The following is a 72,089-nucleotide window of genomic DNA, read 5'->3' on the forward strand; positions in this document are numbered from 1 at the left end:
GCAACAGATGCAAAAGGCAGATGGGTCTCAGCGAGACTACTCAAGGATGACACTGAATTCTTTATCACGACTATCTATGCCCCAAATACACATGATCCGTCCTTCTGGGTAGGCCTAACGAAGCAGATAAACTCCATCCCCGACACGGCAGTCCATATTCTGGCGGGCGACTTCAATCTCCCATACGACCCAATACTAGATAGAGACTCTAAATGCGTCTTTCGCCCGGGAAAGGCCCATAAGGCATTCATGAAACTATGCAATAGATTTCATTTGGTGGACACGTGGCGTTTGATGCATCCTGATGGCAGAGACTACTCATTCTACTCCCCACCGCATGACTCGTTCTCAAGAATCGACTACATACTCATATCTAATAACGCGGTGGCAAGAGTTGAGGACGCGGACATTGCTCCCAGATTAGTCTCTGATCATTCCTGCGTTTCCCTTACATTATCTAATATTAAACCGACCACCCGTCAATCTATGTGGCGATTCAATGACACGATTATCGATGACACAAAACACAAAGAAACCCTTGACACTGCCATTAAAGACTTCTTATTGTTAAACAAGAGGGGGGACACTTCAGACACCACCCGATGGGATGCACTGAAATCCACCATAAGGGGAGTTATTATAAAAATATCGTCTGCAATTAATAAGAACCGCACTGCAGCCTTGTTGAAATTAGAGGAGGACATTTCAAAACTCCAGCACACATACTTGAGGAGTAGAAACCCTGAGGTCCTAACTGAACTGTCCAATCAGAAATACACCTATAACAAACTTATTAGTGAAAAGGCGGGAATTTGGCTAGACAGGAGGAAGCGTTTCAAAATTTGTGACTCGAACAAAGCCGGGAAGGGGCTAGCGGCTTATCTTAAATTTAAAATTCAAAAGAATACCATTGCATCCTTACTCGATGAAAGTGGGACTCCTAACTCTGATCCCACTAAGATTGCGAATCTCTTCAAGGACTTTTACGAGAAACTTTATGCTAGGAACATGCACGTAGACAGCGAGAAAATGAAGAAATACCTCTCCAATTGCACGCTCCCAACACCTACGGCCGCAGAAAGAGACTCCTTGAATGAGCCAATCTCTGAGTCGGAGGTTATTAGCGCGATCAAATCCCTCAAACAGGGGAAAGCCCCTGGGCCTGACGGCTATACAGCACAATTTTATAAGACCTTTGCCCATATTCTTTCAACTACTCTCCTAGAGGTCTTTCACGAAATTACCAATACAGGTAAAGTTAAGGGGACTATGGCAGAGGCTGTAATTGCGGTAATACCCAAGGAAGGCAAAGACCACAAACTCCCCAAAAACTACAGGCCTATCTCACTGATAAATTTAGATTGTAAGCTCCTAGCATCAATTTTAGCGAATCGCATTCAAAAAGTCCTGCCGTCTCTAATACATCCCTCGCAAGCCGGTTTTCTGAAGAACAGGCTCTCGAGCGATAACACAAGAATCCTGGCTCATGTCATTGAAAAAGCGAAACTCTTATCTACACCTACCATCGCCATTACACTAGACGCTGAAAAAGCGTTCGACAAAGTAGACTGGGCTTACTTAAATGCTGTACTACATAAATTCGACCTGGGTCCCATATTCACTAAATTAGTCATGTCCCTCTATGCCTGTCCCTCTGCTAGAGTACGAGCTGGCGGCGCTTTTTCCTCCCCCTTTGGTCTAGAACAGGGCACTAGACAGGGCTGTCCACTATCCCCGTCCTTATTCCTCCTGGCTATTGAGCCTTTTCTGTACTACATGAGGGAAAACCCTGACATCGCTGGAATCCGGTTCACTGACTGTACAATTAAACTCACGGCTTATGCAGATGACGTGTTGGTCATGAGTGAACAAGCTGATAAGGCTATCCCGGCGCTAATGTCCACAATAGAAGAATTCTCAGCTGTTTCTGGATATTCCTTGAACAAGGATAAAACTGAGGTGAAGTCATTGAATAACCTATGTGATAAAACCATCCTGGGCGACTCCGGGCTTACCTGGCAGTCGAAGAGTTTTAAATATTTAGGACTGGAATTCGAAAATGACTTGATATCCACCTTAAAAATTAATGAGGAGATACTCTACAAAAAAACACAAAAGCTGTTGGACGGGTGGTCTCCTAAATTCCTCTCGTGGTGGGGTAGGGCTGAAACACTAAAAATGATGATCAGTCCCTTGGTAAATTACATGGCATGTATGCTCCCCATGACCTTCACGGAGGACTTTTTACACAGAGTTGAGAAATTGATCTCGGATTTCCTGTGGAAAGGGAAGAAACCGAGAATTGCCATGAAAAAATTGCAACTTCCAAAGCTTAAAGGGGGATTAGGATTACCAAATTTCAGAAACTACCAGACCGCCTTTCTCTGTAAGCAGGGAGCCTCCTGGTTTATCGAAGACCCTGTTTATACGCCCTTATGGGTCAATATTGAGAAATCCATTATAGGCAAAGCCCCGCTCTCCGCTGTCCTAACAATGGACCTCTCACACCTCACGAACTCTAAATACATCATGCTCAATACCAAGAGAGCACTTCTGCGGTTAGATCGCGTTCACGCCACTGGTCAACAAATCCACAATTCCTCCTCTGCGTCCTTATGGCGTAACCCGTCCATTAAAATTAGCGGATCACCCATCATATGGGACCACTGGTCTGATAAAGGTATTAATGTGGTCTCTGATCTATACGAAAATAATATGCCACTGCCATTCTCGACTCTACAGGCTAGACACTCCCTGCTACCGATCGACTTTTATGCCTTCTTAAAGCTAAAATCAGCCTTATCCACTAAAACATTCAAGCTAGTGAAGCCTTGGCTAAAAGCTATGCTACCCCACTTTCAATCCTCTGGACATTTTGTCTCTAAAATATATAAACTACTCGCGCCAACGTCCAACAAGTCGATGAGGCGCAATGAGATAAAATGGGAATCAGAAACAAACAACACTGGCATAAGTATAGACTGGGTCAGGATACATGCATCAGCACTCACACACAAGGTATCACCGATACTATCACAGACCAAATATATGATTATTAACAGGGCATTTTGGACCCCACAGAGGCTATTTAAGGTTGGCCTGCGGGATACACCGAATTGCTGGAACTGCTCCTCTGGTATTGGTGACCTTCCGCACATGCTGTTTGATTGCCCCATGCTTTACACCTTTTGGGCAAAAGTCTTTGACTACATTGGACACACGCTCCACATACATCCTACGAGGGAATTCATCTACATTCTCCTAGGAGCCTTAGATCCATCACTAAAGGGTGACCATGACCGCCAGCTCCTGGACCTTCTATTAACTCTAGCATGTAAGGTGATCCTATGCAATTGGAAATCAACGGGTGAGGTCTCCTTCAATGCATGGAGGGAATGGCTGTCCTGCATTAGGGGCACTGACAACCCCGCTTTACACTCATCACCATGGCAGGTCACCAACAAAAAATGATGGTCTTCATTGGACCGAGCCTCCTTCACCTTTGACCCACCCTGAAGTTCCAAAGGATGAGGTCTTTACTCAGTGAATTGTGGGTTGCATGCTGCATGAACTGTAATGGCTATATCTTGTGTTCACGGGCTTGACAATCTTAGAATCATAAAGCAGGAATGATGAACTATAAATGGTACTATATGACTTGATTTAGACGGAGGGCTCTACGGAACTATATACAAATGTGAGAATGCAAGGTTGGTACTTTATTTTCCTTTACTGTATACGTATTGTTTTATGTAATAATCCATGTCTGATTGCGGTATCTTTGTAACACGACTGTAATTCTTCTGATGCCTTCTTGCCGCTATCATTTCTGTTATCATTTCTGTTATTGTTTAACAAAATAAAAATATGATTTGAACATAAAAAAAGAGATGGTGAAAAAATTGGATGTAGATTGCTACTGATGGTGTGGATGACCTTGTCTTTATCCCCGGCGTGTGGGACATTGTCTACATCAGATCTTTTCCGAGGAGAATCCTTGAAGTTACATCTGGGTTTAATTTTGTCTACTGTTGGTTGTTTGGGTTTCGTTGGCCCATAAGGGGCTTTTGGTTCTAATTTTTGTGATTCTTCCATCTTTGCGGAGTTCTCAAAGGAAAAGCTTACCCTTTCCGGGTCTTGTTGGTCCTGAAAACTGGCCGAATTTTTGGGCCTGTCCCTTAGTTTGTCTGGGTCTTGGCTTTGTCTCTTTCTGAACATTGGAAAGATATGGTCCGGAACGCCGATGAGTTTTTTCTTTTGTTTGGGCCGGGCCTTCCTTGCTCTTTTTCGTTGACGTTTTGTTAGTTTGTCCTGTTGTTTGGTCAAATGGGTTGGCGAACCTTCGTTAGTTTGCTCTTCTTGGCTTTCCAACGACCCTTTGTCTTGACCTTTAACTGTTTTCTTCTCTCCCCTGTTGGGGGATTGGTCCTGAATGTGGCTTCCAGATTGCCCTATTAGAGTTCCATCCTTTTGTGTGGCAATCACGTGTTCCCAATTTCTGTTTTGTTCGCCGGTGGATTTGACTACTCCCAGTATGTCAGTTAGAATCTCTGGGAGGGTTGCCAGTTTTTCAATTATACTGCCGCACTTACACCGACTAAATTTTGTATTGTTTTTTATTTGTGATCCGTTTCCTATGTTTGTGTTATTTCTACTTTTGATCACACTATTGACCCCATTTTCCTTCTTGGGTAGTGCGGTTAATATTGTGTCAACTTTTGCGCTTATTTTAGAAATATGCTCAGCTATGATGTTTATCAGATCTATTTGTACTTCCATTTTGTCCGACTGGAAGTTTAATGCCTTTATTGCTTGGTCCAATGTACTAATTAGGGATTTCCCCCAATTTTGGTTATATTGAGGACCGGCTCTGTTTCCTAAATTCGCGCTTGACTGTTCGTTCCTACTTGTTGATGAGATTAGAATGGGGTCCGTCTGGGCTTGGATTATTGCTTCACTGCTGACAATAATGGTATCGTCAATCAAAATAATCCGGCCGTTGTCGTGGTCCTTTGTGTTCCGTGGTGTAGAAGCCTTTTGCTCATGTGTATGCCCCTTTGAGGACGGAGATACGGTTGTCGAATGTTCAAAGTCTAGTGCTCTTTTTGTTTTATTCTTAGTAGTACTGATCAGCTTTCTAGTATTATTACTTGAGACGGGCTTTTCGGGCTCTGTCTCCCGGTCGGGTTTCTGTCTTAATGTGACTCCCGTGTCCGCTTCTTCTGCTGATTTATTGTTATTGGTGAGTTCTTTGTAACTGATGTTTTGTAAACCTGATTGGGCAAAAAGATTTTCTAGTGATTCTAGGTCTTGTGTTGATGACAGGTAGTTTTTGGAGTTCTTTTGTTCCTTTGTTTCTTGAACGCGTGAACAAGCTGTGGGTGTGTTATCGCCTTCTTGATTAACGTCCATTTTCTCAGAGGGACTAAGTGCGTTGTGTACTTGGACCTGGACTGTTTCTGTCTGTTTATACGTGTTTTCGGGATTGCCTTGTACATTTTCCTGTGTGCTTCGATTTTTTTGCTTTCGATCCTTGTTAGAAACCTTTGATGCTTTGAGCGATTTTGATGTCTCTGGAAGTATTGGGCTTGGGAGATTTTGTGACTCTGCTGTGACGGAGAAGATCGCCGAAACCGGGTCTTTCAAGTAAAAAAAATTGTTAATTTTTTGCTGGCCGTAATTACGTGTCTCTGAACGAGAATTCTCCGGTACTGCCACCAACTTCCCCTGCTTTTCCCTTTCCGTTGTTCTATCATTCTCTCCGTCTGATGCCGAAGATAAAGACTCTTTGGGGGTTAGTTTCTGGTTGGATTATTTTTTTTGCTTTTTGCCGAGATTAGTTTGCCTTTTTGTACCAGATCTCATTTTGTCCTGCTTTGCTCCCTGGTGACGCCCTTTTTTTTTTTTTTTTTGACTGGGGCGCTGCTGGCTTTTAGCTTCTTCTTCGAATGTTGCTGTTCGAGCTAACAGGGATTTGAGGGTCGGTGGGTGGGTGGGTGCGATGGTGGGTGCGATGATAGGTACGCTGTTGTTGTCGTACTACACTCAGTGCACAGAGCTCACTCCCCCTCCCCCACTTCACCCCCTAACTCTCCTCCTTTCCACGCCTATGAGCTGCTCCCCTCTGACGTCGTTTGTTGACAGGGGTGGCTGGTCTTAAAGTTTTTGAGAGATTTCGGGATTTTAAAGTTTGTTCCCCTTTTTTTCAGGTTAGTTCACTCAGCCTACACGGGACTCCGTAGTAGGCTGCACCGTACCAGTGCCCCCCCCCCCCCGCCGTTGGAGAGACAAGCGTGGCAGTGTCAATGGCCGTGTCAGTAGCGGTGGCGGCAGGCGGCAGGACGGCGTTGTTGTCACTGCGCTTCCACTGCTTCCCCAGCGCTCACACCGCCCGCCTGCCTGCCCGCTCACCTTTTCTGCCTTTGCCGGCTGCCGGCTGCCAGCTGTCTAATGCTTCTGTTACAGCTGTGTCTGTGTCTATGACAGCTGCCTCCCCCGAGGCTCCTAACCGGCTTTGTTCACCGGACCGGTCTTGCCTCTGAGCTCGCGGGTTTGCGGCAGGATTTGCGGCTTTGTTCTCCGGACCGGTCTTGCCTCTGAGCTCGCGGGTTTGCGGCAGGATTTGCGGCTTTCTTCTCCGGGCCGGTCTTGCCTCTGAGCTCGCGGGTTCGCGGCAGGATTTGCGGCTGAACGGTTCTAGGACGGTTCTGGAGGTCCAAAAGCTGTGCTGCACCTCTCTCCTACCGCCGCAGGTGAAAAACGCCGACAGGAAGCGTGAACGATGGGTTTGCTCTCTGGCGCCCTCTCTCGACCAACTCGTGTTTATGCATTACTTTTTAAAGCTTCTATGTTGAAAACACTGTTTAGTACAGCCATGTTGCTCTCTGCAAAGTCTGGCCAGTGCTGCAGTCTTAGAGCTCCTTGGCTAATGTTTGCATCCCTTTCCATCTCAGTACATTCTTTGCTCGGTCACTCATTTGTGACTGCGGAGAAACTTGCTCGTCTGAGCAATTTAAATGTGAAAGGCCGTAAGTGTTACCAACTTCAGGAGTGAGAGGGGTTTGCATTGGTGCTACCCATGGCTGTACTTGTTCCATATGTATGAGGGAGGCTGGTACTGATGCTGCTTAGTTGTTATTTGTTGTAAGTGTGAGAATGAGAGTTGCACTGGTGCTGCCAAGTTTGACACTTTGTTCAGTGTGTGTGTGTGTGTTGGAGCTTGCACGAGGAAAAACAATGCTAAAACAAGGCCACAAGAGACGTTGATTCTCTCAACCTCCCTGCCTTTTCTAAAATTAATGGTTTTGACTTGCATGGCTGCAGGGCATGGAGACAGAATAAAATTAAGCAGTGCAGGTGGATGGTGCTAATTTTGTTTATTTTTGTTGTTGCAGTTTTATATAGAGCAAACTCGCGCCAAAGGTATTGGAGCACTTTACATGAACACCAGTTATGCTACACAAGGACACATTCATTTTAGGTAGACAGGGGTAGATTAAGTGTTTGCCCAGAATCACAGGATGGTGAGCCGATGGCGAGACTCATACCTGGTTCCCCAGCTCAAAAGTCGGCATGTTGAGAGATTTGGGTGTCAACCAAGGAGGGGAAGGGGATATATTCTCTTCTTTCATTGGGGTCCACGGAAACCTTGCTATGCCGCTGCTTCCTATCGCATGTTCGCTGTGTGCAAGACTGTGGGAGTAATCGAACCTGGGCGACTGAAGGCTTCTTATTTCACCCAAGCTTGAGTAAGTATACATCTTATGTAGGAATTGATAGTGCCTTCGGCAGTAGTATCTGCGACTCACGAACAAACGCGCTGCACAATGACCTTCCATACCCACTGAAGCCCAAATCAGAAATTGATATTTCTTACTGACATTCTGCCTTTAGCTAGCTTCCTTAGTAGAGAGGCCTCAGCCAGCAAGATGGGCCAGACACTTGTAACAGGCGCTCGCCACATCATGGAAAATGGCGGTCCCTGCCTGCAGAATGTGATGGAGGCCTCTGAGTCTCTCATATCTTACCTATATTTATAGGCCTTGGGCTGAATGGGAGGCCCCTGAAGGGAAAGGGGCTCTGAAAGGAATAAGGACCCCCTGCACCTCAGGGGCTGCAGGGCCTCTGTTACGCCCCTTCCTTGCAAACCCACGGCCTGAACCTTGGCGCTAAGCCTCGTCAAGCCTCCAAGAGATAGAGTCCTCAAAGCCTTTCCTCAGTAGGAGTGAACAATGGACAGAAGTCACTAATACTGAGGCCTGCTGATTACGGAGTACATATTAAGAGTGTGATGTGTTCTGAGGCAACTTTCTAAGGCTACCAATCTACGGGTGAGTTTGGGCACTCGACCAGTGGGCGATGGCCAGTATCTGAGTTTCAGCTCTGGGCCACTTTTTTGGCCAGCGTGGTAGCTGATTTGGGCTGTCTGTCCAGTTCAGATGCATGCACCGGCCCAATGGGGGCCTGAGCTGCCTTTCTAGAGGCAGATGAGCCTCTGTTTCCTCCCTTTTACCAAAAGGGTGGAGGTGTCATTCTCAGTCTTTCCCTGGGCTGTCCCATTAATGTATGCAGATTGAGCTGAGGCCGGGGTTCTAAGCAGGAGTGGCCTTACTTATATTCAGGTGTGGTTCACCAGTGTGAGCTAATTCATGCACAAAGAGTGCAAGCAGCATTTGCATTTTTTACCATATCCAACCCTGACACCTGCTTAGTGAATTTGGCCCTTAGCCATTGACACAAGTATTTCCAGGTAGCCGTTCAAGGAATAGCTCATTGATACATGGATCTGAAGGATCTGAGCAGTGTCAGACATCGTACCTACCTCAAAAATGTTGTTCTCTTCCCCATTCATTGTGCAACCACTGTGGAGCAGGTGAAGGACAGATCTGGGTATTCATTGCCAAGGAGAGAGAAGGCGCCCCTGCACACGGTTAAGGATTTAGAAGGAACGTTACCTCACATGTTTATGTTTGTGTAAACAAAAGACCTATAGAGTGAGACGAGTGTGGCCCTATGAAAACCTGTAGGCTGTGCAAAGTTATGTTTTTCCAAACTGCAACAGACGCCCAGTATAGCAAAGGCCGCCCCTGAAGAGGGCCTCGAGTGCCAGCTCCATAATGGCCACCAGAGCCTGGCAAGGAACTGGTTCGCACTGCAGGGAAGCGCCCTGAGGCAGAGTACAATGGCCGAAAAGAGGGGTTATAAGGCAACGCTCCCCCAAGTGCAGCTCACTTCTACATCGTGGAGCTGGGGGAACAGCACCAAAAAGATTTCAAGTACCACCCACCCACCCCTAGGTAACAGCAGCGTCGCCGTGCTGACGGAAACACGGAAACAAAAGGTGCATGGGCTTGGTTATAGAAACACACCGACAGGGCAGTGTGTAAAAGGAGGGTCACTCCCTTTGGGATGCCTAACAGCAGGGTGAGTAGGCCTAACAAAAAGGGGGTAGCAAACGGAAATAACGTTTGCAGCCCAGCCCACGCAAGACAGCAGGGGACAAAAGAGATTAGCAAGGTAGTGAGTTGGGGCCTAACTCCACAGGCAAAGGGGGCGTGGAGAACGACAAAAACAACCTACGAACTGTCAGGGTGATTTACGAACCTAGGAGATGCAAATAAGCTAAAGACAAGCAAGTGATTTATGACCAGCCAATGATTTATGGCTGATGATTTATGATGGGCATGCAGAATGATTGACAACAAAATGATGACCGAATGTGATAGAATGATTTATGGTATCCCGAGGAATTATGACGCATGATTTATGGCTGATGATTTATGATGATCATAGAGAATGATTTATGGCAACAAATGATGACCAATTGTGACAGAATGATTTATGATTCTGCGAGGATTTATGACCCATGATTTATGATGTCCAACTGACACTGTATGATATCCAGTTTGCAATGACATGTGATGATGATTTATGACCCCAGCCCCAATAAGGCGTCCAGGGAAGTAGCATCTGTATGACGCATGTAATAAGTAATAAACTTCGGCCAACAATGACCACCAAAGACAACGATTGTTGGCTGTGTTTAGTGATGCAGGTGCATAAGTATGGTACTGTTCCTGGAATGGGCACAGTGCGGGCGTTATATATCACAGAAATAGCACTCAACAAATAGGGGGCACTCAGAGCTGTTCAGAATGATGATCGTCAACAGCACTCATCTGCATCCGGCAGGAGTTTGTATTCTCTCATGCCACGAGACAACTTGAAACCCAAGTTGCCCAAAAGCAGCTCTAAACAATGGAACAACTCCTCACAGAGGGTGGCGTGTATTCAAGGGCGTAGCTTTAGTGGGTGGGGGTGTTTGGGGTGTTACCCCCCCTAAAAAATGTAGTGTGTAGTAAATAGTTGAGTACAAGTGCTATAAGTCAGGTATGGTGAGTGAGGTGTTTGTTGGATTTCACTTGGTATTTTACATACACACGCAGACATAAACATACACACGCATCCCCCTTGTCTCTGTTGTAAAGGGCTTAAAATTTAATTTTTTACAAAATATGGTTATAAGTACCCCTCACAATCCACATTACTCTCCCTTCCTACTGCTCCTTAGGGACCCCCTCCTGCCCTGCATCTCGTATAATGTATATGGATGTGATTGTTGAAGAAACTGAAGCTCACCCCCCCCCCCAACAGAATGACCAAACTACACCCCTACATGTATTTGTCAATAGCCCACATCAGCATACCAACAGCTTCAGTAAAATAAACATAGACTATAACCAGATCTCTGATGCAGACGAGTAGCGTTAACAAACACTGACAAAAACTTGGAAGGCAATTTGAGTGTGAAGGTTGTGTTCAAAGAAATCATTGGAATATATACTTTATATTCATTATTTGCCCTGAAGAAGGTGGTCTATATATTTTCATCCACTGAAATGTGTTAACGATTAAAAGAGGTGGATCTCTTGCCACACTGGAGTTTAGAAAACCTTAGACATATATGTGGATCTAATATCTGATGACGTGTGATAGAAGAGACTAACTAAATCAGCTTACATTTTTAAATTTTTTTGTAAAATCATTTTTATTGGCATTTCTGATTTCCACACAATGCATACTTTACAATTTCTTTGGGATAAACAAAATTCAAAATATATATAATGTAATTTGGTATTGCCTCGCATCAGTATTCGACAAACATATCATATACGTATGTATCATTGCCGGCGTGGGAAGGCATACTGGTGCGAAGTGTGAGTCTGTGGGAGATTGCCAATAGTATGTCCTGTGAGCTAAGCACTACTGTGCAACGCAAGCCCTATGATTTAATTTTTGATATACTGGGGATAATGATCTGTACTCTTCAAAAGGGGTGACTATAACTGGGGTACACTGTGCTTGAGGTAATATTGCACGATTGGGACCGGTAAGCTGATGTATCTGAACTAAGCTGTGACCTGCGTGTGTGTTGGGGGGGGAGATTGGGTTGTTGGTCTAGGGGTGCTATATGTACTGTATATCCTTGACTTCTAACCCCGCCTCACCGGGCATCTACTCTGTGGAGGGACTGCATCGGACAACTACGTGGTTCGCCCCTCTGTGGGGGATCGATTAGTCTGCAACAATGGCTCCTCCACTATTTCCTGCTTAAAGGAATGTAATTGGCTAGCCCACTGCATGGATGTGGGGTGTTTGCGGATACCTTTAATTTCTTCAGACCGGAGCACCTCTTCCTCCGCAGCGCCCCATTTGTTGACCACCCACATGAGGCCGCTAGTGGTGTCCCTCCTGGGGTTTACATTTTTACATTGATGGATTGTTTTGGCGTCTATTTGTACGTTGTGAATTATGATGTGCATATTAAATGAGTTTTTGTATATGTGTTTGTAATTTTTTATATTTTTTTATATGTAATGGGCGATATATGTTTGTATGTTTGTGTATTGCATCTTAGTTTATGACCAGGGGAACTTTTACAGTGTGCCTGTCTGTGTGACCCTATCTCGTGGTTATGAAGGAGTCCCTCTCTTTCTTTGTTTCTGTTCAAAATGTAGCTTAAACATTTTCTAGGGAAACACAAAGAGTCTCATTCTGCGGTGACCATTATTTGATGCTATGATACTCCTCCCAGTAATTATCAGTTGAGAGCGGTGACAGATTTAGCTACTTTCAGGAAGCGTCTCAAAACTCTCTTTTTTAACCAATAAGTGTGAGTATTCAGCCCTCGCTTTCTGTTGTCCCCTCTTCCAATTGTAGCTGGTAGGGGAGGTCTACTCCAGGGGGCTTTGATGCGACGGGACACTCTTTTGAGTAGCTCTGCGCTATAGAAATGCCTTTATTAATTATTCATACTATCATTGCTCCACTCTAAATTACAGAGCTCAAATGGGGAATAACACAATAAGCCAGTAAGATTCCCATTTTTGAGCTGCATGACTTCAATTACTGTTACGCCCTACCGGCCCCCGGAAATATTTCTTCAGGTATTACCTGGTGATATGTGTGCAGGTAAACAGCTGTGAAATTTGCGCAATACGCGTAAAGCAAAAGGTCATAACTTCTGATGCATGCATTTTGGGTTTTTTCTTTAGTTGGTATTGTGTATTTGCACACTACTCATATTCCGTTTGGCACAAAAAATCCAGTTTGTGCCCAAATCACAATTATTATTATTAATATTTATTCTTGTATAGCGAATAGCTACCTGTAAGGTTTCCTAGCGCTGGAGGACAGAGGCCAGAAACCTAAATGTGTGACCTAAAATAGCTAGGTTTTGAATTTTTTGCGGAAGGAGATCGAGGATGGTTTCAAGGCTGTTCCCCTCTGTTGGCTTGATGAAGACCCATCTCTTAAGTATACATACATGGGTCGAAACGTCAACATTAAAATAGAACATGACCTTGATGCTAGCTGACTGCTTTAAGGGCAAAATAATGAGTTGATTGTTTGTCCTTTGGTCGTGGATACAATAGATTACAAGCTCATATTATGTAATACTAGTTCGCAATCTGTTTTGTTGTGACCTCACTTTCATGGGCACTGCTCTGATTTTCTCCTTGTGGAACACCAATATGTGATTCCTTCTATGCCTTACATTTCTAAATATAGTTTGTTTCTATTAAGTGGTGTGTTGTTTGTTGTAAGTCAATACATAACGTGTTTTAACTTGTTAAGGGGATTCCTTGAACCCCTCATCAAGAAGAAAAACTCTGCCCCTGACAGATTCACATGGTAAATGTATATAGTTCAGACTCAGAACTTGAGGGTTACCAGGTTTACTCTGTGTATATTTAACTGTCCACCATACTACCCCTTTGGGATGTTGGTTTCTCCTTAATGTTTTGAAGCTGCAATTTGCTTGCAAATCACTCATACCTTCTTCATTGATTTGCAAAAAGGAGAGGCCACCTTTTGATGCCCCCTTTTCTTTAAAATTTTGATGTAGTTCGCAAAGTGTACTTTGTGTGTCGGAAAGACATTTCTAATTTGCGAAAGAACTAGTTTGCAACTTGCCTTTTGTGGCCATAATACTTGTGATTTTGCAAATTGGAGGCTTTGTAAGTGCAAACATTATTGATACCTCAGGTCCAAAGTCTCCAAACTTGCTCAGTTGGATAAGGGGTCCATAACATGAACTTGAGTCTTCTCTTGGAGCAGGTTTTAAATATGTAGTGGCTCTGAGTGAAGGAACAGGCTTGGACCAAATTTAAGGACAGCTCCTGCTCTTTACACTGTATAATGTTTGCATGATGTCAGTGCCACAGACAAACATTCTCCTTAGAATGTGCTAAACATACTTTACTTACTACCTGACAAGCAAGTTATTAAATACAGAAGAAACATTAAAGTGTGTAAGAATTTTGCCAAAATATAGACACTATACAGATTGAGTAAAAATACCAAATCCTGGGTGTCCCTCCAGGGCCAGGAGATGGACTCGAAGAGCTGATGACAGATCAAGAAGAAAGTGATTAAACTAGTCAAGTAGTATACCCTACATGCCTATCTGTGCTTCCATTATTTAAGGGAGCATTTCATTGGCAATGCTGTGAAAAACCACTGAGACATTAAGAGCAATATTGACGCCACCAGTCCTTTGGCCAGAGTACTCAAATGGTCACCATTCGCTGCACTGTAGATGGTTCTGTGCTGCACTATTTCCATTACAATGTCTTGTAGGTTCTTAGTAGAAAATCAGGGGCCCATTTAAAAGCCTCTTTTGCCACCAGAGCGTCACTTTTATGGTCATGTTACGCCATTCCCCATATTTACTCCACCTTGTAAATATGCCCCTTTCCACAGCAGTCTGCTGTGGCAAAGGGCGGGGAATGGGTGTTGATGTGGGCATTCCACTGCAACACCTGTTGCTTTTTGACGCTGCTCCAAAATTTCAGGGCTAGGCCAGTGCTAAATACGAAGGCCAGGTAATATCTGGTCTTAGAATAGCGATATGAGGAGAAATTATTAATTTCTACTCGTTTTCTGCTCTTTTCATATGTGCTGCTTTCTGCAGCACACATAGAAAGAGCAAATCGCTGTAAATGACAGTTTATGTGCAGGAAGGTGTAGCTTCCTGCGCAAAAACCATCGCCCCTGCCGTGCAGGCACCTTTGTGCCTGTGCTGGTGCTAGGCAGCTTTTTTGCGCCAACGCTGGGGGAAACACAGGGATGTGCCGTATTTCTGTAAATAGGCGTATCCCTGCATTTTAAAAATGTTGGAAGGCAGAGTTGATACATTTTGTGTAGGACTATGCTCCGGCATCTTGCCCCTCAGTTTCTATGCAGTGAATTCTGATTTGTCTCACACTTCTTGCTCATTTTGCTCACGAGGGGTAAGGGGGTGTTTGATTAAAGGCTTTGTAAGCCATTTATGTCTACTTTTGGTGTTTTCAACAGGCATAACAGTTCACCAACTTTAAAGTAACTTCTAAATTCTCCTCCATCTTCTTACATATTGACGGCAGGAAGCCATTTTGTTCCAATTCATTTTAAGCATTCATTTTCAAATTCAAATGGCTAGACAAATATATTGACAGCATTTAGAAAACTCAACAACGATTAAACATGATTTCATTTTAATAACAGACATAAAAACAAGGTCTGTAAACAGCACTGCAGCAACAATCAACAGCGGCAAGATCCACAGATGCAAAAAAGGCACAGAAAAATGTAATCCTAGAGCAGAGGACACAACGGATCTCACACATACGTGAGATGTTTGGTGCTCCGGGATGAATTGAATTAAGCATATTGTGGAAGAGCGTATATTCCCAGTTCTTTATCTAAATACAGGGAATACTTGTGTCTGTGTTGCTTTAGCTTGTCCTACCAGGTGAAGTAATTTTTTAGAGCAAGTAGCTGCTTGATCAAGTCTGTACACAGAATAAATAATCCAGCCTAGGCCTGCGGAATATATTTTTTTACAGCTGTCCAATGTTTGTGTAATCCCATGTATTAGAACAGATTGCCACATTCTCACCAGTTTATCAAGATTGTTTTAAACATGACTGTGGCGTGGGATTAAGTTCTTGCTACACATCCCCCCTGTTGGCGGCTGTCGTACTTTGAGTTGTTGTTGCAGTTGTGCTGGCTGTTGAGACTGTACTTGTTGCTGTCGTGGTGCTTGTTGCTGGCGTGGTGCTTGTTGCTGGCGTGGTGCTTGTTGCTGGCGTGGTGCTTGTTGCTGGTGTGGTGCTTGTTGCTGGCGTGGTGCTGGTTGCTGACGTGGTGCTTGTTGCTGACGTGGTGCTGGTTGCTGACGTGGTGCTTGTTGTTGATGTTGTACTTGGTGTTGATGTTGAAGCTGTACTTGGCACTGTGGATGTACTCGCTGTTGAAGCTGTTGTTGGCGTTGATGTGCTTCTCGATGACGTGCTTGGAGTTGACGATGAAGCTGTTGTTGGTGATGTAGCTGTGGTTGGAATTGTCCTTGTTGTTGTAGTTGTCTTTTCAGTTGTGGTTGAAGTCACCACGGGTGTTGTTGGCCTCTGTGTAGTTGTTGGGATGGTCGGTACCGGTGGTTTTATCTGTAAAATAATAAATATGAACGAAACGTTTCATAAAATATTTTGCTTCTTATTTTTTTAGCTTCTTTAAGCATTATGACTATTCCCCCATCTAAAGATAATATATGAAAGGTGAAATACATTGGATATTGCAGTAAATATTAGTGTATCATACATTGATAGATTGTCAAGCGTAGATCTAGGAGGCTGCTGCATTCATGACAGCTTTTCAGGATATCCATATAAGATACATTTAAATACCCCAAATCCAAATGAAGCTCGATTAAATAACTAGAGGCAATCCTAAAAAAAAAGATGTGGCTAGCCCTCCTGGGACTATGCTGGACACCACAAAATATACAGCTGCACTGAAAGTAATATTGCATTCATTGCCATTGTTGAATGTGGCAAGGGGCGTGTCTCATGAGATTTAGGGGGCCATTAGGATGGCGGAGCTGGGACTCACCGCCTGTGGTGCGGAGGTCCCGTCCAGACGATTAGGATGCCAGTGTCACCGTGGCGGTGGCATTCTTCATTCCCAGCATTGTGGTGGGCGGTGCTCATAGCTCTGCCTGCCACAATGCTGGAAATGCACTGCGTGCATTGTAATGCGCAAGGTGGCAGGCACCGCGAGGTGCCTGTCACCATGTCCATGACAATACAGGGGGGTACCAAAGGTACCCCCATGTGCACTCCCCAGAGTCCCCGCCCCCATTGTAATATGGCTGGAGGTGTCTAGCAGACACCGCCACCATATTAAACACTTTTCCGCCCTGTCACCTTGTCGACCAGGTGGACGGTCTTTCTGTCCGCCGCGGACCCCCGAGCCATCATAATATAACGGGGGGGGGGGGTCTTTGCTGCGTGGATGGCGGGTGGATCACCACCGCCGGCCCTGCGGGGGCGATCCGCCCGCAATCCTAATGGGCCCCTAAGTGTCTGGATTCATTGACGATGCCTCTCCCCTCTATTAGTGGGAATGGTTCTATATAAAGTATTTGGCTGCTGCGTTATTTGCAAAGAAAAAACACAATTTCAAGATAATGACTCACTTCATAAGTAATAGTCAAGTGAAAGCATTATTGCTCGAGGATAAAGTGTGGGTCAGCACAATATTCTACACTCATTGCATAGTTGGAAAAGAGATATATGGTGCTATAGGGAGTAATTTTTCAATTTGTCAGATTCATAAATTATTATATCTGTTGTATGCCCTTACATTTTAATTGTACCAACTAAGGAAAACAAAGGTGAGCATATGCACTGTTTACTAAAATATTTTTAAATATGTATGACTACTTTTCGAGATTTCAGTATAAGGTGTTCCCAAGACTGCAGACTGGTAAAAGGGACGAGTTAGAGGTGTAGGGCTAACATTATGATAGTATTTATTATAATGAGGATAAAAAGATGGTTGTGGTTTGGAGTAAGCTTAGGCTTGTCGACTCCCCCCAAATAGTAAAATCTATTCTTGTGTTCGGAATGAGCGGTACATATGCGAATAAACTGCGTCGAAATTCATCATATGTGTACATTTACTGCATTTATAATCATCGTGGATATTCAGAAAAACTGACTGAATTTTATTATTGAAAATTCACGTTTTTGAAGGTAACAATCATGCCCTTGGCTTTTCCACTAATAAAATTAAAATATCTACTTACACATGGGCGTCGTCTCCGGTGATGACTGGTGCTGTGGATCTAAAAAACAAAGCAGGACAAAAGTCAGTCAGCCTTTGAATTCTTATATTTTTATTGTGTGACATTCGCTTCAATCCCTCTATGCTCTTCAATCTTCCTTTGCTTTGGGCGGCCATTCCCAAAACCAGGCCTTGCATCATTTTTCGGTCAGAATAAACCAATAATGCCATATTGAATAAAAAGTGAGACCCCAACCCACACGCTATTAATTCAATGTTGTTGCTGTCTCTATTTGACGTCTTTCCTGCACAACATGGCTCTTCCTTTAACCACCAAGCTTTACCTTTGACTCTATAAATGGCTTCCCTTAGGATAGAACTGTCTTTCAAGCAGAGGTTGAAGTGCAGCCAGCGAATTTGGGGGTAAAGCCACAAGAAATTGGAAACTATTAGTGTAAAATTAAAAAAGATTGGGCACTTAATTTCCAATAGATCCCACCCACTTCAAGCACTGCTTACACGTATCCTTAGACTAAAACCTTCATCATTTCAGTGCTACATCCCATTACTGTGAGGTCTGTACTCCCCAAACCTTCCTTTTATTTTTTTTATTTTCTTTGGGAATTTATATTCCACCACCATCTTGAACCCTGGACATATTTTAAATACAGACAGTGAAACCCAGCATGATGGGTTGACATACAGGGGCATAGGATATAAAACATAAAAGTAAACATTTCCCAAAACTAATAGCTCTGGCTTTCATGTCGCAAAGAGTACAAACAGAGGTTGTAATGCTATAATGGTGGTAACAGTGGAAATAGTAATGGGTGTGGTGGTAGTGATGGTAATGCTGGTGTTGGTGATGGTAGAGGTAGTAAATATGGCTGTAATGGTGAAAAGGCTGGTTGTGGTAATGGTGATAGTAATAATGCTTGTGGTAAAGGGATGATGGTACTGGAGCAGTAGGTGTTGTGACCCCTGAGCCCAGTAGCCTCTGGGGCCCACTAAATCCTGATTATTGCTGTATTTTACTACCCATCCACCTGTCAGGGGCAACATTTTAATGTCCTGCACAAGGGCCCTTAACACCCTTGCTGTGCCACCGCTTGATACTCTGGTACTGTGAGGCTGTGGAGGGCAAACATTCGAAAGTTTTGCAGGCATGTTTTAAGATGGTGCAGAACCGGATAGCTAGCCAGCAAAGGGCGCTTTGGGCCTCAAGTCGCAATTGGTTTTGTTAAGTCCTCAGGTGAGTAAAGTGTTGGATTGGTCAAAGTGAGGGGATTGAGTCAAGTCCAAAAGGGGTAACCCGCCCCTGTGTCCAAGAGAAAGGTTTCTTCATCGGCTGGGTTTAGCTGTAGCCAGCTTCACTTCAACCTAAGATCAATGCCAGTGTGGATGGGGCTGATGCTGGAAGGAATGGGACTGGATGGTCATATGCAAATGCAACTGCGTGTCTTTGTTGTACGAGTGACTTTCCCCAAGACAAAGGCATAAGTTTGGGGGCAGGGGCCTCACCCCCCGCTCCGTTGGGAAATGTATCTTTTGAAGAGGAGATGTTAGAACCAGGTAAGAGCGGTCTGGCTGATTTTGGTTGCAGAAGTAGGCCCCTCCAGAAGAACCGGGTAGTAACTGAGCTAAATATTATGAAACCATCAGGAAGAAGTAACAGAGTTGTATGCCTAACAGATGCCTATTAGATGCCCAATGCATCAGGTTGCGCCAAACTTCACATGGACTTCGTAGAAGACTTTTTAACTAAGTAAGTGAGTGGCCTTTAATACATACCATTACATGGACAAATGTGACCACAGGGGAGATGTTTGATACAATATATATGTAGATATTCATTATATGAAGAGTATTAAATGCTGGATTGTATCTTCTTTAATGGACTGTGACATACTTGGCAGATAATGGAACTATGGCACAGGGAGATGCAGTGATTTGCCCAAGAGCACACACTTTGTTTAATTGTAGGCATTCCGCTAAGATATCAGGTCACATGGTTACAGGCCTGAGCATTTATCCACTAGACCACTTTTCAATGAAGTTCTCTGCCTGTGAATGAGATGATATAGAGGCAAGGGTGCCCACAAAGCCTTCTGGGATAATTAGAGGTAGGGTGCGGTCTGCAGCGTTAGACAGGTCTCCACTGATCCCAACCACAGGCACATCACTGTCAGCCACAAACACGTCAAGACATGGAACGAGGCACCTCTTGCCTAACACCAGCCTCATTACAGAACGTTGCACACACTTTGTAATTGCTTCATGTGCATAAGGATTTCAAGCATATTTACCTGTGTGCAATGCAGGGCAATCAAAAGAAGAGCGAGGGCACAGGAGAGATTCATCTTCATATGGTTAACTGTCTGAAACAAAAATGAAGTATTTAGAAACACGTTTGGATTAACCTGCATTCGACTAAAACTGTACTTCATTATGGACTGTGAAACACCCACAGCACATCATAGGAATTAAGTACATTTATTTTCATCACAAAAAACAAATAACCTCCCGAATGTTGTTCTCTGCGTTCTTACACAGCGACTAACGTGCCACCTTACGAACGGATCTCCCTGGAAACACCTATCCCGGTTTTTAATTGTCAGGTTTGCTGGGAACATATTTCCCAGGATTCCGGAGTACAGACGGCTCACAGTGCTGGTCCCTTTTAGTTACTATATTCCAAGATAGCCTGAGGCGCCAAAAAGTATTACTTTGGGCGCCATCTTGTTTTGGTGACATTGCATATTTTGCTGAGAGAAGTAATTTGCCCGGTTCGAAAGCCACATCAGAACGTGCTGACATTAGGGCTGCTATGGGCATACCCAGCTTTGAAGTGAAGTTAAATGTATTGATTTCAGCTGCAGAGGTAGAGCCATAACAATATTACTTACAACATTAGGTTGTGAGGCAATTTCTGAACCCCCTCCCCTAAAAAAGCATTATTTTTCTAAATTAACACTAGTTCCCTCCATTTACCTGCTTCACAAAACAGCCCCTTTTCCTTGTGTGATCGAACTGTGGTACTGGGAGCTCTTCCAGAAAATCTTCCAGAGCTCCGTGAAGAGTGTGTAGGGAGCCTGGGCGAAATAAGCGCTTTTTGACACTGCGCTCCTGGCCCTGCCTGCGTCACTCGTGATACAGAGACTTAGGGCTCGGACGGAAACAGGTCCAAGCGGTGCCAGTTGGACTCAAGTTTGGATTAGGGCTGATTCACCAATGCTTAGTGGAACGTGCTGGTAAGCAGGAGCAGCTAGGCTCACGCTACGTGAATCATAGAAGCAGGATTGGGAGGGATTTGACTGAAATGACACATCTGCAGCAAACAGAAAATTAAAGTGATATCCCTACTCAGGAACTCAAGGGAACGCCGATCAAAAATCATATCCGCCCTCACCCAAGCAGAACAATAAAGGAAGTTCAATTGTCTGTGGAAAATGTATTTCATATGGAACTATGGACCTAATTACGAGTCTGGCCGTCCTCGGACCTTCAGAGTCATGGTGGGGCGGCGATGGCAGTCTTTCGACCACCACATTATGACCATGGCGCTCGTGCTGCCTTAGGACAGCCGTCTCTCCCAGGGAGCTTCTGTTCCCTGTTGGTGGTGTGGCGGTCTTGAGGCAGTAATATGCTTTGCTAGACTGCCACGGTCCGCCAAGCATATTACGACTTTCCTCACTGCCACTGATTTCATAGAGGTTTTTCCTCCATGAAAACAGTGACGGCGAGAAAATAACGGGGGGGGGCTACAGGGCCCCCTTGTGCCTCACTGCCTTGTGCCCCCTGTGTGCATGCACTCCCAGTTCCAGCACATCATGGACTTCACAGTCCATGCTGTGCTGGAACTTCCTTTGACTTTCCAATTGCGGTGCCTGTTTATAGACACCGCCATGGGAACACCAAAGGACCCGCCCACCCCTGACTAAAAAAGCCATAATACCACGGGCGGTTCTCACGCTGGTTTGGCGGTGGGGCGGTCATGCCGCCGCACCGCCAGACTCCTAATTGGGCCCTGTGTTTCTTGTCAAACTATAGCTAAAAGTACTCCGATGGGTAATACAATCACAACCCTGGAGAGGTTTGTTGAAAAGGCTCAGAAGACATTATAAACCCTACAGGGGGTATCAACTTTACCATTAAAGAAAATCACAATATTGCTGATGAACTGTCAAGATAGCCAACAGTCACAATTTCGCAGGCAGAATGGTTTTAGCAATCTTAGAAGAGGCAAAGTCAGCATCAAGCTTGAAGAGGGATCATCATTTAATTTTGACAGCCAGTTACCAGGGTTAAGGTGTATATATATGTACCTTTGGGAAATATATATATATATATATATATATATATATATATATATATATATATATATATATATATATATATTACCTACTGGCGGTCGCCAGTAGGTATATATAGTTAGGATTTTTTCTCTATGGGTTTTTTGAAAATTCTATGTCTAATAACTTTGCCGTTTGTGGACGGAATTGGCTGAAATTTTCAGGAAAATGGCACATTTTGTTTCTGAGCAGCCTTTGAAAATTTGGGGGGGGTTCGTCAAGGGGGGGCCGAGAAAAAAGGGGGGTCCCAAAACGCGTTTTTCCCATGTTAATTTCCATAGGGCGGTTGGCCTCACTTTTAGCCCGAACGGCTGAATGGATTTGCACGAAACTTGGCAAAATTGTAGGGACTGGTAGCCCGATGTGCCTTTTGTAGGTCTCAATATATGTGCTCCAGTGGATTTTGAGAAATTAACGTTTAAAAAAAGATATATATCTGTAAGCGCGGACCAGGCAGCGGTCTGGTTCGCGGACTTTTCGCGCAACGGAGCTTTGTGAAGCGAAGCTGATTGGTTCTCCGGCGTCTGTCAACATTCCAAACAGTCCGTAGCGGCCGCCATCTTGTCTCTCGGTAGGATCGAGAGACAAGAGGAGGCGAAAGCGAAGGGGCAAATGACCATAAGGGGGAATAGTAGATCCTCGCTGACCCCCTAGGTTTGATGTGGAGGTTTTAAAAGGGCCCCGCGGGGCAAAAAAAATAATAATAATAATAATCGAACGGCTGAATGGATTTGCACGAAACTTGGCAAAATTGTAGGGACTGGTAGCCCGATGTGCCTTTGCTAGGTCTCAATATATGTGCTCCAGTGGATTTTGAGAAATTAACGTTCAAAAAAAGATATATATCTGTAACAGCGCTCCGCTTCGCGTACTTTTCGCGTTACGGAGGTTTGCGAAGCTGATTGGTTTTTCGGCGTCTGTAAACATTCCAAACAGTCCGTAGCGGCCGCCATCTTGTCTCTCGGTAGGATCGAGAGACAAGAGGAGGCCAAAGCGAAGGGGCAAATGACCATAAGGGGGCATAGTAGATCGTCCCTGACCCCCTAGGTTTGATGTGGAGGCTTTGAAAGGTTCTCGCAGGGCAAAAAAATATATACCGTTTTTTTAGTTTTTTTGCGTGGAGTGCGCTCGGTTCGCGAACCGGGAAGCGTTCTGGGGAGCGTACTTTCTTGAAAATTAGTGAAAAAAGTTAGAGTACAATAATAATTGTGAGTGATCAGATGTAGGGTAGCTCTGAGAAGAGCTTTTGGGTTTATGGTACATTTAGGTACTTATAAGTAGGTACCAATGCACATTCTTAAATTCAGAGTGAAAACTCTGTTGCCCTCATCTGAGAAGTGAACTCCATCTCCTCTGTAGATATCTTGCATGTAGTAACGCAAGTTATTGTTGTACAGGGAGCCCATTCCATGGTCTCTCATGTAAGCTGAAACAGATTTGTTTACATGCTTCCTCGATTTCTCAATTTGTGGACAAAATTGGTTCGACCACCTCCATTTCTGTCTTTGGCATATATTTGAATATACCAAGGCAGTCTGAGGAAAAAGTGCCATCAATTGCTCAAAGGTGTCCTTTAAAAGCATTTCCAGACCTACCCCAGTCAAAGTGCCCAAATCATTACCTCCACAGTGCACAATTAACAGGTCAGGTTTTGGCAAATGCATAAAGGTTTTCACCAATGGTATCAATTGGTGACATTTTAATCCTCTGTGGCCAAACCACTTAATTTCCACATCTTGTAAATTGAGGTTAGGTAAATTCCTGTTTTCAGCGTACCTTTGAGCCCAATAGATGTAGCTATGTCCAACAATCCAGACAGAAAACATGGCGAGAGAAGGTTCTCCTGCAGTCAGATGAAGTGTGGCAATGAAATGGCAGTTGAAAAAATGAGAGTGTAAAATGAAAAAAACTGAGGAGTTTCTGTGTTAATGAAGCAGTAAGAGTGATTGGTGGATTTTGATTGCTGAAAACAGAAAGTTAGTGTGCATGGATGAGTTCGTTGAAAGATGTATTTTGAGTGGCGAAGAAAAAATCATTAAATGAAAGAATGCTTTGGATATGCAGGTGCACTGAGAGTTCAGAGTTCAATTGCAACATTGTTGTGTGAGAGGTCTTGCAAGAGGTGGTTGCTATGCAGAAAAAGCAGAGAGGGGGCAGAGGGGGGAAGGGTTTTGCTTTGAAAAAAAGTGAGAGAAGAGTTTTGATTGGGTGACATGAGAGATCTGTGTGAGGAATTACAGCATTTCTGTGCTTTTGATAGCTGCAGACTCTGGAGTGCATACCTTTTGCTCTGCTGAAGACAAATTGGTGTGTTTCTGAGACTGTTTTGAAACTCAAAGTACTTGCTAAGGTGAGAAAAAATTTCTTTAATTTAGATAGAAAATAGTGTGCTTTAAGGAGAAAATTATGAAGAAAGTTGTGTTTTTCAAATGTTGCTTTGTCTCAAGTGTTTCACAAATAGATTTTGTTTGTTTGAGAAATTGTAATTGGAGAAAATGTGAAGTATTAGTACTGACAGGGCTTTTATGTGCATAGGAGCTGTGGAGTGTTTTCAAATTATGACTTGTAAATCGTTTTTGAGAAAAAGCAATGGTTTTAATATTGATGAGAAGGACATAATGGTGTCTGCTTCTTTATAAGGTAATTGAGAGTCTTTCCCATTTCAATGTAAGAAGTTTGTCTGTGGAGCAAATTGCTTGTAAATATGCTCCCACCTGTGCATGGCAAATTTAGATTTTGAATGTTTCCGTTACATAGGCATGTTAAAGGTGACTGAAACATGCTGCAAAGGCAATCAAAAAATGCTTTTATGTGTCTTAAGGACATTTTAAGTCATTTCCCCATGTGCAGTGTTTTCAAATTATGAGTTGAAAATCGTTTTTGAGGTAAAGGAATGTTTTCAAAATTTATGTGCGCCATATGACCCCAAATTTTTTTTTCAGGGGTGCAGCAGGGTGTTCTTGAGATACCCCTGCACCGTCGGAAAAATTCGTAATTTGCGATGAGGTAATTGCTAATCGCAAATTGCACCTTCATTCCTATGGGCCTCCTGCTGCATGGAAATGAATGGGTAATCTTGCTGAAATGCAAAGTCGAATCTGTATTTAAAAGGGTCTGCACCTCTGTACGGGTGTTCGCTATGTGAAGCACGAAAGTTTCACGGGCCGAACTCAAGGCCACCTCTCTCTGAGACAAAAGAGCTCTTATTCTTGCCATGCTGTTGAAATGTGCTCCCAAGGTTGGTATTTGTGGCCAGATTGAAAACTCCCTATGTTCATGTGTGGGAGGAAATAGAACATTTCTGCAGCAAATAACCCGTTCATTTACTGTTACGATAAAATGAATACTTTTAATTAACCCAGAACAATCTTCATTATTGAGCATCAAATAACTACCATTTTCCAAGAACTTGAACGTGGGGATGATAGCAGGAACTGGCGTGCCTTGCAACACGCAAGCCATATTTGGTCGGTGTTTGTTGCATGAACCGTGTAACTGTCTGTGCCTACACATTAGTGAATGATCTGGCGTCTCAGTGCATTCCTCTCCATTCAGATAAAGTTCTTGATCATCTTTGAAAATCTGTATGTGTATGGAAGCGACCAGACTTGATGAAGAAAACCACTACCTAAAGGTTAATAACGACCTATTGGTATATATTTCATACAATTTGAAAACTTATATAAAGCAAAAGGCAGCGTTATTAAACCGTGGATAAGGCACGTTGCCAAAGCAGTCAACCTTTTGGATTTATACTGGAAATGTTAAAGGAAGAATTACGGAGTAGGGCCTGTAAATCTTTAATAGACAACGAGTAAAATTACTCCAACCATCGTATTCCTCTAACTCCGGGATAGTAGGGGTGTTTAATTTTTTAGAAGTAGCCAATCCAAAGCATTTGGTCTGGGAAATTGTTTCATTCACAAACAACATATGTTTTGGGATGAGACATGCACGGTGGAAAGCCTCAGTGCCTTGTACCTGCCAGGTTCGTGAACCCCAAACTGATGTAGATCCTGGATATTTTTACTCTGTATTACGTTAGCATGGTCTCATTACTGGTTTAAACGCCATTTTTCCTTTTTTGTAACTTCTGCACACGACACTTAGTTGTTGCTTTAGCTTTCAGCCTACCTGCGTCAAGATCTATGCCTGCTTCAAGCAGGCGCAGGGTTTTGATGTAGCTTTGTCCTATCTGATTGTAAATGCGGCACACCGTGGGTGGCAGAGCAGCGGTGCACGTTAACTGGTGCATCCCTGGGGATGTGCTAGTTAATATAAATCTGCCCCTTTACATTTAATTATGTGCAGGGGACACAGAGTAGGTGAGGTTTATCCAAGGTTAAGAAGAGATGAGTCCTGTTCAGTGAAAAATTGAAGATAGGCTTCAGTATATTAGTAGTGTGTTAAGTTTTTGATGACTGTTATTAATTTACTGTTGGGTAATAGTGGTTAATAACATTTTTTATTATATTTTACCACAGATTCAACTGCACATTATTTCAAGATTTTAGGATGCCTAGCAAAGAAAGAGTAAGAAAGGCTGGAAAACGTCAAAGACAGCAGGAGCATGGAATATTGCAGCAGTCCTCTAACAAAAAGATTTGTCAAGTCACCAAGAAAGCACCGGGTAAGAGTCGAAAAACAGTCATAAGAAATATGTGTAGTAAAAAAAATATTACTACAGAAAATGTTTCACTCCAGAAAAGGAGACCGAATTCAAATGGTAAGGAAAGGCCAATGAGAAATGTTACTGCTAGAGTAAGAGATAACTCTATGCATGAAAGTAGAAGGAAACAACAGTTTAGGGATATTCGTAAACGAATGTTCCGCAACAGGATAATTGGGAATTTGTTAAAAAATATTAGGAAAGGTCAGCAGAAAGTGGTTTTTTATAAGAGAAAAAAAATAGTTGAGAAAGTTATTGATCAGGCCTTTGAAATTAAACGTAAGTTATTTATTTTGACAATCAATAGAATTAGGAAGCTAAACAAGGTAATTTATGATTTCAAAAGAAATAGTAGATGGAAGAGAATAGTTAATCGTAGTAATTTTTGTGAAGTTTTTTCTGGAGAATGGATGCATAGTTCAAGCTCTGAGGCATTTTTTAATGAGGAGAGTTATTTCCAGGATAATGATTTGGTGCATGCAGTTGACACCAGTGGTCGAGCTTATGAAGTGAAAGATGGTTGTCCAGTTGAAAAAGAAAAACTTGTGAGAACAGAGATAGAAGAGGTGTTAGGTAATGAGGTTTTAGGGAGACGTCCTAAGGGTCCTGTGTACACCTGGAAGTGTAGTAGTATTTGCAGTGTACGACAGGATTCCATCAATTTGCTTTGTGATTTTATACGGTCATTTAGTAAGAAAAGTTTGAAGCAGAAAATGAAGTTGTTGCAAGAATTAGATCCTTGCAGAGTGAGAGAAGTGATAGGTTTGCATGGTCATTCACTGGCTTGTCTTTCCAGGAGAGTATGCCAGAGTGTTTTTCATCATTTCAGGATGCTAGCAGTGCATCATAATAAAGTGAGGAAATTAGTTAGAATGTTGTATTATGCTAAGAGTCCAGCAATTATGCTAAAACAATTATGCGCTGCTCTTTTGCATGGTTCTGAAATAGATGTGAAAAATATATGTGAAGAAATTGAGTTTTGTTACTTTGGAAGTAAAGAGGAGAATGTTGAAATTGACCAAGAAGAAGAGAGTAATGTGGAAGATAGTGTACAGGTTTCCAGTACAGATAATTTCCAGAGGGAAATTGCGACGTTTGAGGTGAAATCAAGTGAGAGGCCAAATTTCACTTGTGTGTGTTGTCGACGCACTTATTATAAGAATCAGACTAAGTTAGTGGATTTATATGGAAAAAGTGAAAGGGAAAATAATAGTGAATGGAAGGATTTTACAACATACTTGATGGTAGAAAATTGTTTTGATTTGGGATTGGATCAACGTGTGTGTACTTATTGTTGTAACAAATTAAATCAAAACCAGATGCCTGCTAGAGCAGTTCATAATAATCTGGAATTGGTTGAAATTCCTTCTGAATTGAAGGATTTAAATACTTATGAATCTATTTTGATTCAAAGTATCCATCCCTTTCAGGCTATTGTAAGAATGGAGCCAAAGACAGGGAAATTGCCTCCATCAGATTTACAGAGAGGATTAAAGGGAAGAGTTGTTTATTTGCCTCTAGATTTGAAGAAAAACATTAACACAATTGGAGTAGAAAAAGTGGAAGAGGAACCTCTGGTTATCTTAGTTAATGGGGTTCCGACAAAGAATAAGAAAATATGGCAAGATTTAGTAGATGTTAGGAAAGTCAAAAGGGCAACATTGTATTTGAAAAAATATAATAAATACTATAAAAATGTATATGTTGCAGAAGAGGAAGTAAGTGAGGAAGAGGATAGCGATTTGTGTGCTGGTCAAATTGAGAAAGTAGAACCCTGTACTAGTGAAGAAATATATGAACATTATAGTGTTCATCCTTTGCATTCCAAGGAAGTCATGGGGAATGCTATTGAGTTGTTTCAAATGAAACAAGCGAAAGGGAGTCCCATTAGTGTTTGGGAGGAAAGTTTGGAAGCTCGGTGTTTCCCACAGCTTTTTCCAACAGGTCAGGGAGGAAGATATGATGAGCGACCTCATCAAATTCCTGCTTCTGAATACCGGACTTTGCGATTGTATGCAGGAGATCCTAGGTTTCGACAATGCATTCCTTATTTGTTTCATCTCCTGTTTGAAAGCGATCTGTCTGGACTGTCATATGCAGTGAACCACATCTTGAAAAGTGGTATACACATGCAAAACATCTCGGCAAGTGACTTTATGGATAAAGTCAATGTCCAAGACAGTATTTTGGATTCTCACCTGATTAATCTCATGGCGTGTCAGCGTGGTACTAATGAGTACTGGTACCGTCGTCATGGTGATTTAAAATGTATGCTGAGGAACTTAGGAACTCCCACATGGTTCCTCACTTTGAGCTGTGCTGAGTATGGCTGGGAAGACTTACTTGAATTTCTACGAGAGGCAAATGCTAACGTAGAAAACATCGAATTCAAGACACCCGGAGAACTGTGCTCTTTGGATCCAGTCAATGTATGTAGGTACTTCAATCATAGATTTGAAGGTATGATGTCTTTCATCATGAATAAGAAGAATCCACCTCTTGGAGAGGTGTTGGATTTCTTCTGGAGGAAGGAGTACCAAGCAAGAGGTGCTCCTCATATACATATGTTGCTGTGGATCAAGGATGCACCTAAATTTGGAACGGATGCAGACGACTCAGTGATGAGTTTCATAGAACAGTATTCTACGTGTGCTGTTCCAAACGCAAAGGAGAAAAAAAGCCTAAGAGAAAAAGTTCTACGTTTCCAAAGCCATCGATGTGGAAAGTACTGTCGTCGTAAATTCCGGAACAAAGACAAGTTCTACACCAAATGTCGTTTCGGCTTTCCACGATCGGTGATTTCTAAAGGAAGAGTGAACAGTTTGATGTCTTCGCTGCGACATAATGTGATGAAGAAATCACCTAAAAACACATACAATTTGAAGAGGAACGAAGAGTCTAAGTACATCAACGACTACAACCCGGTGATTTTGTCCATGTGGAATGCTAACATGGATATACAGTTTGTGGCTGATAACTGTATGGCTGTGGCTAGGTATGTGACATCTTACATCACCAAAAAAGAGAAGACAGAATTGAAGGATATGTGGGAGGACATTTCCCATGAAAAGAGCCTCAGCAAGAAGTTGTACAGTTTCAGTCTGAAGATGTTGTCGCATCGAGAAATCGGAGCTTACGAATGTTCTGACCGGTTGTCTTCAGCAAGTCTCTATGCCAAGTCCAGGAGTATCGTTTGGGCGAGTGTTGGTCTTGCTGCAACGCGTAATCGAGTTCTGAAACCTGTGCGGGAAATTGAGTATTTGGCGGAAAAGGAGCCAAACAGTACCGACATTTTGAAGAGCAACATGTTGGATACATATTATCCAAATCGAAGCAGTCACCTCGAGAATGTTTGTCTGTATGAGGTTCTGCAAAATTACACATTCAAGAGGAACATCAAAGAAGATACTGAGAAAGGAGTGTATGCTGTAATAGGAAGTGAGGGATGTCTGGTCAAGCAAAGAAAATGCCACTTGATAAACCATCGAAAATTGAGTGGCGAATCTCCTGAAAAAAAGGAGTTTTTCTATTTAGCACTTTTGCAACTTTTTAAGCCTTGGCGTGCAGAAGAGGAACTGCTTGGAGATTTCCTCTGTTACGAAGACTCTTTCAATGCTGCCAAGGAGACCATAGAATGTCCTGCTTTTCCCAAATATGTAGAAATGTTGAATGTGGAAATTGAGCAGGAAGCAACGATTGCAGCCGAGATTGCCAGAGACAGTTCTCAGGACAGTCAGAGTTCTGCTTCATTGAGTCAGGATCCACTAGGAGGACCTCTTATCGAAAATGAAGCTGCCACTGCTATGAATGAAGTGGAAAGAGCCATGGCACATGCTCAGGAGGATGCGGTTAACTTAGAAGAGTTGGAAAGACAACTCAACGTTGAGCAGAGGAAAATATATGACGAACTTACCATGCAAATTGATCATGGATTAAGTCATGATAAGAAAGAGTGCTCATGTACGTCGTTGAAGCCTGTCCGACTGTACGTGAGTGGAGAAGCGGGAACTGGAAAAAGTTTCCTTATTAAAGCAATTTCATGTTATTTGCAGGAAAGGACAGAGTCATCGCTGTCTTGTGTTGTCACCGCTCCAACTGGACTGGCAGCACATAACATTAAAGGGATTACTTTACATGGTTTACTGATGCTGCCAGTGGAGCATGACAACAAATTAGAATATCACAAGCTATCTGGAGATGCTTGTTTTGAAGTTTCAAGAGTCTTGAGGAAAATGAAACTTCTTATCATTGACGAAGTAAGCATGGTTTCCAATGTTATGCTTGCCTTTGTGCATTTGAGAATGCAAGAAGTTCTCAAAACAGAGTATGATGTGTTATTTGGTGGCAAACACATCATTGTTTTTGGAGATCTTCTGCAGCTGACACCAGTGAAAGGGCAACCTGTGTTCAAAATGCTCACGCATGAAGATACCAGGAAGTGCTTAGGGAGTATTGGCAACGTCAATATATGGTTAAACTTCAATTATGCTGAACTGCATGAAAATATGCGTCAGGCAAAGGATGAAGTTTACAAGACTATTCTACAAGATGTTAGAATTGGAAAAGTGACCGAGCATGGGAAAGAAGCTTTACATGCACGATTACTGACAAATTTATATCCAGACGAAGATGTTGTGCCTGAGAATATTTTTCAGAAAGTTACTGAGAAAAAATCTGGAATATGTTTGATGCCAACTCTTGCAGAATGTGCCAAATTCAACAACAAAATGTTGCATTTAGAAAAGCAAGAGATTGTGAAATTGGAAGCTATTGACAGAGTAGAGCATATGGGATCAACAATTATTTTGTCTGAGAATCTGAAAACAAAATTGGATTCATTAGAGAAGAGTATATCTAAAACTGCGGGTTTTGAAAAGACTCTGAATGTGTGCTTGAACTGCCGTATAATTTTAAGAAGGAATTTACATGTTGAAAGAGGTCTGGTAAATGGATCAATGGGTAATGTTGTTGATTTTGTGAAATACAGAAATAGAGATGGAATTGAATTTTTAAAAATTAAATTTGATGGCATTGAGGAAGTACAGCTAATTGCTCGTTGTTCTGCTAGATTTTTGCTTGTAAAAGACTTATATGTTCGTCGTAAGCAGTTTCCTGTTTGCTTGGCATATGCGGTGACAATCCATAAATCGCAAGGTTTAAGTGTAGACTGTGCATTGGTGAATATTGGCAGTTCTGTGTTCAAGGAGGGTATGGCATATGTGGCATTGTCACGAGTTAGGACTTTATCGGGATTGTACTTGATTGAGTGTGATGTCACAAACATTTGTGCGGATCTAGATTGTGTTAAGGAATACAATAGGTTGAGAAGAGAGTATGCGCCACATTTGCCTCAGTATCCTTTGTTTGAGAAACGTGTGGTAGGCCGGAAACGAAGAAATGTGACCAATACTGGGGAGGTTGTAGCAAAAAGACGAAAAGTTGATGAACCTGAAATTATAAGCAGAAACAAAAAGGATTCTGTTGAAGATGTTGTTGGTTTTCAATTTGAAAACAGTTCTGGTGTCAACTGCTATGCTAATGTAGTGGTTAATGTTGTCTTTTCTCTAGAAACTTTAAAAGAACAGATTGTGGTCAATTCGGATCAAAGATTTTGCAGTTTGTTAAATTCTGTGTTAGAGAAATGTAGCACTGATAGAACAAACATAGAAAGTGTGTCTGAAATTCGAAATCTGTTAGACAGATGTTCAGGCCAAACACAATTCTCTCAAAATAGTCAGCAAGATTGTCAGGAGTTTTTAATGTATATGCTTGATGTATTGCATGATGAAGGTGTAGATGTAGATCACCTGTTTGGGCTTTCTTATCAATGGCAGCATGACTGCGAGAACTGTAGGGTATCAGCTACTACTAGTGTAGACTCAGAAAGATTTATATATTTAACTTTGCCAGACAGTAAATCAGTCTCTTTTAATAAGCTAGTAAAAGCAGCTGATCACAACATGGAGTGTAGCCAATGTAAATCTGAAATGATGTCCACTTTATTTATACGAACATATGGCCAGTATGTCATTTTAATGTTCCAACGATGTAGGCCTGATGGAACAAAATTGACAACTTTAATTAAAAATTTTGTGGCTTCACAGTTGTCAATATCAGGAAGGACTTTTGTAACTGTAGCAATTATATATCATGATGGTCCTTCAATAACATCAGGACATTATACAGCTTATTTAAAGTGTAGAAATGGCTGGTCATTCTGCAATGATTCTGTTTTAATTTTCAAAAAAAAATTGCCATATGACCTTAAAAACTCTTACCTGGTGTTTTTAAAACCAAAATTTTAGGGAAAGAATCTCGGGATGTGCTCTGAGGAATTTCAAGAAGTTCTTATGGCTCCTACACTATTTGGCCTTGAGGATAAGTGTAGTACAGAGACATAACTTTTTACCATAACACTGGTCGTTATTGAGAAATACGTGCACTTTGAATGAGTTCAGAAAAACTATTTCTTTTTATAAGCTAATTGAAGCAGCGAATCAAAACATGGAGTAGAGGGAATGTAAGTCTGCAATGCTGTCTACTGTTTTACATTGCTTTGTGATTAAAAGTGATGTAGAGAATTAAATAATTGTACTAGTCATAAAGGTAGTGTAAGTCTGCTTCATAGTAAGCAGTATCAGTGTGATAGGAAATGTAGAACATGATTGAGCAAGAAGGGGAAGATATTACTAGTCCAGGATTGTGTAAATGATCTTCAACATTTTAATTCTGAAAGTTGCGGAAATGCGAAAAGACGGGATTGGCTTACAAGAAATCCAAGAGTTATACATGGCTCTGACACGATTTGGCCTTGTGGAATCGTGTGGTAGAGAGCGAGAAGTCATTTATTGTATGTAACATGTTTTTGAAAACGATGGAGGTTTTCTTTCAGAAAGTGGCGGGTTGAAAGTAATAACAGCACAACAGAGTGTAAGCTGTTCATAGGACATCCTTGGCCGTCATGGAAAGTAAGTTAACTTTAAGGAGTTCTGAATTCTGATTTGTAATGTATGGGTTTTTTAAACACAATCATTTTGATTGTGTTTTTTTTTCCCCGCTGTTATATGATGAATACCTTCAAGTCACTGTTTTAGTGAAATTTGATACATTCTGAGAACAGCAAAAATAAACCATTTAACATGTATAATTAATTCTGTTCTGTTTGCATTTATGATGTACATGTAGAACTGTGTAGGAGGCATGGAGAAGGTGAGGCTTCTGTCAGTGTCAAAGTTGTTGCATACAGTGCTCATATTCTACGTAGTCTTTTATATTTCATTACTTTCACTGTTTCTGACAGATCTAAAAAAATTTTTTTTAAAAGAACAGTAAGTATAAGGGAAGGAAACAGACAGTTATGTTAAAAGAAACACAGCTATAGGGAATAAACTAGGGATACTGTTACCCGCAATCCTCTGCTGATGATGTCACTGAGCATGTCATGAATGATGTAATATGTGACATCATCAGCAGTGGATTACGGGTAATAGTATCTCTAGTTTACTCCCCTATAGCTGTCTTTCTTTTAACATAACTGTCTGTTTCCTTCCCTTATACTTACTGTTCTTTTTTATAAAAAAATTTTTTTGGTTCGCTTCCGGTTCGCGTACCGGGGAGCGAACTGGGAAGCGAACTAAGAGAAATAGAGGTTGGCACAGTTGCAAATATTGTACCAATTTTTTTATAACGGGGAGGTAGTTCTGAAAAGAACTTTTTTTTAAATTGTTTTTGTTGTTTTATATTTTTTTTATTATTTTTCTGAACATTTTTTTTACTTTTTTTGAATTTTTCTGAACAGTTTTATATTTTTTTTGTTTTTTTTTCGGAGGGGGCAACGAAAACGATTCATTGTAAAGGGCTCAACAGGAGGAAGAAAACAAAAAAAAGAATTTATTGTTTGGGGAGTTTCGGACAAACATGAGCATGATTGTTAATAGCTCTGTTGATCAGAGTGATGCTACTTTCTGCGTAGCAAATGATTCCACTGCAATGTACGCAGACTTGTTTTACTTCACGAAATCTCGTTTGTATATTTGGCACCATCTCCCTGCCCTCTGGTCCCGTTACTTCCGGTACAACAGATCTTCTGGCCATAATAGGGAGATTATCTAGGTCGTCCTGTTCCTCTTCTTCCTCTTCTTGCTGAATTATAACTTTAGCAGGTGGTCCACTCTTCCTTGGATGTGGTGGAGGTGGTGGGGAAGCACCAGCTGAAGCTAGTAAAGAAGCCATTGCTCACTGGTAACAAAGGGTCTTTCTCTCACAATGATGAAAGTCAGAGTGAGGAAAGAAGGAGGGATTTTCACCATTTGGGAAAAAAAATAGTTCTCAACCAATGAAAAGTGTTCATTTTAGATCATATGACCTAGTCTTACATCATTAGGAAACCGAAAGTGAAATGAACCAATGAAAAGTGTTATTACCAAGTCACATGACCTGCTGTGTTTACGTTACGCGCTTTGCAGGGCCTCCCGGTTTGCTTCCAGAAACCTGTGCTTTGCGACTCGGTAAGCGTACGAGTTCGCTAACGTAGCACGTCATATGATGTATCACGCGACAACGCGAAACGTCATGCGGACGGGAGGCGTCACGATGTTGTTTTCTAACGCGGCAGTTGCGGTAAAGAAACGTTTACCGGCTCGCGGTCTATTTCGCGGCATCAAGGTCAGCTAACGGGAAGCTTCCCGATTCGCGAAGCGGGAACGAAGAAAAAAAAATATTTTAAAAAAAAAATTATTCATAAACATATAAAATATATTTTTGGATTTAAAGAAGAATACATTTTACAGCTACAGATATTAGCTGTTAAAAAACCAATGAAATTCACAGAAAAAACCATAGGTTATAGACCATATATAGTTAGGAATTAGCATTTACAAAACCTTGAAAATTCACTGAAAAAACCATAGGTTATAGACCATATATAGTTAGGAATTAGCATTTAAAAAACCTTATTTTACTCACACAAAACCATTGAAATTCCATATATAGTTAGTTGCACTAACTATATATCGCGCACCCGTAATCCACTGCTGATGATGTCACATATTACATCATTCATGACATGGTCAGTGACATCACTGATGACATCACTGATGACATCTCAAATGACATCACTGATGATATCTCATTTGACATCAATGGTCACATCAATGATGATATCATTAATGTGACAATACAATGCATCTCCTCACACTTTAATATAACCTCTGTTACACCCAGTGTTAAATACAGAGTATAATTTTTGAAACCATTGACACACCAATACTAGTTACTACATACCCACTCACTGATTCCTACGTCTACACACACATTCACTCATTCACCCATACAATCATTCATACATACAATCACTCATCTTTACAACACTATCATATGCACTCATACACCTATACAGACACTCACACTCTGCCACTCATCCATGGAGTTACTCACACACCTAGTCAGTCCTGTAAAGAATCAATCACAGTTCCATTTTCTAATCTACACAGTTAAACATAGAGTACCTTACATTTTAAAACATATACTAACACATACTTACTCTCTTATAGAATCACTGATACAAGTACACATTGATCTGCACAGAGTCACACACCTCCCAGCCAGTCATACACACACTCAGTCTCCCATACAAATACTTGTGCAACCAATCAATAACCCATATAGCTACTTATATAGCTACTGATCAACACATGCAGCAGCTTGCACAACAACAGACATGCTGATGCACACTTTCAGACAGTTTAGTCACTAACCCGTGCATTTAGTAAGACGCATTTAATCACTCACTCATACAGTCAATCACGCACCTACTAAAACCTTCATTGAGACACTTATACATCCACTCATTCTTCAATATGTAAAACATATTTAAACTTTACAGAAACACATAATCACTGGATGTTGTCATCAGTGATGTCATTTGAGATGTCATCAGTGATGTCATCAGTGATGTCACTGACCATGTCATGAATGATGTAATATGTGACATCATCAGCAGTGGATTACGGGTGCGCGATATATAGTTAGTGCAACTAACTATATATGGAATTTCAATGGTTTTGTGTGAGTAAAATAAGGTTTTTTAAATGCTAATTCCTAACTATATATGGTCTATAACCTATGGTTTTTTCAGTGAATATATATATATATATATATATATCCTTAACCTGTTCATGGAGTATTGAACAGGTGCTGACACAGGATGCAGGATTAAACCACAATGTTTTTATTCTAGTATACAACCAATGTAACGCATTTCGGTCGAGGACCAGACTTTCTCAAACATCTATATATATGTATATCACCAAGGTGTGTGTATATATATATATATATATATATATATATATATATATATATATATATATATATATATATATATATATATCAGTTTACATATATATATTGATACTATATATATATATATATATATATATATATATATATATATATATATATATATATATATATATATATATATCATATATTATATATCTTCAGGGTACATAGATGTGGAGTTAGCATAGTAAATCTATACTTCCCTATATACATTTCGGTTTCGATATTTCTCCTTTGATATTCTGTCTTCGATATTCTTAATATTCTTATACCATAGTATTCCAGTGGTCAATATTCAGTAGTGCCAATGTCTTTTGATTGCCAGAATTTGTCTATTTCTTCATGGTGGGTGAAAAAAAAGAAAAACAGAATCAATCATTTTTTTTTGAGGAACCATATACAATGTAAATAAAAGAGAAATTATTGCTCACCCCATAATCCTTGGGGTCACTGCTTAAGCTGTTCCCAAGCCTGCAGCATATTTCGCTGCCATGTGCCCATGCCATTTTATTAGGCATTGAAACTCAGGGGCGGTTCTTCCATTTGAGCAGAGGAGCTTCGCCCTACAAAGAAAAGCCCCAGTCCAGAGCTGAAAACAAATGATAATAAAGTGTATTTATTACCATTGTATTTTACAGCAACGGACCCGTCCCAAACTGAGTAACAGGATGGGGTGGGGACAGTGCTAACAAGTAGCAGCAGGGAGATGTGCGCTTTAAAATGCACTTGTCTATTTGGCCGGCTGTCTTGCCACAGCCAGTCACACATGCACATTTTAAACTTCTCTAACCTAGCTGTCTTAGACAGCTGGGTTAGAGAAAGTGCAGGCCTTCAGTGCTCTTGAGAGCGCTGAGTGAGGCCACTCCTCCAGTCCTGCCACTACTCTCATGCTGGTGGGAGCAGCCCTAGGATTGGGTAGGGAAGTTGGTTGGGTCGTGCGTTGGAACCTGCCTGGAAGAGAGACAACCAGTGGAGGAGGGCATTGCGTCTGAAGTTAAGTGTTTTATTTTTTTTATTTTTTTGCACCCCTGTCTCACTACTCTCAGTACATGCCAGCCGCCACTGTTGACACTGGCAACAAACAAAACTCAGTCAGGAAGTTGTCCAAGTCCAGGGGAAATAAAAGTTTTACTACTACACTGAAAAGTGTCTGATTGCTGTTTTCACGCAGCGATGCAACACTTTTCATAAATGAGGCCCGTAGTTTGTGAATTTCAAAAAGTAGTAAAGTTACTACAACAAATGTAAACTTACACATAAGTGTACCTTTGTGAATCAGAAACATAATTTTCTGAGTTCATTCCTCTCCCAGGTAACGGATCATAGACTGCTTCAACCTTTTATCTCACAAGTGTTTACAAAAATCTTGGTCTCTGTTTTATAAAACATTTTGCTCAGATGTTGTGGAATCTAATAGCAAATTTTTCACTTTAACGGCTTGTGACACTTAAATAAACCAGTAGGGTATGTTGTCAGCACTCGTTTCTTATTTTAAATGCAACTTGCTTTTTTTCACTGTGTTGCTGAATGTAGGTCCAGATGAAAGAACATACTGGTTGTAAAAAAGTGGTCGCATATTGCACACCAACGTTTTCCAACAAGTCTTTAATTTTGTAATAAAACCTATGCACAGATAGACCACCTCACAACAAAAATTCCAATCGCAGGGGGGTCTCAGAATTATGTACCTAATAAACGTTAATTAAGCAGGTCACTATTTGTAATTCTTGTGATTGGCAACAAGCTCAGGGATGATGACTTGCAAGGAATAGCAGACTACCTTCTCTATGATTACATTCCCAAACAGTAAACTTTTTCTTTTTAAAAAGCTCAGTTTTCTTAGAGAAACCAATACTGCTTAAAAAGCATAACATTTTGTTTGGTAAGACATAAGACCCTGGACCATGTCTCCCCCTCCCCGTAACCCCCACACCGATGAAGCACAACACTATTTTAGTAAACTTTCCCACAGTTTCAGTTTCCCCTTTGGAAATCAGTTGCCACCTCCTGAAAAGGGGGGGCCCTCGGCCCCCCCGCACGCATGGCGGCGCGGCGACCGTCTCTCCCCCTCTCTCCATTGTTGCCTCTCGGTGGTGGGGGCGGGCCCTTGGGGGCGCGACCCACCACCGATTGGCCGGCGGCCTCCCTGACCCGGATACAAGGTAAAAGGTCCGGGTCAGGGGGGGCGGGCTACAGGAGGGGCGGACCGGGGGGGGGGCGTGCCCCCCCCCGCCTGGCCCCTCGGGAATAAAGAGGTGGGGAGCGCCCAGGAGACCCCCTTGTCCCTGGACGCTCCCTCACAGGACAGTGTGCCCCGCGCTCGGGGCTTCTTTGTTTTTTAACTTCTTTGGTTTATTTTACAGCATTCCTGGAGGATTTTTTAAAGAACTTGGACCGAAGCAAGCGGACAAGCGGGAGGGAGCGGTTTTTCCGGAGTCCCGGTTGGAGCGGAGCATTGCCGGAACCTTTTAAATTGTGTTTTCTTTTCACAGGCTTTGGACGTCCGGGGTTCCGGTGCCGCCTGATTCAGTCGCGTGTGGCCTGCCGCATAGTGCGAGCGGAGAGACGCCGGGACCATCGCCTCGCTGGTTGCCAAGTATCAGGAAAACCGAACGGCTGGGAGAGCGTTGTAAGGGCGGCTTGAAGCGCCGTAAGGTATTGTACGGGGCGGGGGGTGTTTCAGGAATGAGTGCACCGGTGCCGACCTGATTGTGCAACGTATTGCTGAACCTTCCCGACGGAATACGGGTGATTTTGCGCAATGAAAAGGTGGACTATTATTAAGCACGGTAGAGTGACGCTCCATTTAAAAGGCAGTTTTGGCGCGCACTCGAGTAAACGGCAAAACAGGCCGGGGAGGACTGATTTAAATAAGCGGAGTTAGATTGGATATTTATATAGCACGTTCTGCTAAAGGAAGCGAAGCAGGGTCGACCAGGCAGCACCTGGATGGGAGACCTCTTGTGAAAGTCTACAATTGCAAAACGAGTTGATAAATTTTTAAACTGTTTTCATGACTGGGTGGTATTAAGTATTGAGTAGTGGGCTGTTTGATACGTGACACAAAGTGTGCTGCCGAGGGTTAGAAGTGCATTGACTTGTTTCTGAATTGTTAGGAATTGTTAGCCCAGCACCATGTGACTTGTGCTCGCTTAATCTTCCCGACGGCCCCCAGCGCCTAGAGACCCTTGCGGGTGATTTTGCGCTTTACAAATGTGGATTATTATTATAAGGGAGGACCAAATCACGACGCAGGCTTGACTAAATTAGGCGGCAACAAAGCAGAAATTTGTTGGCATAATGTGACCCAATTTGTGGCAGTATTCATGTTCGTATCCTTATTGCACTGGTTAACACTATTTGGGAAAATATTGCATTTTCTAGTATCGATGTAATACCTAAACAGAGCAATTACGAACTGAAAGATGACCAGTTATTCTTTTCAACAAGTCGTCAAATGAATGGTAACATGTGTGATAGTGTTTTAGTAACTTTTGATCCATTTTAGTAACTTTTGATCCATTTTAGCTAGAATGTTTTTGTTATAGGACAAGTGCGGCAAATTCAGGAATGTGTGGAAAATGTCACGGGTGTATGATTACATAATTCCAAGTGATCCTGATAACACTCTAATTACAACAGGTTATAGATTATCAAAACGGCACTTTAAAAAGGCGTTACTTTATTAATTATTGACTAAATTGTCTCGCATTTGCAAGAATGGGATGTATTTGTTCTACACAATTTTAAATCAGTGCCTTCAGCACAAGTTAAATGGTTTGCACCTAAATGTGCTGCCTTTACCCATGCATGTCCGAAAAGTGTAGTTTAACAAACTAAAGCTGGCTCACAAAAAATGTTGATTATGCCAATTTGATAGAAATACTTTGGGATGCAGTAAAGATCAGTGGCGCTTCGGAACTTTGAAAGTGATTGGGAGTAGTACTAGCCAGGGGTTCGCCATTCTTTGCAAAATGTCTCTTGAGAGTTCCACATATGTTAAGTAGGGGTGGGCGGTGAACCCCGCTCATTTAGCTGAGCTTGCAAAGTTTTTGATTACTCCGCCAATCCGCTTGGAACGTGGAGTTCGGGAAACAACCCTACCTCCTGTGTAACGTAACAGAATTTATTGGTGCCAGCCCAGCGTGTCTGTGGGGTCGTAATACACCGGATTCCTGCTTTTGTGTCTGATCATCACACTACGGTCGTTACCCATAGAGTTTCAGGATTTAAATTTGTTAAAGGTTAACACTGTTTGTTCACAGTGAGTCATTTGCATTTTATACTTGTATGCCTGAGCTTAATTTTGTGATCTGTGTACATTTTGTGCAGGGCTGGGCTTATGTTGGTCTTTTCTGTGGCAGGGAGGCAGAGTGATGCACCTCCATTTTGTAACAAAATGGAGGGAAGGTTTGGTTTCACTCCAGACCAACGTGAATACACTAGAAAGGAATTACTCACAATGACATTTCTGTGCGCACAGCTACGATTATAATCACAGATCAGATTGTATAGAATATACAGTTTGGAACGATCAGATGTTTAACAATAGAACACGATGCACATAAAAGCAATATCTCAGTTAATTTGCAAAACTTACTAAGTATCTGCCATACAAATGATGGACTAAAAATAGTCAATTCAACACTTTTTGACGCAAGTTATAATTCAAGTTTCTAGCTGGAAATATTGTTTACTGCGGAATACTTCAATTTAATTTTAGTTGAACCTTTAACTTTTGCAACTTCGAGTAAATTACGGTTACTGCATTTTTAAATAAAATGTTTCTGAATGATCTGAAATGTCACACCAATGTTGAGCTTCGGGGACATACTAAATCAATATCTATGAATATCATAATATGACATATTAAGGTAACATGTTCAATACTTTTCTCGAGCATGCAGGTGAATGATTACGGTAAAAATATAGCTTGCTTGAATGTTTTCAGGCTGACGCTAACAATTTGCATCTTCATGTGATTTTGTATCCTAAAGGACAAGATTTCACGCAATTTGCAATGTCATCATGTGGATTGGCTAAGGGCACATAAAACCGGATTTGAGACTCTGCAATAGTGGGGCTGTGCTGTCACAGCAAGGCAGCTGGGCTGTGATATATTATTGTGTTATATTGTTACATTAGGGTTATTGGGGGGCATGCTGCTGCCTTTCTAGCCGAAATTAGACTTGTACCTTGAAAGTTTCTTTCACCAGTAACCAGTTTAACACAAATGTGGTCAAGTAACACTGCCCCAGGTTTTCAACTTTTAAGAGTCCAGTCAGCCCAAAACTGTGGCACTTACTCTATCTTAAATTAGCACCGGCAGTATTCCCTGTATTCAACTGGATCGCATCCACGTGCTGGGGGGGACTCATCAATATGGAGCTTGGGCTTTTTAAAAAGGCTCGGGTTGTGCTTTTTGTAGAATTCACAAGGCAGACGCGGCTCCCTGATGGGACGGGCCCCACCATGGGTTGTGGGTTATCCAAAAGGTGCTCTGTCGGCGCTCAAGACTTCAGGTCTTTCAGTTGATGATTTCGGTTTGGGAACACTCATTGTATAAATTAGAGCTCACGCTACATGGGTGACATTAAATTTCACCTGGAGAATCAGATGGATGTTGACATTCCTGGGCTGCTTCATTGATGTCCTGTAGGCACTTGCAATACTTTATCCAAGCCATGGTTGCTGCTGATTTCTCTTACGCAAGAAACAGCTATTGACATAAGTCAAATTTTGACACTATAGAACGACTATCATTGGTGTCTGCCAGGTGATAGTTAGAACAATCATGGAACCAGTCACGAATAGGGATACCATCTTCTCTTGGGGTCAACCTGGGGATTAACGACATCTAAAGGTAGGGCTTGACGAGGCTGAGAAAGCCAGTTTCCCAGGTCCCACTTCCCTGTGCAAGCCAAAGCGGAAAGCCAAACAATGGACTTATTTCATTGTGGGGGTAATAACCATAGGAGGTGCTGTTCACTATTCTAGGGGGGACATTGCACCAGTCCAATCACTGCACCTGTCCAAACGACCATTCATGGATGATAGGTTAAAGTCAACATTATTGGTAAGCTATCCTAGGGTTAGCTGTATTGCGTGCAGCCTTCAGGCTAAGTCTTGAGGGAATATAGAGCAGCTTGTTTTACCAGTCTTTAATTTCATGAATGAGTAAATGAAAAAGAACAGGTGTATAACAACAAATATATGTATCTGTAAGAAACACACCCCTTTAGTTCAGTCAGTAAACTTAGTTAGCACACAAGTAAACTGGCACAATATACGTTGAGCCTATGATGAGATTTGAGGCGAATAATTACAGTGTGAAAACTTATATAGCACACAGTAATTTAGCACCATATACGTTGAGCTCTAGGGGTGTACCAAAGCCATATATTAATAATATGGTGGGGGAACCACGAACGGCATTGAGACAGGGCCTAGAGCCTTTGGAAAGACTACTTGGGGTCCTGATAATGATACACACCCTGATGTCACACCTAAAAGGTGCCCAAGAGCCGAGTTGCGGCAATCCCTTAGTTCTGTGGATGCATGTGATCATGTCCGGTTGGCTGGGATGATATTTCCCAGGAGCCAAAATGGCGAGCGGAAAAGGTCCTTGGGCCTGCGTATGGCCTGGCGGTGTTAGGGCTGTGCTAATTCTTTTAGCTAAAGACTGTGATGCGGCACTGTTAAGTAGACTGTCTTGTTTCTTACACATAGAGCCTAGGCATAAAGACGTGGGTAAAAAACCAGGATTAAGAGGCGATGTTCTCGCCTGCAGCACAACTTTCTTGTGTAACAATGATTGTGAAAATAGGAAGCCAATTTTACAGCCTAACATGGTTAGGGCGGCGCTGATCCTATGCTTAACGACATAGATGCTGCACTAGCAAACAGACAAACTGAGGCTATGCTTAACATTTACTGTCGACGTGTTTAAGGGTAGTAATCTGGCACTACGATTATCGAAAACTTAGCGACTGATGGTGATGTAAGTCTAACGCGTGTACAACAATTATTGCCGGAAACACTAATGGTGTGTGTCTATCTTTCCAATTTATGTATGACCGGGTCCATGGTGGATGCCTGGAGTGCTCCACATCACAACAGCTGCAGCTGGTGGACGGCACAAGGGATGCTTACGTCAGTCGCGGCTGGGTCCATGGCGGATATCTGAGGAGTGCTCCACACCGCAACATCAGCAGCGGGTGGACGTCAAAAGGGAAGCATACGTCGAGGAAGAGGACACCAAGGGCCCAAGTATTGCGGGCAGGTGTAAGTGCTACCCATCCCCTAAGGTGGAGGTGGGAATTTGTCACCCAGGTTTTCTTGGTCTTTTCCTGGTTCTTGCAGTTTCTCAAACCTGCCACGCAGGGGGGGAACTCATCACCAGAAATTGAGGAGCTACAATGTGCCAGCACAAGCAGCAGGCTGGACGCAGGACAGGGAAGAGTTGGTTTGAGGGTCTGTGCCATGGTCAGTTCAGGAACTTCTTTCAGGGACTTTTAGCTCAGCAGCCCGACCCCCTGTCAGTGGTGATACTTCACCTAGGGGGGACTGAATTGGCCAAACTGGGGAGGCGAATACTCATTGATGGGTTCATCTCCACTGTGGGTGGATCTTCAGGACTTGCCCGGGGGCACAGTAGTAGGGTCTCAACTTATACCGTGGTGGCAGGGACTCGGTCAGGGCGTTGAATTACTCGATAAAGAGGATCAACACACAGTGGGACAAATTATTTCAAGCCCCCCTCGGTTGCAGATGATCCAACATGGGGTATTGGTTCTACCTGGTGAGGGGAGTCCATTTGTCGGAGGAAGGAAGGGTCCTGTGGTCTGATGAGGTCAGGGCCGGGTTGGAAGGTTTTGCTAAAGTGAGAATTTTCTAGGGTAGGTCTAGGCAGGGGGAGGCCAGATCGTCGGTTAACAATGCTGGCCTGTGGCGGTAAGGTCATTATCGGTGAGCACATATTTGAGGTCTGAGGGGGCGGGCATCATCCTATGGAGGTTCCCGCCCAGGGGGAGGGGCCTGCGGGCCACTCCTAAAACTCCAGGGGCAAGGTAATGGATGCTGCAAAGCAAAGGAGCGCGGGTAGGAGTAGTTCACGCTTTCCTTAGGCTGGTAGCCACCCCGCGCGCGTGGACTCATGACGCCACCGGCGCAGAGTAAGGGCCCTCCTTTAGTGGGTAAATGGAGTTCAGGGCGTAGACCGGGCAATTCCCGGGGTAACACTGCGCATGCGCACGTCTCCAGGGGAGGCGCAGCTTGTAGGACCTGACACCGGTAGTGACCTTGCCATATGGCCAGAAATGTACAAAAATCAAGTGAGGATGTTAGACTCGGTTAGGAAACAACATGTATTAGAGTTTTGTTAAGGTCAGGCTCTCTAACTTGTTGACAATAATTTTGTATTTAATGTCCTGCTGATTTTTGTATAAATTGTTGATCATGCAATTAAAACCTTTTTTAATTTCATATCTTAATAAATACGGCCGGGCGACTAGCGCCCGCCTTCCAAAAGTAAAGACGTCTCGTGTCCACGTTTCTGGGTGTTGGGTGCCGGTTTGGGGGGGAGGCGGCAGCTAGTCGCTGACCATGTGAAAAGGGGGGGCCCTTGGCCCCCCCGCACGCATGGCGGCGCGGCGACCGTCTCTCCCCCTCTCTCCATTGTTGCCTCTCGGTGGTGGGGGCGGGCCCTTGGGGGCGCGACCCACCACCGATTGGCCGGCGGCCTCCCTGACCCGGATACAAGGTAAAAGGTCCGGGTCAGGGGGGGGCGGGCTACAGGAGGGGCGGACCGGGGGGGGGCGTGCCCCCCCCCGCCTGGCCCCTCGGGAATAAAGAGGTGGGGAGCGCCCAGGAGACCCCCTTGTCCCTGGACGCTCCCTCACAGGACAGTGTGCCCCGCGCTCGGGGCTTCTTTGTTTTCCCACCCACCATCCCTTGGAACAAAAGTTTTGTGGCATTCATTTATGTCTGGTTTAATGGTAAGTTTTTGAAGGTATTGTCCACATGTCTTACATGGTAGTAGAAATGGATCTGTTGGTATATTTTGATGATGCTTTTGTGTAGGTAATTTTTTCCCTGTTTAGCAAACTGTAGTGAAGTAATTTTCTTTGATGCCAAGTGTCTTTAGGCCTTTTTTCCCCTTTTTTAGCTGTACTGTGATACTGTTAATGGATCTGTTGGTATATTTTGATGATGCTTTTGTTTAGGAATTTTTTCCCTTTTTGGCAAATTGTGGTGAAGTAATTTGCTTTGATGCCAAGTGTCTTTAGGCCTTTTTTCCCTTTGTAGCTGTACTGTGATACTGTTATTTATTAGCCAGTGTAGCTGTCCTGTAGAGTTTTTTCCCATAGGTCGTCGTATTTATTAGGTATGGGGCATGCGGTAAGGTCATTATCGGTGAGCACATATTTGAGGTCTGAGGGGGCGGGCATCATCCTATGGAGGTTCCCGCCCAGGGGGAGGGGCCTGCGGGCCACTCCTAAAACTCCAGGGGCAAGGTAATGGATGCTGCAAAGCAAAGGAGCGCGGGTAGGAGTAGTTCACGCTTTCCTTAGGCTGGTAGCCACCCCGCGCGCGTGGACTCATGACGCCACCGGCGCAGAGTAAGGGCCCTCCTTTAGTGGGTAAATGGAGTTCAGGGCGTAGACCGGGCAATTCCCGGGGTAACACTGCGCATGCGCACGTCTCCAGGGGAGGCGCAGCTTGTAGGACCTGACACCGGTAGTGACCTTGCCATATGGCCAGAAATGTACAAAAATCAAGTGAGGATGTTAGACTCGGTTAGGAAACAACATGTATTAGAGTTTTGTTAAGGTCAGGCTCTCTAACTTGTTGACAATAATTTTGTATTTAATGTCCTGCTGATTTTTGTATAAATTGTTGATCATGCAATTAAAACCTTTTTTAATTTCATATCTTAATAAATACGGCCGGGCGACTAGCGCCCGCCTTCCAAAAGTAAAGACGTCTCGTGTCCACGTTTCTGGGTGTTGGGTGCCGGTTTGGGGGGGAGGCGGCAGCTAGTCGCTGACCATGTTTGAAAAGGCAGTACCATTGGAATGGTTTACAACTGCAAGCGCAATCACAAACCATTATTTCATCACTTCTGAATTGCAAATAGGAGGGGACTGGCATTTCACAACCCTTTGTGGTTTGAAATGAGCCATTAATCCCATTTTCAGATTTAGAAAGACTTTACTGAATCACAAAACGAGTTTAATACATGGCAAAACACCATTTTCTTTCATAAGCCCTGTGATGTGAATCACGGCGTTTGCAACCAAAAATGTGTCTGGCACATCTGGAGCTATATAGGCCCCCTGGCAAAGCAGTGCACTAGGCCCTGCCTACACAACTATTCACAGAAATAAAAATGTTCAACAGAAAATGTGTGTTACATTCTGGTCTGCATGGGGTTCCTATGCTCGTGCGCCCCCCCCCCCCCCCCGGGCACCTGCCCAGCATGCCCATGTGTTAAGACGGCACCGCCCTTGTTGCATAACTCAAATTGTATCAGAAATGGAGCTTATGAAGGGTTAAGCAACATGGATCACCCCAGGGTTAAGGCTCGGAATGTTGACAGTAAAGACTTTGGAAACGACTGGTCCAGATTTCGTCTACTTTTCACCAGGAAACAATGGAACTGACAAGCGACATCCTACATCGCAAGGCTTCAGAGATGTAGACAAACAGATTGGAGTTTCTTTGATGACAAAGATAATCTCCTAAACACAAGCGTCAACGGTCAAGTGGCAGCATAGGTGATCCTTGACCTGTCCGCTCTTGAGGTGGGCCACCACATCAAAGTTCTACAGAGTCTCAACACGTACCTCTGTATTACAGAGGTCAAACCAAGGGGCAGATTTACAAGCCCCGTGCAACACTTTTGCGCCACCCTTGCATCACTTTTGTGACGCAACACCGGTGTAAAAAATGCGGCCAATTTGCAACGTGACACATCTAGGGAGATGCGGCCCGTTGTAAAGCCCTGCGTTACATTATAGTGCTTCAGGTATAATGTATGGAGGGTGGGCCTGCCCACACAGAAAAGCCTCTTAAAAGTGATGTAGTGAAATCTTTTAGGAAGCCACTGCGTCAAAACCGTACGCCTGCTTGAAGCAGGTTCAAGGAGTGACGCAGTGTAGTGGTAATAGGCCTCAAAATGTATTGCTGGAGTTGCCTCGTGCTTGTGACATGACTCCAACAATGTGTGACTTTTCCCCCAACAGATGCGTCAGAATTCCTGACGCATCTGTCAATCCTTGCGCCATGGTGCCCACTATTGTAAATACGGCTGATCCATGGTGGCGCAAGGGTTTCTTATGGTGATGCAGGGAAAGTGACGCATCTCTACAGATGCAACACTTTCTTGTAAATCTGCCCCTAAGTTTTTTCCTTGGTGACAGCCATTCAACTCCACATTTCTGAATGTCTACTTATATAAGGTGATGGGTGCATGAGAGCTTCCTTCATCTGGATGTGTCAATGCTTGAGTGATCTTCCTATAAAAAAAGAGAATGGCATGCAGTGGCGTAGGAAGGGGGTTGCGGTGGGTGCGGGTCACCGCGGGTGTCATCACTGAGGGGGGTGACCAAATGGCAACATGCGTTTTAAACACATATTTTTGCCATTTTGTCAAGCCGGGGGTGACAAGAAATTTTCTGCACCAGTTAACACCTGACCTTGCTACGCCACTGATGGCGTGGTACAGACTCCCACTTGTCACATATATGAGTTATTTCGCCAACAAATTGGCTAGCAAAATGGAAGTTTGTTGTGCTTTTCTCTCTCAAAACGTATTTTTGGTCACTTGCTACTTGATTAAAAAAATCTAAATTTCATGAAAGTTCATGAAATTTGTGAATTTTTTTCAGGTGTTCAAAAATCTGCAGTAGGAAAGTCATGTTTGTGCATACACCTATTCCACTACACACAGCTTCTATATCATGTGTACGCATAATTTTTTGTTCAATGCCTTCCACGTCATGTTTTGAGTCTGTAGGGCTAATTCTGAGTTGGGGCAATGGAATTCATTAGTTTCCCTGAGAAAATACTAAACGTACAATCAAAGGCAATTCAATTGTTGAGTATCCTACTCCATGCTATCCTACTGGAAGTAATTATCCTCATTACCCAGTGTGGAGTATTTACAAGGACCAATAAATACCGCCTATTCTGAATTTTGAGTTGAAAAATTAGACATCACTCCAAATTACAATCTCTCCAAAAACTCTAGTCTGTGGAGAGATCAGAATTTATCCATAACTCAGAATCAGGGCCTCAGAGGTGGGTGTTTAAGGAAAACGAATCCCACTGGAAGATGGGGGATCCGAGGTCCCTCTGTAAGCTACACATGATGTTTTTAAGCCTGAGTGAAACACTCCCCAAGTGATTTAAGCATTGTTCTGCATGCAAAATGACTCAGTGGATTAGATGCTTTAAGCTGACATCTGAGGTGGCATACTTGTCATGAGCTTGAGTTACAGCAAGATCAAATCAGTCTTTCATTCTTCAGATGCTGCTAAATCCAATAACATTACATTTGCTATTTACAATGCTTAGAAAAATCAAAACTGTGATAGGAAACGCTGTACGAAAATACAAATAAATATTTCTGGAAGGAGTGCTAAATCTTCAGGAAATCCATCATTGGGGTTTCCTCTATCATTAGAATAGTGTGGTAAAGGCAGTTTTACTGGTGCAGGGTCCTTATGTGGTTGTAAGGCAGCTTGGTGCACCACAGTGCTTATCATGTTAAAAAAAATTAATGCAGTGTCCAAAGTTTTTCTTAGGATTCACCTCCAGTGGCGGAGATAGACCTCTGGCCAGCCATAGTGGCTCCTGCATCTGCCACCCCGCGGCCGTGTGTAAGAGCAGGGGGTGGCAATTCCCTCAGAGGCCATCCGCGACGGCCGCAGGTAAGAGCGGGGTGCTGGTGATTTCCTCGGCGGCAGCAGCTTAGTGGAGGGGAGGCTGCCGCCCCAACACTTGTGCTGTCCAGGGCAGAACCCCCTTTGCTATGCCACTGTTCCCCTTCAGAGCTTTAGAATGCAAGGTCTTCCGAATACCTGGATGCCTACTCTTAATTCCAAATTCTGATTCTTTCTACCACCAGCCTACATACAGTTCCTGTCTCTTTATCTCACTTTTCCAGTTTTTTATTTTTTTATTTCAATACGTTTTTATTGTTTTTACACACACATAAAACATAGAACATACAGTCATCGTGGAGATCTGAACCAACCCTACTCTCTCCCTTTGCCACTGTATTCCTGCCCTTGTCATCCTCTTTCTTTTTGATCCCTTTCCCACCGTTTGCACAAATTAAGCACTTGGGCCAGATATAAAAAATATCCATTTCCAAAAAGTGGTTGCAAATTGCACACCAAGTTTTTGCGAATGGAAAATGATTTTGCAAATTAACCTATGTTCTAATAGGTCGAGTCTCAAAATTCTGAATTGTAGTGGGTCTCAATCTGACCTAACTCATCAACATTTATTGAGGTAGGTAGCAAACTGCAATCCATTACAATTAGATGCCATTATAGGGATGATGATCTGCTTGGGTCAGCAAACCACCATGACGGTGATGCCATTTAAATAAACGTTTTTAAATGCCGCTTGCTTTCCTGATTGGAAACGGGGTTGCTTTTAAAAATATTTTTTTTAAAGTTTGTTTGAGAGTTTTCTGTGGTCCCCTGGACCACTGCCTACTCCTAAGAAAGCCTTTTTTTTACATTCTCAAACGGAAAGTTTTCTCAAAGCGACCACCTACCTTTTGCAAATGTTTTACCACCCCACCTAAGGATTTGGTACATTTTCAATGTTTTGCACTCTGATTTTAGTCGTAAACCATTGTGATACATACCTCAACGATTTGCTATTTTGAAGGGACGCTGTAAAGACGCCCCTAAAAATAGTGATTTGTTCTGCCCTTCCAAACCCATTAAGCGATTCAGCCTCATGTTACTGAATTCCAAAATGGGCTTGGTACAAGAAAGAAAGCTATTTGGGAGTCGCAAACCTGTTGATTTTGCGCAGGGCAGATTATGTGTCTGCAAAATGGCTGTGTACATATGGACCCTGTCCTCAATATAAATCCACAAAACAAAATGTATAAATAGATATACTTCTGTGAATGAACAACGTATTTACACACTGGGTAATCATGCCCCCATGTTTTTCTAAAGTAAATAACCCAATGTACATGATCACATCAAAGTAGCCAGGGTCCAGTTATATATGGTATGTGCACCAGTTGAACATTTTGTTATAGAGATCTAATAAGTTTAGAAATCTTCTTACCTTAAATCAAGTCAACTAACCTTTATATGACGCCAAACCCCAGAGGAACTCATGCACCATATACAGGGCCAGGGAGCAACAGTCTGACATGACCCTATGGGTATAGCTATCATAGGCGCAGCAGGTGCAGTGATGCCAGGGCCTATAATGGAAATTTTTGCTGTCTTCTATAACCCAAGCAGAAGACAGGAAGGCTATTTGCCTTGCTTTTATTAGGACCCATGGCATCCTTGAAGAGCCAGAGCATGACGGATATGGTGAAGGTTTTCAATCTAGTTTTTTAAAAACCTTCTCCACCATTTTTTGTAGTAAGGTTTTATTCTGTGTTCAGTATTGTCAGCAGGAGAAGCTGTTGTGTATGTGGACTTGGCACTTTGGATAGGCTTCATTATTGTGCAGAACATATCTGATGCCTTCAAAGGTTAATTTGAAAAAATATGAGTGCCAGGGCTCTCGACAGGCGGCAGCTTGCACCAGCCCATTTCTCCTGTTAGTGCTGCCTAAAACAGAACCAACTAGTAACCCTGAAAGTGGGGAGAGGGTGGGGTGTAATGGCTAGAGCTGCCGACTCCGGAGCTGGGGAACCAAGTTTGAGTCTCAGCGTCGGCTCAACATCCTGGGCAAATCACTTAATCTCCTGTGCCTACCATCAATGAATGTGTCCTTAACTGGTGCTCATGAAAAGTGCCGGTGTTGATGATTAATTACCGGTGCTGAGCACCAGAAACCACTGGCTCAAATTAAGCACTTGATGCCTCACCACAAGTAGGCCAGTGCTTGCAACTCCATTCCTCCACTGTGAAAATCTTGACAATGGGAGCTATTCTTGGTTTTAAAAAAATATTTACACCCCTTACCTATTCTGGGTTTCCGACTGGTTTAATAAAACTCCTGCAGTCACTTGAGAAGTGGTGTTTTTTTTTCTTGGGAGTGTCAGGTCTCGGGTTCACACACAGAAGTGGGGTCTAGCCAATGATGCCGTTGTGGCTTTGGCATTTCTTGCTGTTTGCTTTTTTGTTTCAGATTGTTTTTCATTTAGATCCTTGACTCTTTTTGTTTCAGAGCTGGTGGGTACCCAATGCTGGGGTACTTTTGAACCTGTTGGCTAAGCCTTGGCAAGTTTTTGGTTTAGTATTTAAGAGGTTGCTTTTATGTGGTGAATTAATTTTGGAGTTTTGGTCTGCTTTTTAAATTCCCTATCTTGGATCCCCCTTTGAATATAGACATTGCTGTGAAAGTCGCGGTGTGAACCCTGAATATCAAAACCCCAGTATCGATGGAACACAATATCGAGGACAGACTATCGGAAAAAATAACGACAGGTAAGTACATCTAGATTTTCTGTGTCTAACTCCACATAGATGTACCTACATAGTACATATATCTTTGGAGTTAGTGATAGTAAATACTTTCCCATGTGCACTTACCTTTCAATATTTTGCCCCTCGATATTCAGTTGTCAATATTTTTCTATCTCGATATTGTCGGTGTCGCGGCTCAGTGGTACAATCAGAGTCAAGAGGTACACATCATAGAAGCAAGGGCTGTTCGTTGTCCAATTATTTTTTCTGGACTTGATTAAAAGTGATAATTATGGCCCCTGCCCGAGCCCTGTTTGCGCAATAATCAGAATCAAAAGTTGCACAGAGTTTACCCCATCCAATGATTACCATTTGTGATAAGATGCACACCCTTAGAATTTTGCAATTATATCAAACTGTCAAGATATACTACTGAAGAAGCATGGAAAATACTGCGGCACATGAATTTTGGTGAGGAAAGCACCAACATCTGCATGTTTGGCCCATTTAGTATTTATCATGGCCAATGAATTCTGAACCGAGTACTGGATTTCACCGGGGATAATAATTATCTCACCCCCCTCTCTGGGCTGCCAGAATTTATGGCTTCTGTCAGTATCCAGCAGTTTATTGCACCAGACTTTCCTGCCACAACGTTCCACCTTGTTCTATACTTGGGGTGGTTTAGGGGCTTATGGGGACTGTTCATTGTCAGTAAATGAGTCTTTCAGTGTGTGTGTGGGTGTGTGATTGTGTGGCACAGGGGTGGTGAGTAACACGCAGTGGCGTAACGCAGGCCCTTGCAGCCCCTATGGTGCGATGTGGGAGGGGCGACCATTAGGAGGGTCCCAACCCTTGGGGGGGAGGGCCCATTGAACACAAAGCCAAAGCATATTTGTGAGCTATGGCAGACCCAGAAACCCCTCACCACATTCTGCAGGGAACCCAATCATTAAGAGGACCCCAACCCTTCTGGAGGCCCCCATTGAGCTCGAGGCCAAAGACTATTTGTGAGATATGGTAGACACAGGAGTCCCTCATCACATTGTGCAGGGAACCCAATCATTAAGAGGAGCCCAACCCTTCAGGGGGCCCCCATTGAGCCCAAGGCCAATGAATATTTGTGCGATATGGCCGACCCATGGACCCTTCATCACATTGTGCAGGGGGCCCAATCATTTAGGGTCACACCACACATAGCTTTAAGTATTTGTAACTGATGCAATGAGTTGGGAAGGTGTCAGCTCTGTCCCAGTGGTGTGCGCCTCTCGGCTACGTCATGCCGCCCAAACCCCTCCCCTCGTCTGCTGCCTTTTATCGCCCGTATCCAAAACCACATAACAACTGAGCGGCCAGATCTGACACTGTTCCAAATAACCAACGTCTACTTAACAGCTTAGAGCATTTTTACATCTTAAAATTAAAGACGTGCAGTAGATGCAGAGAAAAAAAACCGAGAGGCAAACTGTTAATAATAAGAAAAATAATCTCTGAAATGAATGTGAATTAATGTTTCAATCCACTTACCTTGAATGACCCTGATGAAATATAATATTAGCTGCGCTGTCTCTCGATCACCTTGTGGCTAGAGTGCTCACCTTGACCTACAGTGACTGTCTCAGCCTTCCAATATTTATACTGTGCAGTGAAACCTGCATTCCAACAGGGACGCTATTATCACCGACAGAAACACAGGTTCGATACCACATCCTGGAAACACGCTATTGTTATGGTTATAGGTCTCTGTCCTCAGCACCCACACATGATGATCTGCAGCAGTTTTGCATCCGGTGTGACTAACTCTCACAAACCACTACTCAGTTTCGTTCAGGTTGCACGATTAGATTTAATTCTTTATTCGGCAGATAAAACAGCCATAAAAGTACATACCACCATATCAAAATACAGTATAAAAGAAGACGCTCACAATATAAAAACATACCGTAGAGGTACAGTAAAAAGTATTCTAGGTCCCACCTAGCGCACAATACCTTTCCTAAGATTAATGGCCCGTTTGATATAAAAAGCAACATTAAAACAACAAGCATTTACAATGCAATGGTTTTGCCTTTGTTAAAGTTAGAGCTATTGGCATTGCTCTTGACATTATTTTTATTTATGTTTTTTTTAACATAAATAAATGGCATTGTCATTTACAATGCCACTAGCTTTATCTCTCGCAAATGACACACACAAACACCCACAGAGAGCCCCCCCAAACACACAGAGCCCCCCACACACACACCCACACAGAGCCCCCCACACACACAACCACACAGAGCCCCCCACACACACAGCCACACAATGCCCCCCACACACACAGCCACACAAAGCCCCCCACACACACCCACACAGAGCCCTCCACACACACCCACACCGGGGCCCCCCACACACCTTCTGGCCCATTATCTCTTCTCCTCATCAAAATAACTGCCACGCCCCTTTCTTTGTTCTGAAAATGGTAGGTAGCAAGCCATTTCAAATCTAGGGGCCTGTGGCCTAAAGAGAACTTTCTGAGGGCATGGAAAGAACAGCAGCCTCCTTTTTCATGGATGAGCATCCCCTAGCTCGGTTCTTATGCTCCACCTGTCTTTCTTTGATACTTCCTCCATTCTTTCCAAGCAGCATACCATATTACTGACTCAAGGTACACCAAACACAAATAAATAAGGCGCACAACTGCTCACCTGTTCTACATTCTCCACTGTGAAGTCCAGGCCTTGTCGCTGCTCCCTGCGCTCCATGTTGGCCCCCAAAGCCTCACCGCACCCCTGGGGCAGGGACGGGGGCAGTCTGCCCAGGCACAACAGCCTGGCTGGTTTTGGGAGGGGGCACCCCCTTTTGGAGGCTTCCTTATTCTGAGTGCCGGAGCTTTACCAGAGGAGAGTGAGACCCTGGAGGGGCGATTAAAAGGAGCAGTGTCCAGGAGAGGGGTACTCTAGAAAGGAATGGTCAAAGCTCACCCACCGAAGGTAAAAAGGGGTCTATCATTAAAATGAATGGGCAGGGCTCCTGAGAGATGAAAATTATCAACTGCCTGGAAGGATACTAACAGAGGTTGGGAGAGGGTGTTTTCTAAAGATGCAGAGATAGTGCTTCAGGGTTACTTTTGTTGAAGAGATGGCTGTAGCAGACGGTGAATCTTTGTCTGGCAAATGGAGAGTTTTCTGCCTTTAGAAGGGATAGGGGTAGAATCTGTAGGCCCCCAAGGATGGAGGAGGGTGGGGGCTTCAAGGGGAGACTACCTCTGGTGACTGACATACAGAGCTTTTCACTGGAGGTGGGAATTTAGTGACCGGCCCGTGCACATACTGCAAGGAGTGGGGTGATCCGAGGGTGCCTCGCCACGGGCTGGGAGACGGTCCTGCGGGAGGGGTGACGGCTTCTGACTGCCGGGAGAGAGGCTGCACGGCGCCTGGCTCGGTCCTCCCCGCTCGCCCTGCCCTCCACTCTCCTGCAGCCGCAGCCTGTCACTGACAGCCAGAGCAAGGCACAGGCAGCAGGGAGGCGGGGTCCTGCGGGTGGGACAGGGCTGTCTTCAGCGCTGCCTGCTTGGAGACTGGTCTGTTTAAACCCACCAGGCTAATAAAGCGGTCAGAGTCTCAGACACCCGCCCCTGACCATCAGCTGCGTGGCTGAGATACTCGTCTCTGTCCGTCCGCTGCATAGTTCATTACCGACTGCCCATGCACCGCACTCGACTGCCAGGATCCACGGCATAACTGCCTCTCGTGACACCTAGCCGCCTTGTCAAAAGAGACAAGACTCACTTGGGCAGCAAGGAAATATTTTTATTTTATTTTTTAAAGAGCTGCGAAAATAGAATCGCGATAATTTACCGACTGCGGAAAGAATACGTAATAGTTACTGGAGTACGACTGAACAAATCTAAGTACAATTTTCTTCTACTCTAAATGTTGTATTGTCACAGTATCTTTTTAGGAAGATGTTTTTTTGTTTCACCCATTCATTTAAAACATTCAGTCACTCATCAGGTGTGTAGGATGGTGCTGAAGCCTGCAAGAGTCAAGGCAGCAAATAACTTAGGAGCCCGTGTAGAAAGAGTAGTAGCCCATGGCTTTGGAGGCGTCTTTGTAGCCGTGACAGGTACTGTGAGGAGAGACGCTGACGATGGGCACACGGACGGGGGAGGGGGGGGTGGGGGCGGGAAAGGAACGGCCAGCGGGAGGGGGGGGAGCGGGAAAGGAACGGCCAGCGGGAGGGGGGGGCGGGAAAGGAACCGACAGCGGGAGGGGGGACAGGAAAGGAAAGAAACCACTCACCTGGACTTCCTCGGCCGGCGGTCGTCCGCCAAATGGCCCAAACAAACCTCGACGAGCCCAAAAAAAAGCCCCGCCCACCGCTGCATGACGTGGCCAAAAGAGAAAAATTCTCGGGAACGCCCCCGAATCTGGTCCGGCCTTGACGGACAGATCCGGCTCCCAATGGCTAGCCTCCATTTATGGAGCTAGCCAATGGGAGGAGGGGGCGAGGAGGGGGCGGATACCCGACCCCACAGAGAAACATAAGGATTTTGGTAGCGCATGCGTACTTCGTACGCATTTTGCTAGGCAAAACCTAAAAAGGGGACAGAAATGATCCAACTTGTTATCGTCCCATATCCTTACTGGATGCCTTCATGAAAGCGGCCGGTAGGATAATTTTAAATAGTTTACAAGAATGGGCAGAGGAGAAGGAAGTGATTTCCAATTTAGAGTACGGGTTTCGGACAGGGAGAGGTACCACAGAACAGGGTCTCAACCTTGCCTTGATAATTGCAAAATACACCGAGGCTAAGAAGGGGGATCTTTTCCTGACGTTCGTTGATCTAAGCTCAGCTTTCGATTGTGTGGATCACGAAAAAATTATGGAGCAACTCAGTGATGTGGGTGTAGACCCCCAGATCCTCCTATTCATTAAGGAATTGTATCGGGTCCGGAAGCTAGGGTACGGTTTGGCAGGGGGTGGAAGTGTTCAACTAAATTCGAAATAAAGAGAGGTGTGAGACAAGGGTGCATTTTAGCAGCCTTTCTCTTCACCCTCAATATTAACAGTATAGGACCGTATCTCAGCGAATTCCAACATGACTATCCAAGGGATGTATGACATTACAACGCATGCTTTTACATCGCATGCCTTTACAACGCGGTTTTTACAACGCAAACCTTTACAATGCATAGCGCTTTGGGGTGCTGGATTGTGAATAGTTTAATTTACTATTCCAACTCCAGTTCCCGTGGACACTAGGGAAGGTGTTGGATAGTAAATTAAACGTATTCCCTATCCTAGAGCGCCCCCCAGCGCAATGCGTTGTAATGGTTTGCGTTGTAAAAGTTGCGTCGTAAAGGCACTGCGTGGAAAAAGTTGCGTTGTAAAGGATGTTTCCCCTATCCAAGAGTCGGAGACACCCCGATCCCTATCCTCTTGTATGCGGATGATGCCGTAATAATGTCACGGACTAAGATTGGTCTTCAGAGGGTGGTAACAAAATTCGCAACATACATGAATGTAAGAGGGTTAAAAATAAATGTGCCTAAAGCATATACTATGATATGTGGAAGCAGGATAAAGACTATACATGCTATTTTCTTGGGTAAAAACAAGATTGAGCATTCCAACAGATTTTCTGACCTAGGCATCAACTTTGATAAAAATGGGACATGGCAGGCTGCTGCGACCGCAAGAAAATTTGCCTTTTCTAGGGCCCTAGGTGCAGTGGCAAATTTTGCAAAGAAACTGGGAGGGAGACACTATAGGAAAGTAAGGGCGACTTACAGGAGGTATTGGGAGTCACTATAGGAAGGTAAGGGGTCATCATTGGAAGGTAAGGGAGCCTACAGGAGGTATTGGGAGTCATTATAGGAAGGTAAGGGAGCCTTGCAGGAGGTATTGGGAGTCACTATAGGAAGGTAAGGGAGCCTTGCAGGAGCTATTGGGAGTCACTATGGGAAGGGAAGGGGTCATCATTGGAAGGTAAGGAGCCTTACAGGAGGCATTGGGAGTCATTATAGGAAGGTAAGGGGTCATCACCGGAAGGTAAGGGCGCCTACAGGAGGTATTGGGAGTCATTATAGGAAGGTAAGGGGTCATCAACGGAAGGTAAGGGAGCCTACAGGAGGTATTGGGAGTCATTATAGGAAGGTAAGGGAGCCTTGCAGGAGGTATTGGGAGTCACTATAGGAAGGTAAGGGAGCCTTGCAGGAGGTATTGGGAGTCATTATAGGAAAGTAAGGGGTCATCACCGGAAGGTAAGGGCGCCTACAGGAGGTATTGGGAGTCATTATAGGAAGGTAAGGGGTCATCAACGGAAGGTAAGGGAGCCTACAGGAGGTATTGGGAGTCATTATAGGAAGGTAAGGGAGCCTTGCAGGAGGTATTGGGAGTCACTATAGGAAGGTAAGGGAGCCTTCAGGAGGTATTGGGAGTCACTGTAGGAAGGTAAGGGAGCCTACATGAGGTATTGGGAGTCACTGTAGGAAGGTAAGGGGTCATCAACGGAAGGTAAGGGAGCCTACAGGAGGTATTGGGAGTCACTGTAGGAAGGTAAGGGGTCATCAACGGAAGGTAAGGGAGCCTACAGGAGGGATTTGGAGTCATTATAGGAAGCTAAGGGAGCCTTGCAGGAGGTATTGGGAGTCACTATAGGAAGGTAAGGGAGCCTTGCAGGAGCTATTGGGTGTCACTATGGGAAGGGAAGGGGTCATCACTGGAAGGTAAGGAGCCTTACAGGAGGCATTGGGAGTCACTATAGGAAGGGAAGGGGTGATCACTGGAAGGTAAGGAGCCTTACAGGAGGCATTGGGAGTCACTATAGGAAGGTAAAGGGTCATCACCGGAAGGTAAGGGCACCTACAGGAGGTATTGGGAGTCACTATAGGAAGGTAAGGGGTTATCAACGTAAGGTAAGGGCGCCTACAGGAGGTATTGGGAGTCACTATAGGAAGGTAAGGGAGCCTTGCAGGAGGTATTGGAAGTCACTATAGGAAGGTAAGGGGTCATCAACGGAAGGTAAGGGAGCCTACAGGAGGCATTGGGAGTCATTATAGGAAGGTAAGGGAGCCTTGCAGGAGGTATTGGGAGTCACTATAGGAAGGTAAGGGAGCCTTGCAGGAGGTATTGGAAGTCACTATAGGAAGGTAAGGGGTCATCAACGGAAGGTAAGGGCACCTTACAGGAGGTATTGGGAGTCACTATAGGAAGGTAAGGGTGCCTTACAGGAGGTATTGGGAGTCACTATAGGAAGGTAAGGGCGCCTTACAGGAGGTATTGGGAGTCACTATAGGAAGGTAAAATCGCCTACAGGAGGTATTGGGAGACACTATAGGAAGGTAAGGGGTCATGACCGGAAGGAAAGGGGTCATGACCGGAAGGAAAGGGGTCATGACCGGAAGGAAAGGGGTCATGACCGGAAGGAAAGGGGTCATGACCGGAAGGTAAGGACGCGTACAGGAGGTATTGGTGGTTATAGGAAGGCCTAGGAGTCCCTGTAGGAAGGCATGGGGGCTTACAGAAGGTCAGAGGGCTCCTACAGAAAGCTATAGGATCTCCTAAAGGAATCCGGGGGGGGGGGGCACTGAAAATGCAACTGAGAGGTCATAATACCCAGTCAGGGGGGCTCCATGGCGGTCTGGGGGCAGTGATAAAGCAGGCTGGTTGCAGGGGGCAGGGGTCATGGCCGGACAGCAGGTATCACTGCAGGGACGCGGTGGGGGCATGAGGGGACAGTGTGGGGTTTCTCACCTGACATCTTCCCAGCTGACTCCCTTCAAGCCTTCTTGGGGGGGTCTCCCCCGAGCTGTACCACCTCAGAAGTCTGCTGGTCCCCGAGGAGTCCACCCGCGGCCTCTCAGTGGGAGCTGGAGGTATAGCGCCTCGTCCGCCTCAAGAGTGCTCAGGGAGGGGCAGCGCTGTAAGTGCCACGTGCACCCAGTGACCCCTGGACACCTCCAGGACGGATAGCGCCTTCTCCATGTGAGAGGCGCTCACAGCCTGACAGCAAGGCCAGCGGCTCGACAACCCCGGGGCTTGGCGGCAGGCAGCACGGCAGATAGCGCCTCGACTTCCGCCAGGTTTGCACAGAGAGCAGGAAAGATGGTGCCTCGTGTTCCTCAAGGGTTTACGACAAAGAGCAGGACAGGTAGCGCCTTGTTAACCCCTCAAGGCTTTGCAGCACATGGCAGATAGTCCCTTGTCATCCTCAAGGCTTCATGACATGGTGCAGACAGAGCAGATAGCGCCTCGACGTCCTCAGGAGATGCGCCTCCTCATTACCCACCATTACCCACCGTAAGCTTGGCGGTGCCTTGTCTGCCTCAAGACTTCTAGGCGCACACCAGGGTGTGTAGCGCCTCCTCTAGGAAGATCAGGGTAGATAGCGCCTCGTGCACTCGCCTCTGGTCTCACCAGAAGCTCGAGATGCTTTGCTAATGTTCCCTCGTCTGCCGAGGAGGTGCGAAGGCCACAGGTCAAGGGTGAAAGGGCGGGTGGGGGAGCTCCACTTGAACCATTACAGCAGGAGGCGGATCGAGGCCACAGAGACAAGAAGGTGTGAAGAAGGCGCTGCATGGATGCGTGAGACTTCAGGGCGCCTCGCAGCTTTCGGCCGTGAAGACGAGCCGGTGCCACGCAGCAGGCCACTTCTTGCAGAAGGGAAAGCTTCCAAAGGTGGAGAGACAGACAGACAACAACGGAACTGCTTTACTACAAGAAGGTTTCAAACTTTAACACTGATCCCAAAATCTAAAGCGCTTTGATATAGCTCCCCCTGAAAAGGTTCTAAACATATTCACGTGTGAAAGGCATGAACTATGAGTAACGCGTGCGTAAAATGTTATTCATTAAAAAATTACCATTGAAGCAAAACATTCCCACCCTTTGTAAATTGCTTTTATTAGGTCTAATGTTGCAATGCTGGTCGGCGCATTTAGTGCCACGAAGCCTCGTGGAATGCGATAAAACTTATGTTGCCCATAAATCAACCTGATGTGAATAAAAAAGCGTTTTTTTAGGCTGTGCTCTCTTCAGGTCTGCGGAGCCAATGTTAAGAAAAGAAAGACACACACAAATAGAGTGAAACAAACTCGAAACATACATTATATCTTCCTTTAAGGAACGGGAGGGGGGTGGGGGGGAGCGGGAAAGGGAGGGGGGGCGGGAAAGGAACGGCCAGTGGGGGGGGGAGCGGGAAAGGAACGGCCAGCGGGAGGGGGGGTGGGGGGGCGGGAAAGGAACGGCCAGTGGGAGGGGGGGGGAGAGCGGGAAAGGAACGGCCAGCAGGAGGGGGGGGGGCGGGGAAAGGAACCGACAGCGGGAGGGGGGACAGGAAAGTAAAGAAACCACTCACCTGGACTTCCTCGGCCGGCGGTCGGCCGCCAAATGGCCAAAACAAACTTCGAAGAGCCCAAAAAAAAGCCCCGCCCACCGCTGCATGACGTGGCCAAAAGAGAAAAATTCTCGGGAACGCCCCCGAATCTGGTCCGGCCTTGACGGACAGATCCGGCTCCCAATGGCTAGCCTCCATTTATGGAGCTAGCCAATGGGAGGAGGGGGCGAGGAGGGGGCGGATACCCGACCCAACAGAGAAACATAAGGATTTTGCTAGCGCATGCGTACTTCGTACGCATTGCCAGCAAAACCTAAAAATGAGGGTCTTGGAGTGCACGTAAATAACTCAATGCTGATTTAAAATCTCTAATGTTCTGTGCTAGGAGGTCTAGCTTAGTCTCCTTAAGTACTTTTAATGGACACAGACCAATATAAAGTGCTGGGTGCTTTGCTTAGATTGACCATCACAGGGGCAAGGAAATGAGTCTAGCGGGTGAGCCCCCATTTCAGGGAAAGCGACTGGGTGATGAGCTATGTCTACACGCAATCTAGTCAAAAAAATCGATGAAAAATATTATTAACAAATGACGGTAGACTTCCAGGTTACACATTAAAAAGTATTAAATAAAAAGTTCACTTTAACTCTATATTAGAAAATGCCCCTCAACATTCTACGGATGGCCTGTGAGGGAAGCGAGCTCCTCCAGTTCCAAGCAGGTGATTAATGCTTTGGTACTCCAAGTTTAAAGGCAATTTATGCTGCATAGCAGCTGTGCGGATTATTTATGAGAAACTAACGCAGCGTGGTGCCATAAATTAATTTGCTGCACCACTCTACGCTAGTTTCGAGGCACAGGGATGCAACATATTTACAGGAACATGTTGCATCTCTATGCCTTTCCCTGCGCTGGCGCACAAACTGCTGCCATGCGGGGACGCAGGCGCTCTTGTCCCATAGTGCAAGGATGCCTGAATCGTGGAGAGATTGTTTTTGTGGAGGAAGGGGCACCTTCCTGCACAAAAGCAATCACTTGAGCCGATTTCCTCTTCCAATGCGTGCTGTAGAATGCAGCACCATTGAAAGACAAAAAAACGAGGAGAAATGAAAAAAACTTCTCCTCGTTGCACCTGTTACGCCACCCCTGGGGGTGGCGTACCATTCTGATGCATTTTCAGGTTTACTATTGCACGTAAATCTGGAAATGCATCAGTGGACATGGGCGTTGGGTGGGAACGCCAACAGCAACACCCATGTCACACCGCTAACACGAAACCTGTTGCGTGAAATGGGGTGATATTTACGAGCACAGGTAAAGCCACGCAGGTTTGTTCTTCATGTGATTTTAAATTTCACGCAGTAGGTTGCGCCACCGGTGACGCTCCGACAGCGCAAGGGGCTCATAAATAAGTCCCATGTATGTACAAAGTTATGAGGCTTTATGAAGGTATAGGAATCCTTGCAATCTTCACAAATTAGAGATTTGTTTGGCACAACCTAGTTTTATGGTTGTAAAAATGGGTCTAGTGGGACAAAATGGTGAAGAGGGCCATAGTCGTTTCACAGATACGTGTCCATAAAAAATCCTTCAAAACATTTTCCCTTATAAAGTAATCTCATTTTAGGTAGTGCGGATTCTCTGTAAAGAATAGTTTTTGCAGAGATAAAATCAGCCTAGATGCAATTCGGGAGAATTTCTGCAATTGTATGTGCGCAACAGGCTTCCTCCTTGCTGCAGCGAGCTGCTCTTTATTCATCAGACTCGCTCTGTTTATTTCAGGGTCAAGGAATGGACCCTTTGCATATTACATCTGACACAGGAGTGTATCTGATACTGAACTATGCTGGACTACAAGGATATCAGATGAGAGTACCCTTAATTTGATTATTTTGTTTATTTGTTGGTTGCCTTACCTTTTGTGTTTGGAACCTGAGGATGTCTGGCACTGGGTCAGGATGGTCTCGGATGCCTCATCCTGTATATGTATATATATATGTAGGTCCATTGGCAGGACACTGAGGGCCTCATTTAGAAGCCCATTGCGCCACTGGTGAATCACTTTTTAAGACTCACCGGCAGCACAGTGTGCTTGACCATATTTACAAGGCCACGTAATGTCACCCTGCACGACGACTTTTTATGGCCTTGTAAATATGTGTCCCTTTCACACATTACTCTGCATGAAAGAGGAGTTCCATGGGTGTTTTTGTGGGTTTTCCAACGCAACATCCATGGAATCTGACACATCCCAGATTTACAAAGTGTTGTAAACCTGGGAATGCGTCTGAATCCTACACCTCCTCAGGGGAAGTGTAGGAATAGCGCAACGAGGAGAAATACTTTTATTTCTCCTTGTTTTTTGCTATTTTGGTGTGTGCTGCATTCTACAGCACACATAGAAGGAGCAAATCGCCTTTAATGATTGTTTATGTGCTGGAAGGTGTCCCTTTCTGCACATAAACAATCATCCCTGCAACACAGGCACCATTTCTCCATGATACAAGGGTGCCTGCATTGTGACATGGCTGCTGTTTGTGCACCAGTGCAAGGGAGAAGGACAGGAATGCACCGTATCTTGTAGATGCAGCACATTCCTGCCCTTTTATTTTGACGCACAGCAGCGCAGCAGGAAGGCTTTCTGTGATGCTGTGCATCAAATAGTAAATGAGACGCTGAATGTGGAAGCATGATCTTTCCCCTTCTGGAATGACAAAACTTTGCAAAAGACAAAACTAATAAGATGGAGAGCAGCACTGGCATACCATCAAACAAGCAATGCACTGATGGAATGGAACAGTGAGCTAAACCTGCTCAAAGCCCTCCTTTTGGCAGTAAGTAGAAAATTGTCAACAGTTAATTATGTTTTTTTTTGTGGAGTTTTATATAGCTCGAACTAGACCCGAAGGTATCAGAGCGCTTTACATGACCACCAGTTACGTTACAGACGGACACATTCATTTTGTTAGGCACAGGGAGATTTTCTGGCAGATGCATCAAAGTTATGTTTTGCGAGTCCTTAATAGCGAATTTTAAGGAATCGCTATTAAAGACTCGCAAAACGGGATGCATGTAGGAATTGCAATGTTATTAGCGATTCCTACAGATTCCTTATTTGCGATTCAGTAATAGCTAATCGCTAATAAGGAATGGCTTTCCCATTCATTCCTATGGGCCTAAATGTCCATAGGAATAAATAGGAAAGCCATTCCTTATTAGCGATTAGCTATTACCGAATCGCTAATGTTCCGCTATTTCAAGGGTGCCAGGGTGTCCAAAGGACACCCTGTTGCACCCCTGAAATGGACCTATGCACAAATGTTACACACACACATGCCCTAAGGGCATGTGTGTGCGCAACATGTAACTTTGAAAAATGCACAAAAGTGCATTTTTCAAAGTTTTAGCAAATTACCATGAAGTTCAACTTCATGGTAATTTGCTCCCCCTATTAGCGAATTCGCTATTTTTTTGGGTTTCATGCATTGCATTTAAGGAATCTCATTTTGGGATTCCTTAAATGCAAGAGCAATTTAAGGAATCGCTATTTAGAGATTCCTTAAATTGCGATTTCTGCATTTGGGATGATGCATCCCAAATGCAAAAATACCGGGTGCAAACGGCCAGATTCTGAGAATCTGCCCGTTTGCTCCCGGTATTTTCTTTGATGCAGCTGCCTGTAAGTGATTTGCCCAGAATCACAGAATGTCGAGCGACCCTGCTGAGACTCGAACCCGGTTCCCTAGCTCTAAGATCGACCACCCTAGCCGTTAGGGCACGTTCTATACTTTCATAATACACTTGGTCTTGGGTTTTGGAATCAATTATTTCAATAATCTGGTCAACAAAAGCACATCTAGCTACTTGGGGTATTGTGCTCTAAAAACCAAATCCACAAAATACCCACAAATACTAAGGAATACATAATCTCATCAAAAAACTTTTCAGTCTCATTACCCTATCAATGGTACATTGCCACCTGAGATCACAAAAGTCATCTAAATCTGATAATCTATATATTACTATCAGTAAAACCTTGGGCAACGACCGGAAGATTAAGTTAACAAACTTTGACAATGAATCTCCACATCAGTTTTCCGAGCTATAATTCACCCCTCGGTGAGACGGAAAACATTCTAACAATAAGGTCCCGGAAAATCTCTGGGATAGATCGCCATATTAAATCTATTGATAACATCCTTATGAAATTTGTGGTTAATCACAATATTATCTGTATGCAAAAATTGTGAAAGAGTAATCCTTTTAAATTTATGAATAATCGTACATATGAAGTATTGGCAAAAAAATCTAATGATTATGAGACGCCCAAGCAGAGGCCTTTTGATACTTATCCTCAATGACCTCGCTGCACGCACCCGCAAAGTCGAATTAAATACGGATTACATTTTAGCAGGTTTAATTCGACATAAGTTTCAAAATCAATTATTACTTGTGAACATTTATTTTCCTTCAATGGTACTATACCAGAAATTGGAGCTCTCCGCAGTTCTTGGCACAATGGAAGATATCTTGGAGGAATACATTTCATATTCTGTCATCATCACTGGGTATTTCAATGACAACCTTCTTTGTCTTTTGGGCCACCTCTCCTTTTAACAATCATTGGGGCACACCAGTAGGTGGGGGGGGGGGGGAAGCACTGACACAGACACCAACTTAGTGTGTTAAAGGCCGCTTTATTTGGAATCAGGTGCACCTACACAAAACACCCACCTGGCCTGTGCCGAACAAAACTAGTGCTCGCTAAATAACAACTGCCTAACAGCCCCCCTCCACCCCCACCCCTAATTGTATCCCCAACAGTGCAACAAAGTGTCCACATCCGCTCAGCAACCTACCCCCAACTGCAAATGACCTCAGTGACCTTACTGACCTCCGCTCCCCAACTGCCCATACAGCCCCAGGCCTCCTGTGAATCCCCCCTTTTCTCTTAGGGAAACGCCACCCAACCCGGCACCTGTTCCAGCGACAAACCACTCTGTCCCCTGACCTCCAGTGCACCATCAACCAGCAAAGCCCCTCGCAACCCCCCAGGACCTACCCTGGCCTGTACCCACCCCAACGTGACACAGGGAGGGAGTGAGGGACAACAATTTTTCGGACAACCCCCGGCTGCCGTGTCACTGCACCTCAAATGGTGCCTGGCTCTACAAAATGTCCGTATTTAACCTGGCCAGCCCAAAACCGCCCAAAAGGAGCCCAACCAGCCCAACCAGCCCAAACCACGGGGGCCCACAGTGCTCACCTATCTCCCCCCCCCTGCTGCCCCAAATTTCCCCGGGTGGGCAAGCCTCCCCTTGGTCGGCTGCCCCCCCCAAATCCCCATTGGGGCACACCAGTAGGTGGGGGGGGGAAGCACTGACACAGACACCAACTTAGTGTGTTAAAGGCCGCTTTATTTGGAATCAGGTGCACCTACACAAAACACCCACCTGGCCTGTGCCGAACAAAACTAGTGCTCGCTAAATAACAACTGCCTAACAGCCCCCCTCCACCCCCACCCCTAATTGTATCCCCCAACAGTGCAACAAAGTGTCCACATCCGCTCAGCAACCTACCCCCAACTGCAAATGACCTCAGTGACCTTACTGACCTCCGCTCCCCAACTGCCCATACAGCCCCAGGCCTCCTGTGAATCCCCCCTTTTCTCTTAGGGAAACGCCACTCGGAAGTCGTTTACTACTTCCGACCCCCCCCTAGGACTCCTGCCTCCTAGGATACCTGAGCACCCCCAGAGCTCCATCCAGTGCCTCCTTCAACTGCACTATGTACAGTTCCATGCCATATCTGGAAAGGTGGACCCCATCCTCCCTGAAAAAATACACCGCTCCATAACGCAACTCTGGATGTACCATTCTCCCCACCCCTTCTTTGGCACAGAAATCCCCCATCGCCCGGTTAATCTTCCTCCGTGCCCTGTCTATCGCACCTGGGCGCTCAGCTCCCCTCCACACCCGCCTGGGGATAAATTCGGACCAGATCACATGACAACCCGCCCATTGTTGTTTGATCTCCCTCAAGTCCCTCTTCATTTGTTTAACCAAAGCCAACCCCTTGCACTGCACCAAGTCGTTTTCCCCTAAATGAATCACTACCACATCCGGACACACACCCCTTTTGACCACCGTATTCAACAGAGGCAACAACTCATGCCAACGCATACCCCCTTTGCCCCTCCAATGACACCGATACAGTCCAGTATCCAATCCCAAATTCAGTGCACGATGCTTGTCCCACTCTGCCTGCTCAGCCCGCTTGACAAATGAGTGTCCCACCAAATACAAATTCAACACTGCCACCTCCGGCCCCGCCACAGCACCTGCAAATAAACACATATCAGACCCTGAAATCACAATGACGTCACCCCTTCTACCTCCCGCAGCCTCACATACGTCCGGTAACAATCCGACTTCCACCGTCCCAGCCTCTGTATCTCCTCCTTCCCCCAACCCCTTCGCGCCGCCTCCGTCGCCGCCCCGATCCGGAAAGAGTGAGTCCCAAAAGCTAAGGGGTCCTCATCCAAGCCCCGCAGGGCGCGTCGCAGAACCCACAACGCCTGCGCCGCCGTCACTCCGCCCCCACTACCCCGGCCAAACACCTCCCCTGCTCCCTGGCTCCGATCCACCATCAGCCGTCTACCCCACGCCGCGGGACAGACTCCCTCCCGCACCCCCGGGCCCAGGACCACCCAGGTTCCCACCCCCCTCTGGTCAGTTTTCGAGCGCCGCAGCCGCACCGCCACTTCACGAGCTCACAAGTCCACATCCTCCCACACCACCCCTGGCGCCCCCTTCGTCCCCAACAACTCCGACACTCGAAACGCTCCATAAAACAGCCAGGACATTAAAGTAGAGAAGCGCACCACCTCGCCCTCATCCCTGCTCACCGCCGGTAGCGGGCCAATGATTTTCTCCAACAAAACCACCGTAACGGGACGCCGCAAGCGAACCGCAGCGCCCCTCTCTCTCGCCCACCCCTCCAGCAGCCGGGCCCCCAGCTCCCCCGCCGACGGGACGTAACCCCACCACAACTTACCCATGAACGCCACAGCTGACAACTTGCCCGCGATAGTGACCCGTGACAATCCCTTGTCCATGAGCCCCAACATGAAACGCACCACCTGTTCCTCGCGCTGCCACCGGTCCCCCCGCCTTACCGCACCAGACAGCAAGAATTCCTCCCATGTTTGCTCGTAAGACTTCCACGTGGACGCCGCTATGGACCTCTTTACCAGCTGAAAGACCCGGGCTCGCCCACCGACCACATCTCTCCCGGCACCTGCGTCTTGACCTCCTCCGCCGCCGTGGCTAGCCCATGGAACCTCTCCCACTGTGAACGAGACAAAGCATCCGCAATGTCATTGTCCACACCTGGAACGTGTCGTGCCTGAAAAAGGATGTCATTCTCCAAGCAGCGCAACACAAAAACCCTCATCAACTTCAACACCTGCGAGTCTCTGGCAGACTGCCTATTCACCACCTGCACGACCGCCAAGTTGTCCACTCGAAACAACACGCGCTTGTGTGCCACCTCCCCGGCCCACACCGTGACCGCCACCACCAACGGAAACAATTCCAAGAACCCGCCAACACCTGCCGCGTCAGAGTACATGGTGACGTCCCACTCCCAATCTTCCGCTGGCGCCATGGGCACTCCATTGAACCGTTCCAAAAACGCCCGCCACATGCGCAGGTCCTCCTTCATTCCCGCCGACAATCGTACATGGTGGTGAGGCAAAGACAACCCGGACAACGCCAATCCCAACCGCCTGCAGAAAGTCCGACCCGCCCGCACCACGCGACACGCAAAGTTCAAGTGCCCCAACAGCACCTGCACCTCCCGCACCGCCACCTTCCTGCACGCCAGCATTCCTGCCACCAGCCCCATCATAGCCGATTTCTTACTGTCCGGTAGGCGTGCTTCCATGGTGACCGAGTCGAGCTCGATACCCAGAAAGGACAACACCGTACTGGGACCGTACGTCTTCTCTGGCGCCAGGGGAACACCAAAATCCCCCATCAACCCGGCCAAACCCACTGCAGGAAGGAACTGAAACGTTCAAAGAGCGAGCACGAGATGGAACACCCCATCGGCAGTGCCTTGTCCACAAAGATGAGTCCTTCAAATTGAATCCCCAGCAGCTGGTGATCCGCCGGGTGGACCGGGAGAAGCCGAAAAGCCGACTTGACATCGCATTTTGCCATCAATGCGCCCCTCCCTGCCGCCGTAACGAGCCTCCGCGCCACGTCCACCGACGAGTAAGTCACCGACGCCAGGTCCGCCGAAATGTATGCATTCACCGACTACCCTTCCGGCCAGAACAGATGTTGTATCAACCGGAACTGCCCCTCCTCCTTCTTGGGCACCACCCCAATGGGGGAGATGATCAAGCCAGGCATCGGCGGCTCCGAGAACGGGCCCGCCATTCTCCCCTCTCTGACCTCCTTGAACAGCTTCTCCCGCACAATACCTTTGTGCGCATTCACCGACTTCAGATTGTCCGCCCAGCGAGCAATCCGGGGGCCCTCATAGCCCAGTCGGAACCCCTCCCGAACACCCTGACGCAGCACTGCAGCGTCCTCCGCCCGCGGATACGCCGCCAACCAGGGCTCCATCCGCTCCAGCCTAACCGGCGTACGAGCCTTTGCCCAAAGCTCCCGCTCCCCCCCTCGAACCCCTCCCCTCTGCCCCCCCCTCCCTGGGGACCTCCATGCCCGGGCTGTTGGCCCGGCTGGCCCCCGAGCCCCCAGCACCGCAGCGCCGGGTGCCGCTTTCCGCAGTTCGAGCACTCATGCCTAAAACGGCAAGCCGCCCGTCCGCACGAACCTTTATTGAAGTCCCAACAGGCCCCGACCGTGGCCTGTCCGCTGGACTCTCCCCGCCCCACCCCCCGGGTGGGGCGCGCGGCAAAGGGGGGCGGCCCCACCGGCAAACCGCTGGCCGTGTAAATGGTATGGCCGAACTTGGCCCCACCCATCGTCTGCTGGTACAAGTCTGCGTCCAGCTCCACCCACAATGCCTCCGGGTCAGCCGCCATGCGCGCCCGAAACTCCTCGTCATAGTGCGACCACGCGAACCCGCCGTACGTCACCTGCGCCCTCCGCACCACATCCATGTACTTAAAGAGCGCCATGGAACGGTCCGGAAACTTCTCGCAGTACACACTTGCGTATATAAGGAAAGCCGCTGACCAGTTGTCCAGTGTCAACGGCACCTTCGGACGCCTGGCCAACTCCTGCTCTTCCTCCTTCGACCCTTCCTTAGACGTCAACTCCCTGTGGAGAAGCTTCAGTATGTCTATGTACTCCCCCTTCCATATCTTTTCTTTCGTTGCCAACGACAGGTGCGCTCCCAGTGGCTTTGTCAGACCCATATATGGCAACTTACGCACCGGCACCACGCAGCTCTCCTTCCCCCCACTAGCAGCGTCCTTTCCGGCGACCGCCGCCGACCCCTGCCGCGCGCCTGCCTCAACATCTGCCGCGCCGTCCGTGCCCACTCCCGTGTCCTGCACATACCGCCCCCGCACCAGCCTCCAGCCCTCCTCCCCTTCGCCCCCCAGTCCCCACTGAGACCTGTACACATCGCCGCTTGCCACTCCCCGCTCCGTCTCCCGTCTTACCTGGCGTCAAGGTCGGCGTCCTAGCCGGATCCCGCCGCCTAACCAGTGGAGCTGAGGGGGCCGTCACTCTCAGCACTTCCCGCCTCGCCGGCACCTGTAAAATACTGCCGACAACATTACTCGCCCCCCCTTCCTCCCGAATCTCCCCTTCTTCCGCGGACTCCCCATCCGCCACCTCCACACAGTCCCGGTCCCCCCCTGGGGGTCCAGCCGGCTCAAGCCTGCTCTCTCCCGACACACTCTCATCAAGTCACCCAAATCCACACTCCCACGCCGTTCCAATCCACTCACATCCGGCTCAAAAGTTTGTGCATCCATCCTCACTCCCCTGCCCCCGGCGGCCGTAACAACCCTTCGGGGGGGGGCGGCGGAGATGACTCCCGCCGCCAGCTGCCACGCTCCATTGCCAAGTCCCTCGTTGGAGCTCGGCCGCCCGCACCAGACAGAGACATCCTCTCGGTGGTGTGGAGCCGCATGCTGCTCACCCGAGCGCCTCACAAACAGCTCCTGCCAAGGAAAGAAGGTGGAGTCCAG

Source organism: Lissotriton helveticus, chromosome 2_1 (genome assembly GCF_964261635.1).
Source record: "Lissotriton helveticus chromosome 2_1, aLisHel1.1, whole genome shotgun sequence".
In the NCBI taxonomy this organism is placed as follows: Eukaryota; Metazoa; Chordata; class Amphibia; order Caudata; family Salamandridae; genus Lissotriton; species Lissotriton helveticus.